Below are 63428 nucleotides of genomic sequence, written 5' to 3' on the forward strand. Positions count from 1 at the left end.
GCCCATGAGCTCTGAGCTCAGCTGCAAGCCACCGCTGCGGCTCAGCTGACTGCTGTCATGTTGCTGCTGCTGCTGCTGCCAAGTCGCTTCAGTCATGTCCGACTCTGTGCGACCCCATAGACAGCAGCCCACCAGGCTCCCCGTCCCTGGGATTCTCCAGGCAAGAACACTGGAGTGGGTTGCCATTTCTTTCTCCAATGCATGAAAGTGAAAAGTGAAAGTGAAGTCGCTCAGTCGTGTCTGACTTAGCGATCCCATGGGCTGCAGCCCACCAGGCTCCTCCACCCATGGGATTTTCCAGGCAAGAGTACTGGAGTGGGGTGCCATTGCTGTCACGTTAGGTGTTAGTAAGGTGCCCGACTTCTCGAAGTTCCTCGCCTGCAAAGTGGTGCTGAGTGGGATGATGACACATCCCGGGCCTCGTGTGGTTGTCGTGAGGATTAAATGAGGTGCTGCTTGCAAAGCCTTTCAACACAATACCTGGTGCCTGGTGTGGGGAGAAGTCTCCACCAGCTGCTGCATTCCCCCAACTTAAAAAAAAAAAAAGGTTTACTTATTTGGCTGTGCTGGGTCTTAGTTGCAGCGTGTGGGATCTAGCTCTCTGACCAGGTATCAATCCAGGGCCCCCTGCATGGGGAGCTTAGCCACTGGACCACCAGAAAAGTCCATCCTGCATCCCTTTCGAAGCCTGTTTTTCCCACATGTAAACTGGAGGTCAAATTCTTTCTCGCACCTTCATTTCACCCACTCCTCCACCTCCAAACATGAGCACCCTTTCTCTTTAGAAGCTGTCCATTCAGGCATGGACATGGCGACTCCCCTCTGTCCTAAGAATTGCCCTGCTGGGCCCTGTCTCTCTCTGTTTCTCTACCTCCTTTTATATTTTTCCACGTTCTTTAAAACCTCCCTCTCCAGCCCTTACCCCTCCTCCTCTCTCTTCTTTTCCCAAGTCCTGCCTTTGGCCTCTCTGTCTCTCCCTCCCTCCCTCCCCTTCCCCCTTCTGCTGCTCATTAAAAAAAAAAAAAAAAATCATTCTAAAAACACCAAAAATGCACTCATCCCCCAAGGACCCCAGTCCAGCACAAAGGGCTGGTTCTTCAGGCTTCTCTGGTGGCCTCCCTCTTGCCCACCGCCTTTGACTGGTTGTGGCCTCATTCTCATGACTGGGAGGGCTAACTGGGGAATTTCCCATGTGGTCGGGCAGGGAGGAGGCTGGGAGGGCAGGAGTTGGATGCAGGAGGTTGAGGACAAGCTGTTTCAAATCTTCCCTAACTTTGGTTTATCCTCGGGGAGAAAAACAAACTGCTTACTTGATATCACGAAACCTAAAGAATTTTATCAGATTGGCAGGAAAGATGTAGGTTGGCAATCGGGGTGACTGCAGACCAGGATGTCCACCATGTGGAATGTTCCATCTGGAGAGCAGAGTTGGAGAGCAGAGCAGGGGTGGGTGGGGAGCCCTTTGGGCCTGGACGCAGGGGAGGGGCCCCCTATCCCTGAGAGGCCCTCTAATGGGAGCACACTGGGGTTCTTCCGGACGCCACCCACAGCCCTACCTTCCCACTCAATGCCCTCTGGCCAAGTCCCTGACCCACAGGGCACTGACCTGCAGGGTGCATAGCTCCTCCCCTCCAAAGCCACTGTGACCTCACCCCAGTCAAGTCCAGAAAGAAACATAATCTGATGCACCCAGGTTTGGCAGGGAACCTGGGGCAGAGGACAGGAACATAGGACAGCAGAGGAGCCCTCTCAACCCCACAGGAACCCCCCTTCTCACAGGGGCTCTGGGCTGCCCCTGGACTGTGGCCTTCCCAAGGCTGCCCAGGAGATGCGGCAGAGGGCTTGGCTGTAGCCTTTCTGGCCCTCACGTCCTCTGGGATCTCAGAATTTCCCAATCGCCTCCCGCCTCCCGGCACTTTTACTCAATACCCTCCCCTCCCTCCCCATCCACCCCTTAGCGGCTGGGCTGCTGGAAGCCAGTGGTGTTCCCGAGTTAATCAAAAACTCCTGGACTTTGCCCTTGAATGGAGGCCATCATCCCTTTGTCCCAGGGCGACAGGGTCAGCTTGCTCCTCTTGGACTTAAATAGGTGTAGAAGACTAAACGGTGGATGAACGTGAGAGCTGAATTAAAGTTGATGAAGGCAATGGCATCCCACTCCAGTACTCTTGCCTGGAAAATCCCACGGACAGAGGGGCCTGGTAGGCTGCAGTCCATGCTAAGGGTCAGACATGACTGAGCGACTTCACTTTCACTTTTCACTTTCATGCATTGGAGAAGGAAATGGCAACCCACTCCAGCGTTCTTGCCTGGAGAATCCCAGGGACGGAGGAGCCTGGTGGGCTGCCGTCTGTGGGGTCGCACAGAGTCGGACACGACTGAAGCGACTTAGCAGCAGCAGCAGCAGCAGCAAGGGCCTCCTGCTACTACCAGGCACTGGGCTGGGTGCTCAAGAGAAAACTGACCTCCCAGCTGTCCTACTGGGGATGCATGTGTGTATGCTAAGTTATTTCAGTCGTCTGACTCTTTGAGACACCGTGGACTGTGCCCCACCAGTCTGCTCCGTCCATGGGATTCTCTAGGCAAGAATACCGGAGTGGGTTGCTCTGCCCTTCTCCAGGGGATCTTCCCCACCCAGAGATCAAACCCACGTCTCTTACGTCTCTTACAGAGGCAGGCGGGTTCTTTACCACTAGCACCACCTCCCATGTTTTGCCTTTAAGAAACTGAGGTGCAAAACCATGAAAAAACTTGCCCCAGACCTCAAAAAAATGAAATGAAGGGTGGAGAATGCTTTGAAGCTTCCAATGGAGTTATTTTTGGGGGGGGGGGGTTGGTTAACTCATGATTGGGTTAGAACATTCTAGAATTATCCATAGCTTCTGGACAGATAGCTGAAAATAGGTGTGATGTTCCAGCTCAAAGAGATGAGTGAATTTATGCACAGCCTGGGCTCATATGCAGAGGAGGGGGGCCCAGGAGAACCAGGAAAGCCCACGAGGTTTGATATTCTTTTAGACACGGAGGCCATCAAGATGGCGCTGTGCATGGATGAAGAGAGTTAAAGAGCACCCCAAACCCAGAACACCCCTCCAAGGGTCCTGGAGAATCCAGATCTCGCCTGAGAAGATCAGGCCTTTGGGATACATTGCTGGAGAGGCCAAGGACATAATTCAGCCCCATCTGGAGCAGGCAGGGCCTGAAAATTGATGCCCAGCAAAGTAAGGGAACTTAGAGAGCTCAAGTTCTCTGGCTCCCCTCCACACGCACTGCCTGGCCACCCACTTGCCAGGCATCCTGGAGCTGCACTAAACTCACCCCTCCTGGACTACCCTGGTTGTCCTGTGGTAAAGAGTCTGACTGCCAATGCAGGGGACACGGGTTCGATTCCTGCTCCGGGAAGATTCCACATGCTACAGGGCAACTGAACTTGCATGCCCTAGAGCCGGCGCTCCGCGACAACAGAAGCCCCCACAATGGGAAGTCTGCACACACCACAACTCGAGAAGGCCTGTGAGCCGCAACGAAGACGCAGCGCAGCCAAAAATAAAGAGATAAATAAATTAATAAACAAGTGAAACTTAAAAAATAAACTTGCTCCCCTTTCCTTCCGAGGCCCAAGCAAACGTCAGTTCGTTTTGCCTCCTTCCACTTTATTTTTCCCATCTGTCCTCTCCCCCTTCCCCCTTCCTTGGCCCGCTCCCCTATCCCACTCCCCATCTGCCCTAAAGAGCAAATTCCTATCCTGACCGGGAAGCTCTGCTGGAATCTGGGAGGCCTGGTTTCTGGCTAAGGGAAAAGAGGCAGAATCAGGGGCAGGCCTGAAGAAACTGGGAGGGCAGAAGGAGGGGCTGGCCAAGAGGGGAGAAGAGTTCCTGGCCCTGGGGGGAGGGAGCTGGTGCGACAGTGGCCTCAGAGCCTATGAGGCTTCTGGAGAGATGTGGGGTGCAGGACGGGGGTTTCTCAGGCTCCCTGCCCTTCAGAGGGGGCCACGGTGGTGAAGGGGCAGCTGCAGGGGGGCGGTCACTCCCGCCTACACCAGCCCACAGTCCCAGCTCAGCACCCCCAGGTGGTCTGGTTCAGGCTGCCATGGGAAACAAAAGTTCAGAAGAGGGGCCCAGCCAGGGGGAGACCCAAAAGTCAGAGGCAAACAGGCAGCCCTGGGCCTCCCCGGCACAGTGGCCTCGCCGACTAGGGGCGCTCACTTGGGGCCCTCACGCTCCCCAGGCCTGTGTCTGAGAACACTGGAAGTCCCAGCAGCAGGGCTGGCTGGCTGCCTCCCTCTGCCAGGCCCAGGTTAACCCTTGCACAGCTGGGCAGCTTCCTCCTGTCTCATCCCCTCGCTTGCATCCAGCATGAGCTCTCAGCATCCCAGCACAGGGCAGCTTTCCTCTGCCTCCCCGCCAGCTCTTCGAGGCTGACACCTTCCTTGTCCCTGGTTTCCTCCACACAGGCAGTCCCCTGCCTCCAGTCCTCCCAGAGAGCCTGGCAGTCCCATCTCTACAGATGACTGAGCCCTTGGCCTCTTCCCAGCCCAGTCGGCCTTTGAGAAATAGGCGTGGTGTCCAGAATTGGAATGGATGGGCCTTAGCAGCCCTCCCATCCAGAGCCTCCTTTACAAGGAGGAAACTGAGGCTCAGGGTCACACAAGTGCTGAGAGCAGCTCTCGATCACCTGGTGAGGAGGCGATCCGGGGTGCCCAGGGCCCAAGAGGAGATGCAGGCAGCCTGAGTCAGGGAATGGGCAGCAGATGGGGAAGGACAGAGACACGGCCTGGCTCTCTCCCTGGGGAGGGCAGGCCTGGCCTGTTACCTGGAAGGGCAGGTGTTGCCTGAGATTGTTTGTGGGGGGTTTCCAGGTGGCTGGAACTGAATCACAACCTGCATGTGTCACACATCCTCGTGTGGGCGCGGTGAATAAGCGTGCGTTGTCCTGCGGGTGTGGGATGGTCGGCACTGTACACATGGGACGGGCCCCAGAGCATTGGGTGTCTGTGTCTTCAGGGACCGCTCACCCGTACTGGCTCACCAGTGTGCTCATATGTGCCCCTGCCCGGCCTCTGCAGCTCTTACGGAAATTAGGTGTATGCAAGAGCGTGCCTGCGTGTGTGCACACACCAGTGGAGGGCTAGCTACTTGGCCGTGTGCTTCGGGGCAGAGACGGGGAAGCACTGTTGTGCTCCAAGCTCCAGCCTATTCCAGTGCCTGAGTTTCCAGCTGCCCCAGCTGAATTGCGTACAGATGTGGGCTGCTTTGCTGCAGTCCTAAGCAGACCTCCCGGGATTTTTCCAGAGGAAACGCAGAAATATTGTGGTGTCTGCTCTGAGTAGTAGGATAGAGAATGGGGATGGGACTTGACGATAGGGCTCCAAAAAGGAGGGACCACAGGTCACCAGGAAACTGAAGAAGCAAGAGCCTCCCCCAAAGGACGGGCTGGGACCCAGGGGCAGGGGTGTCTGATGGTTTTCGGCTGTAGGGCCCCGGGTACCACTTGGGAGAGTGATGCTCTTGGTTGTCTCCAGTGGCCAGGGTGCTGGCCCCCAGCGCCCAGCCCGCCGCAGCCCCTCCTCTCCTGGCCCCTCCCTCACGGGGCCCTGGGCAAGTGCTCCATTGCTCTCTGGGTGAACACACACCAGCACCTCCATCCCCTCCACACTGTGAGCTGGGAGGCACCACGCATACATAGGCACCCCAGCCACCATGACACCGCCACCCACACACCCGACCACACACACACACACACACACACACACACACACACGTCGTCACCACATTCACACACACACACACACACACATCCTCATATCACACGCCAGTATTTCAAAACCGCAATCAAAGCCACCATACAAACACCCCCACTGCACACAGACTGTAAACCATACACACCCTCTCCCACAAACAATGACCCTGCATGCCCACCCCACCCCCACTCTTCATCAAAGTTTGCCCCCATAAACAGTTCCAGACCTTTCCAAGCCAAGGAACAGTCCTGATACTGTTCTTAGGCTCCTCATCAGAGCAAACTATTTAAAGCTTTAAAAGAATTTGACTGGTTCTGTCCCACAATTGCCTGGACTGGTTTAAATGCATATCCCTGCCCCCTACCCCCACCCCGCCAGGGATGAATTCTCCCATTCAACCCATCCCTCTCCAGGGCACAGCAGTGTCTCTCTTCTGGACAGTGACCCTGGGCTGGACCCTGTCTGCCCTCTGCCCTCAGAGGTGGGAGGCATCCTTACGCATCTTACCCCCAGTAAGCCTTCCTTGAGCACTTACTCTGTGCCTGGCATGGGCAGAGCAAGTGGGAGGCACAGGGCTGGAAGAGAAGCTTTCTCTACCCTTGGGGAGCTCACCACTCAACAGCAAATGGGGCGTGGGCTGTACTGAAGCCACCAGACACCCTGCCAGGAAGGGAGATAAAGTCCAGAGGTAGGAGAAAAGGCTGCCAGCTCCCCAAGACAGGCAGGCTTCCTGAGGGAGTGGTTTGTGGGCAGGCCTCCACCTCTGGGCTGCATTTACCTCTGTCCGTGTAGGAGTAGGTCAAGAAATCTGGCCTCAATCCCAACCCACATCTCTAGCACATCATCCTGTTTACTGAATGCATAGCACTTATCTAAATTCACTGTGTGTATCTGAATATCTGTTTTTATCTGTGTCCATCCTGTAATATAAGCTAAGAGAAGGCAAATCCATTGCACTTAGGAAGGGGTCTGTGTGTGTGCATGCTAAGTCGCTTCAGTCATGGCTGACTCTTTGTGACCCCGTCGACTGTAACCTGCCAGCCTCCTCTGTCCATGGGATTCTTCAGGCAAGAATACTGGAGTGGGTTGCCATTTCCTTCTCCGGGGATCTTCCCGACCCAGGGATTGAACCTATGTCTCTTATAGCTCCTGCATTACAGATGGATTCTTTACCACTAGCACCACCTAGGAAGCCCAGGAATGGATCTGGTGCTCTTTAAGTGAAGGAAAGTGAAAGTGAAGTTGCTCAGTTCTGTCCAACTCTTTGCGACCCCATAGACGGTAGCCTACCAGGCTCCTCAGTCCATGGAATTTTCCAGGCAAGAGTACTGGAGTGGGTTGCCATTTCCTTCTCCAGGGGATCTTCCCGACCCAGGGATCGATCCCAGGTCTCCCGAATTGCAGGCAGACACTTTACCATCTGAACCACCGGGGAAGATAAGTGAAGGAAGGGAGATAGAAAGGGAGGGAGAGAGCTTGGTGTCCCAGTGCCAGGGGACATGGAACGCACAGTGTTGCAGGAGGAGACGGTTCTGGGCCTTGAAGGCCAAGCTGAGGAAGCTGTTAGGTTTGGAGCAGGGCATTGATAAGAACAGACCAGTGAGCCCCTGAATTACCGAAAATGGAATCCAGCTGCTCGCCACTCCAAAGCCAATAAAAACGCAAGGTTGGAGGAAAGGAAAGTTTGCTTTATTTCAGAGGCAGGCAACCTGAGGGGGAGAGCAGACTCTTATCCAAAGACTAACTCTCCCCCACTGACAGTCAGTGGGCAAGAGCTTTTATAGGTGGAGAGAGGGAGCTACATACAGAAGCAGCACAGTCAGCTCTGACAGTCATCTTGAAATTCATCATAGGATGACTTGACCAGCATCATCTCGATTGTCTTAAGCACAGTTAGTCCTCAGTTCCAGGGCTGGTTTTTTCCTATTTCTTTGAGACCAGTTATTAGAACTGTGGCAGCTTATTAGAATTGTGGCATGCTAATAAGTGCCCCCTGGCACTGGGACACCAATCTGCGGTCTGGTCATCATACAGTTAACTTCTTCCACCTGGTGGGGGTTTCAGTATTTACAAGACAGCCCACAGGATGTGGCTCAGAACATTATCTATAGCCCTGAACGAGGAATCAAAGGTCCTTGACTTTACTTAATGACTAAACTATTATTATTTAGTCTTGTTGGACTGTTTCCTTTGTTTCTGCATTTTCTCACTTCTCTGATTAAACTGGTTCTTTAGCTAAAGTTTTTCCATAGACATAAGGCAGGCTGAGGGCATGGCGGGGGTGGGGGGACTGCAGGGAAGGAGCATAGAGTCCTGCTCCGTTTCACCTGGGCCAGCTATTTGAGAGTGCAAAATGCTTTTGACTGGGGGGCATCAGGGTCTCAGAGGCAGCAGATTGATAGATAAACTCCACGTAGTAGCAGGATTCAAGTAGCATGGCCTTTCGCTTTATAGGGTTCTATATAAACCTATGATAGTGTTAGATTTACATTATAGGAGTGGAACAGACAAAAATAGAGCTTCAAACTAACAAGATAAAGTCAGATAAACCTTCTCTCCTTAGCTTCTCCCTCAGACCAGCCAACAGGAATCAGTCCTAGGTGGAGATGGGTTATGATGCAAAAGTTCTGTCTCTGAGAAAACACATTTCTATGGAGCAACCCCATCACTGCCTTCATCTAGAACACTGAAGGAATTTGGGCACAGTAGACCTGAGAGGTGGAGAAGGCAATGGCAAGCCACTCCAGTACTCTTGCCGAGAAAATCCCATGGATGGAGGAGCCTGGTGGGCTTCAGTCCATAGGGTCGCTACCAGTTGGACGCAACTGAGCGACTTCACTTTCACTTTTCACTTTCACGCAATGGAGAAGGAAATGGCAACCCACTCCAGTGTTCTTACCTGGAGAATCCCAGGGACGGCAGAGCCTGATGGGCTGCTGTCTATGGGGTCACACAGAGTCGGACACTGAAGCGACTTAGCAGCAGCAGCAGCAGCAGCAGACCTGAGAGGAGAGTGGCTTGGTCACTCATCCTGTCTTAGGGGCCCCCTTCCACCCTTAGAGTGTGGACCAAGCTAGTACTCAGGGTCTCACTCTCCCTGGGGAACAGTTCACTTGATTATTTTATTATTTTTTAAAAAATAGTATTTATTTGGCTCTGCTGGGTCTCAGTTGCAGCTCTCAGGATCTTTAGTTGTGGCATGTAAACTCTTCATTGCAGCATGTGGGATCTAGTTCCCTGACCAAAGATCATACCCAGGCCCCCTGCATTAGGAGCATGGAGTCTTAGCCACTGGATCATCAGAGAAGTCTCAATTTTAAGAACCAAAAAGATCAGTGGGAGCTGAAAGCAAATCCTTTTGTGAGCAACCTGCCCACTTTCCCAAGCAGGGCAGGACAAATGCTATAGGGAGGTTTCACCCTAAACATTCTCCCTTTGGAGGGAGGTTTTATCTCAGCAAACATCAGCCAGGAGGGCCTGGAGGTGCAGGAGGGGCACCCCGTGGTATCAGCATGCTGTCCTGTGTACTGAAGACTCCCCAGGCCTCCAGCTCCGCATCCTACAGCTGAGAGCTCCAGGACTGTGTGCAGAGCCGGGGCTGGGAGGGATCCTGGGTTCTGGTCTTGACTCCCAGGACAACCCTCTGAAGTGGGGCATCTCGCATCTCTGTTGGAGCCAGGTCAAGTCAGAGAAGCCAGGGTCCTGGAGGGAAGGGACAGAGCAGCAGGACAGACCTGACCAGGAGAGACAGAGTGGGTGGGGGGCACAGGCACTGGACTTGTCAGAGAAACAGAACCCCAACCCTGACTCTGCACACTGATTTGCTCCGCTCTCTTGGTCAGGTCAGTTCCACTTTCTGCACACAGTTTCCTCATCTGTAACATGGAGACAACCGTCACCACCCAGTTTGCTGAAGAGAGATGCTTGCGGATCAAAGGGACAGGAGAAGAAAGGTACTTGTGATCCTCACAGGGGGCAGATGAGGCTGCTCCCTGCTCCCTTCAGCACCAGAGGTGGTAGCAGGACAGACTAGAAGGCCCCCCACCCAGAAAGGGCAAAAGCAGAAGGGAGCCGCCGAGGATGAGACGGTTAGATATCATCACTGACTCAATGGACATGAGCTTGAGCAAACTCCAGGAGATGGTGAAGGACAGGGAGGCCTGGTATGCTACAGTCAATGGGGTCCCAAAGAGCCGGATATTACTGAACACCACCACCACCCAGAATTAATTAAGAGGCTCTTGTTTCTCAACACCTGCCTGGAGACTGAGTCCCAGCACCACCACTCACTGGCTGGGGAAACTTGGACCAGACAGCTCAGCTCTCTGGACATTATCTTTGACCTGGGAGAGGGGGTGCTGCTGCTGGATGACTGCTAAGCTCTGCCTTTGTCGTCTGGTCCCTCCATGCCAGGCTCCCAATGAAGGTGCCAGCTGGCTGGCAGCTGAGAATGGCTGCAGGTGGGACAGGGGATGGGGGGCTGAGCTAGGGGCCAAAGGGGAGCCCCATTTGTTCCCCTGGCACCTTGGCTGAGCATCCTTTCTTTTTATTTTATGTATTTATTTACTTATTGGCTGTGCTGGCCTTCATGGCTGCATGGGGGCTTTCTGTAGTTGTGGCAAGCGGGGGCGGCCCTTCATTGTGGTGCTCAAGGGCTACTCTTCTCATTGCGATGGCTTCTGTCATCGCAGAGCACGGGCTCTAGGCGTGTGGGCTCAGTAGCTGTGGCACAGGCATAGATGCCCCGCGGCATGTGGAATCTTCCCAGACCAGGGAGCGAACCCGTGTCCCCTGTGTTGGCAGGTGGATTCCTAATCACTGGACTACAGGGAAGTCCCCATTCTTCCTATTTTCAGCCTTCCATGTTCGTTCATTCACCTGCTTCTGCAGCAAACATTTATACAACGTGCCAGGCACCATCCTGGGTGTGGGGAAACAGAAGTGAGTTTGTTCACAGCCTGGTGGAAGACCACACGAGATGTAAACAGATGGTTCCCAGCCAGCCTGGAGCATGGGGAGGGCCCCCATCCGGGAGGGCCCCCATCCACGAGGGACAGCTCTCTCTCAGACACTCAGTCAGCTTGCTGCAATGATGGGAAAACACAGAAATTCCTCGGCACCGAACAGCTTAGGAGTGGTAAAAAAGAAAAAACAAAACAAAAAACATGCCAGAAAGGTTACTGGGTGGGATAATTAATGTTTTGCTGAGAAGAAAAATATTAGTGTGTGTTTCTCGGCATGCAAACACCTCAGCCAACAAGACGACTTAAAGAAAACAAGTGGAACCATGGGGTTTTTCTCACAAAGGCTTAAAAAATAAAAGGGAAAAGAAACAGACAGTAGCCACAGACACACCTCCTCTGGTGGCTGAAAGAACATTCCCTACCAGGTGAGAAAACCAAGAGCCAGCGCTGGGCAGGGCAGGGCCCAGCTGCTGCTCCTTCCTGGGTGAAGCCTGACCAGCACCCACACCCCACCCTACAGCTCCTGATCCAGGCTGCCTTCTCATTTCAAGGCACTCATTTCCATTGCCGGGGCAAGGGCAGTGTCTGCCCACACTAGTCAAGCATCTTAAGGAACCAGAGATTTCTAACTCCCGAGGGGGCATTCAGGGTTTCCCAGGTGGCTCAGTGGTAAAGAATCCACTTTGCCAATGCAGGAGACACAGGAGACATGGGTTCGATCCCTGGGCTGGGAAGATCCCCTGGAGGAGGAAATGGCAACCCACTCCAGTGTTCTTGCCTGGGGAATCCCATGGACAGAGGAGTCTAGAAGGCTACAGTCCGTGGGGTCACAAAGAGCTGGACATGACTGAGCACAGCACAGCACAGAGGGGAAATTCAGCAGGGGTCACTTTCATTCACCGGGAGTCCCACCTTCGAACAAAGGATTGCCTTGTCTGCAGCTCATGTTCACAGTGGAAAGACTTGGTTAATAGGAGGGGATAAACTATTTTTATTTCTACTCACATGAACTATAAAAAAAAGAAATGTTCAGAATCCCCAGGCAAAAGGATGGGCCCAAATGAGCCTCTCTCTAGTTTGATGCCAAAGCTGACAAGGGCTGCCAATAAGTGCCAAGAAAATCCACCAGAACCAAGGTGCCTGTTCTCTTCCCCAAGTGCAATTCCAGAGCTGTTGACCCTCAGGAGGATGGCTGTAGAGGGATCCCTTTAGGGGATCCTCTAGATCTAGCTTCAGGCCTCCCTCTAGAATCCAGGAACTTCCCTGGTGGTCCAGCGGCTAAGACTCCATGCTCCCAATGCAGGCGACCAGGTTCAGCCCCTGGTTGGGAAGCTAGATCCCACATGCCGCAACTATGACCCAGCACAGCCAAATCAATAAATCAATCAATAAAATACTACTACTACTAATAATAAACAAGTAGAATCAAGTCCAGGCCTCAAGAAACACGAGTTCAGGAAGGGTCCTCTTCCCACTGTGTCTCCAAGATGCCCAGGGACTACAGCTCGAAGGAAAATTTGTAAGACAGGGTTGTTGCTGCAACTCCCTCTTCTGCCCCTGCCTACAACCAGATTGGCCCCAGAGTCCAGGCAAGAGTGAGCTCTCGGCCATGTGTGGGCCAGGGAGAGCAATGAACAGCCAGAGAAGCCCAGGGCACCCCCGCCCTCCACTGGGACAGGATCAGGCCTGGGTCTTGCCATCCAGTTTGGGCATCAGTGACCCCTTTCTGTAAGCCCAGGGCAGATGCAGAGCCGGTGGCCCCTAACACACCCAGCCACTGGCAGGGGCTTGCTGAAGTCTGTGGCTCGGCTCTGGGACCAATGGTCAGCCTGAGGTCGTCCTCCACCGGGGTGCCTGCTGCCCCCTTGGCCATCAGAGACTCTCTCATACGGTCACTGTTCTCCCTCCCTTACTTCCCCCCAACCACTACGTTTAAAATGGATAATGGACAAGGACTTGCTGTATAACACACAGCTGCTGCTAAGCTACTTCAGTTATGTCTGACTCTTTGAGACGCTTTGGACTGTAGCCCACCAGAATCCTCTGTCCATGGGATTCTCCAGGCAAGAATACTGGAGTGGGTTGCCATGTCCTCCTCCAGGGGATCTTCCACACCCAGGGATCGAACCCACGTCTCTTATGTCTCCTGCGTTGGCAGGAAGGTTCTTTACCACTAGCACCACATGGGCAGCCCATAACACATAGACCGCTGCTCAGTATTATGTAATGACCTAAATGGGGACAGAGTTTGAAAAAACAACAGATATTTTGAATCACTTTGCTGTATATCTGAAACTATCACAACATTGTTAATCAATTCTACTCCAATATAAAATGAAAAGTTTAAAAAGAAAAAAAAGAAGACTGGTTGTAATGCTTTTCCTTTCCAGTGATTGTACTTGTACTGGACTCCTCCATCTAAACCATTTTACTGAATTTAGTTCCTACATTTTTTCTCTCTTCATCCCCTTTTTCTTTAACTCTTTTTGGTGGGGAGAAGTGATGAGGACCCTGCAAGGACACCGAATTTCCAATGCCAGTGCCCTCTGTGGCTGCGGGGCTTGTTAAACGTACAGAATGGCTGTTCCACTAAGCACTCCACACCTGCTCTTTGCATCTGTGAAGACTGGCCTCAGAGGGGCCCAGGTGACTCTGAAAGCCTGCACACTGGCATCCAGAGTCTGCCTAAGTTGCCAGTTTGCTTCAGCTGCAGGTCTGCAAGAAGAGAGGAAAGGGGAACTTCCCCGGTGGTCCGGTGGCTGAGAGGGCTTCCCAGGTGGTACTAGCGGCAAAGAACCTGCCTGCCAATGCAGGAGACATAAGAGACATGGGTTCGATCTCTGGGTCCGGAAGATCCCCTGGAGAAGGAAATGGCAACCCACTCCAGTATTCTTGCCTGGAGAATCCCATGGACCGAGAAGCCTGGTGGGCTACAGTCCACAGGGTCACAGAGTCAGACATGACTGAAGCGACTTAGCATGCACACGCACAATTGGTTGGGAATCAGTCTGCCAATGCAGAGGGCATGGGTTCGATCCCTGGTCTAGGATGATCCCACGTGCCCTGGGGCAACCAAGCCTGTGCATCACGACTCCTGAAGCCCGCACACCTAGAGCTCATGCTCAGCAAAAAGAGAAGCCTGCATGCTGCAAAGAAGAGTAGCCCCTGCTCACCGCGACTGGAGAGAGTCCATGCGCAGCGTCAGAAACCCAGCACAGCCTTAAATAAATAAATAAGTTTTTAAAAAGAGAGAGAGAGAGGAAAGGTATTCTGAATTCTGGCACGACCACTCTAATTAGCAGCAGCAGCAGCTCACCTGAGAACTTGTTAAAATTCTCAGGCCCCACCTGAAACCTGCTGAAACAAAACCTGGGTAGGGGGACCCCGCCACCTGTCACTGACATGGCGGCCCTCCAGGTGACTCTGATGGCGTCAGCCTCCAGAGAGCCTGGCTGGCCTTGATCCTTCCTGAGAATAGGCCTGCCACCAGCACTGGAGAGCAAAGGTGGATGCGGCTTCCTAGAAGACTGCCTGAGGTTTCTGATGCAGGTGGTGAGGTGGGAGCCTAGGGGAAGGTTCTGGAAAGCAGCCCGACATTCATAAGGACCTGGAGACCTGGGCCATTCCACAGATCCCCAAGGCAGCATCATCCACCGAAGAGTCAGTCTCCTAAATCCCTTTCACTTCCCAGGAAAAAAACCCAAACCTTAGAAAGTTAGGTCATTTGCTCAAAGTCTTTCAGAAAACCAGTGGCTGAACCCATACTCAAGCAAGAAGGAAACTGACCTGAAAGCCAAACCCAGCATCTGAGGCTACAAGGATTTGCTGGTTCATTGAGACATTTGATAAACAGCACAGACTGCCTGACACAGTACAAGCTTATTTACATCCAAGCCTGTGTGGTCGGGGTGACCACTTTCATTTTTCTGATGGAGGGAAATTGAGGCTTCCAAGGGCAAAGCCACTCTTGGAAGCAAGGAGCTGAGTCAAACTAGAACCCAGACGGCCAGCTACAAGCCCAGAGTTTGACTCTGGACTGATTTCTCCCTTGAAAAAACCCTAATGGCCAATGCCAGCAGCTCGTCTTGTCCCTGAGAAAGCCCATGAACAGTGATGGGTCCCCAGCAGTTCTGCCAGGAACACACGCCAACTCTGCTCCCAGCACCAGCCTGGTGTCTTCGAAGGTAGAGAATCCGCCTGCAACACCAGCGACTTGGGTTCAATCCCTCTGTCGGGAAGATCCCCTGGAGAAGGGAATGGTTGCGTATTTCAGTATTCTTGTCTGGAGAATCCCATAGACAGGGGAGCCTGGCGGGCTACAGTCCACAGGGTCCCAAAGAGTCGGACACGACTGAGCGACTAAGCACACACATGTCACACTTCGCAAGGCTGAGCACCCACCTCATGACCCTCACCCCTTCCTTGGGCTCCAAAGTCTCTCCCCATCCCCAGGTGTGCACAGCCTTGGGCAGGGAGGGCCCCACCATTAGGTCCAGACATCACGTCTCCTCTATTTCTTTGCTCCTGCGGTTCTCCCTGGATGAATGCCCCCTTTCCCTGGATTTACAGCATCCTCCTGCGGTGGGGTTGATGTCACTTTAATGAGAGTTACAGCTGCCTTCAACTGTGACTGCTGCATTCCAATTTATGGCCAGGCCTCCGGGAGCCCAGCAGGACTTCTCCCTGGCAGGGAGGGGCGGTGGCCTGGACTGGGGTGGAGAGTGGAGGACTGCAGTCTTCTGCTTGAGCCTGGGGACAGCCAGCCCAGCTCTGAACTAGGGCCCCAGGCTCGAACTGGGGCAGCAGGGAACACTAAGAATGGGGGGGGCGAAGGAAGAGGAGTCATGTGCCTCAGCTTTTCTGGCCTCTCTCCTGCCATGCCTGTGAGAAGCACAGCTCTGAACTGGAGGACCCAGGGCAGAGGAAAGTAGAGGCATTCACAGAAAGCCTGTTGTTCTCTAGTTGAATCCAGATGTGGATGGAGGGAGGGGGAGAGAGGGAGGGGCCCTGGAGCAACCCTGGAGGGAGGAGGGGAAGGGAGAAGGGGAACTGGGAAAGCAGACCGCCTGGCAGGAGTGCCAGAGATGTCCTGGGATTATTTCCGGATCTCAGTGTCCTCTGATGAGGGTCTAAGAGTGTTGCCCCAAATCGGTCTCCGTTGTCTCCAGAAAATGGATAAGAGGCGACATTGCCAGTGGGCTCGAGCACCTGTTGAAAACCCGCTGCCATGTATGGAGAACATGTGGACTTGCCCTCTGCCCAGCATCTCTCTGCTACGGGCCCAAGGGTGGAGGTGAATGCCTAGGCATTGAACACAGTGCTTCATTTAATTATCACAACAACTGATGAGATGGTAATTATCACTTCCTTTTTTATTATTGCCTTATTTTTGGCTGCCTTGGGTCTTTCGTTGCTGTGCGCAGGCCTTCTCTAGTTGAGGTGAGTGGGGGCTGCTCTCTAGTTGCTGCTGGAGTGCTTAGACCGCAGCTCAGGCTCGGGGCTGTCTGATTCCACTGCTCACGCTCTACCACCCATTTTGGAACCACTGCATTTGCCCAAGACCCACCCGTTTCTAGAAATCTGAAGTTGGCTCAAAGTTGTCCTAAAGCCATGCTGGAGACAGGCTCATGGGGGCAAGACCTTGGCCATGCGTTTATAATACTGCAGCCAGCTATGCCCGCCTCTGCGCCCTCCTGGGAGGAGGAGTCTGCTCTTCAGCGGCCTTAGAGAGGGAGGCTGCGGTGCCTGAGAAGGCCCAGGGTGCAGAGTCCCCTAGAGGCCACTGATCCCTGGGAGAGGAAGGGCCTGTCCCCCACCCCACCACACCTGCCGGTGGCCTCATCCTCCCCAGGAACAGGAAATCCATGATCAGGTCCAAAGGCTCAGCTGGGAGTGGGAGCCAAGAGCAGCATCAGCGAGGACATCACCCCTGCCCGCCCCATGTGGGACCAAGCACAGAGGCAACATCTGACCCCTGAGTGAGAGGCCGTGGCTTGGATGGGACCCAGGACTGTGCGGCACAGAAGGCCCTGGAGAACAGGCATGGGAGCCCAGACTTTGGAGTCAGGTGGTCTGCGTGTGGCCCTGGTCCTGCTGCACTGGCTGCATGACCTTGACAGAACACTGTGTCTCATTGTACCCTCCTGTAAAGTGGCGGGCATCATAGCTCCTATCTCCTAGGGTGCAAGTGGGTATTAAGTGAGAAGTGAGTAAAGTGAGTCACTCAGTCATGTCCAACTCTTTGTGACACCATGGACTATACAGTCCATGGAATTCTCCAGGCCAGAATGCTGGAGTGGGTAGCCTTTCCCTTCTCCAGGGGATCTTCCCAACCCAGGGATCGAATCCAGGGTCTCCTGCATGGCAGGCAGATTCTTTACTAACAGGGGAAGCCCTGTTAAGTGGGAAGCTGACTTTTATTTCACTTTATTTATTTATTTATTTAGTTAGTTAGTTAGTTAGTTATTTTTTGGCCACATGGTCTGGCTTGCAGGATCTCAGTTCCCCGACCAGGGATTGAACCCAGACCACGACAGTGAAAGCCCGGAATCCTAACCAGGAGGCCATCGGGGAGCTCCCTGTGCATTTTTAGCATTTATAGTGAGTGCTCCCGAAATGTTCGCTGGTACATTTCTAGATTCCATTTCTTATACCACTGCTGACTCCTGTCTCAGTCTCCTTATGCTTATTATAGGTAGGATGATCCTTTTGGATGAAACCATTTAGTTTCCCCAGTATCCCCAAACCTCTCATCCCAGGGACCCAAGGGCCTATCAAGGTACTAATTAGCAAAGCCTCAGGACAGGCCCAGGCGGGGAGGGAGCCTTATTGACGTTAATTGGTACTATCAGATCTTTGCCCAGTCAGGATGGAGCAGCACAGGCTGTGACAGTGTCTCTGCCCTTGGGGTTCACAATCTGTCCAAGACTGCACCGCCCCCCGTGGCTGTGGTGGGTGGCTGGGTAGGCAGCTCCTCCCCTCTCTCCCCTTCACAGGGCCCAGCATGTGAGAAGGGCAGGGGTGAAGCAGGGATAGAACTACTGTCTACCATACCGTCTCCTACGAAAGGGTAGGGACCAGGGTCTCAGACCAGCCAACACTCCAAGTGCAACCATGATGTCTACCCTGTGAGAGACGCCAGCCTCTGCCAATGGCTCCCAGCTAATTTAATGAACCCAGGGAGCTTGTTTGAAATCCAGAGTCCCAGGCAATGCCCGCTATGGTTGAGGTCCCGGCACCTGTATTTTTAATTTTCTTTCTTTTTTTTTTATTGGCTGCACCTTGAGGCCAGAACTTCCCAGACCAGGGATGGAACCTGTGCCCCTTGCTGTGGAAGCACAGAGTTTTAACCCCTGAACCACCAGGGAAGTCCCGGGGACCTATATTTTCAACAAGCATCCAGGGGATTCTAATAAGGCTGGTCTGCAGGACCTCATTTTAGAGAAGACTGGTCTGATGTTCGTGTGTCCAATATTACTTAGTGCAAAGTCAGGTGCACAGTACTCAACAACAATAAATGCTGATTGATGAAAAAAACGAATGAGTGAGCAAGTGGGCAGAATAGAGACTGAATATCTGTAGGGTCTAAATCAAAGATCCATCTTCCTCTAGGAATTCCCTTCCTTGGGGAAACTTAAGCCCTTCCTCCCTGGCTCACTCTTTCGTGGTTGGGACCAGATTTCTTCTGCTGAAATTGCAAGTGGCTGTCTAAGTGCTAAGGAAAGTTCTAGGCCACGCAGAAGAAACCCCACAGAGTCCCTTTCTCCACTTCATATCTAACCAGAGAGGTCAGGGATCCCTGAGGTTTCTATTTCCAGAAAAACTGCAAGTGCACACAAAGGTTTGCCTTTCGTTTCCAGAGTTCTGGGCCCTGAAGCTATCCGTGATTAAGGATCCTTGATGAAGTGTCCTTTGATCTGTGAGTCATCTTAACTGCGGGAAGCTGGGCAAAGGTGAAGGGAGGACCCAGAGGAGTGTCTGGGCAGAGGGAGAGGCAGCCAGGGCTCCATGGGCACCCCCCCAACCTAGGAGAAGAGGGGCCTGGAAGCCGAGGTTAGGCCTGGATTTCTTTGCTCCCTTCTCCGTCTCTCTAGAAGAGTGAGGGGAACAGGGGACAGGGCTGGGGGTCTGACAGACATGGGGCAAGAAGCAGTGATCTGACCAAGGAGTACCACCGGGAAGGCAGTGAGGGAAGGAGAAGAAAAGAAGTTTTTCCTTCTTTTTTTTTTTTTAAATCTTTTTCCCTTCCCAATTTTTTCTTTTCTCTTTTCTGTCACCACCATGCATTTGGAGCTGATGCGATGAGTCTGTGAATACACTCACTATACCATTTTCCTTTTTTGACCATACTACAAGGCATGCAGGATGCTCTTTCCTCAACCAGGGATTGAACCTGTGCCCCCTGCATTGGAGCCTGGGAAGTCCCAAGAAGCTTTCCTAAACTCCATTTGCTGCAGGCATCAAGCTAATTGTGCATCTCATCACATTTAGTCCTCGGTATAACCCGCCTGAAGGAATTCACATCTGCTTTTCACACAGGGCACGGAGCCTCACTGGGCGGGGGAGGGGTGTCACCCACTCAGCTTCTCACAGCCAGTAAAAGGCAGAGCCAAGATTTCAAAACCGGATCCTCCCTAAACTATGAGACTGGGACGGGTTCAAACTGCAAACTCAAGGGACAGTTTTTACTCTATCCTCCTCGGACACCACGACAGCTCTTTCTCCGCTTCCCTTCTGTTATTTGCAGGGAATGAGAGGGAGGTTCCAAGTGAACGGTGAGAATCGGATGCCTTTCCCTCTGCCTTCACCCTGAGGGCCCTAACCCCCACCCCCACCCAGGCAAGGTCTAGCATTTGAAAGCTGGCTTGGTCTGATTTGTTCAAGGGCATCAGGGCAACCACACACACACGGGGGGACTTTCAGATCCCTGATTTCCAGGAGGAAGCAAAAAGTTACAAACAAAATGGAGAGCTAGTCCCTGTGTAGATGAGACAGACGCTGGGGCATTTAGGTAGAACTTGAAGCCCAAGGCCTTGGAGCTGGACTTGGCTTCCAGGTGGAGCCCCACTCCTTTCTGGTGTGACCTTGGGCAAGTACTTTGACTTCTCTGAGCATCCATTTCCTCACCTATTAAATTAGTAATAATACCTGCCTCCCAGAAATACCCTAAGAATTAAGTAAGAAAATGAACCCAAAGTTCCCAGGCTCACAGTAAGCACTCCATGGATAGTCACAGGACTTTTCACTTCATTTTTTAATAAGTGGGGTATTTGGGGGAAGTAATTTGAAATTCCAAAGAGAAGGCATTTAAAATGAGAAATAATTTGTAAAAGCTAGGAGATGATTAAATCATCTCCTTTTCTCATCTGTAAAATGGAAATCATAATAGTACTTACCTCAAAGGGTTGTTCAGGATTTAATGAAAATTCATGAAAAGTCTTTGACATTCTCCGGCAGAATATTAGCATGTATCAATGATTCCTATTACTGATCAGACTCTCCTGATTTGCACAGGGGTGCTATACGCAGGTCAGAGAAGTTGTCCACACTGAGGAAAAGGTAGAACGCTTAAATTCAAGTCAAGGAGATTTGTGTTATAAATTCGAAAGAAGTTTCTAGTTGAAAGCTGGCTAAGATCCCCTTAAGACAATATGGGATCCTCTCCCCTCACAGACATTTATAGAGAGATGGAACACTGTTTCAAAGGCTGCTAGACATGGCCCTGGCTGGAGGTGTGAATTAAAGTTTATGTCCAGGGAGTCAATCTTTGCAAAAAGCTCTGTTATTATTCATATTATATTGATGCATCTTAGAATCATATTCATGTCTTCTTGTAAATCTTTTCTATAAGATCATATAGGAGAAAATGATAACAAATGAATAATGAGAGTGAGCTATCAACTATTTAGACACAGTATGTTCCATAACTACTAAGAATGACATGAACTGCATTAATATATGGAAATATATGTATGAAATAATGTTGAGAAAAGCAGAACAGGAAACACAGAGCTGGGTCTGAGAACTTAATTGAAGACCTAAAACTCAGAAGATAACTTGAAATAAATATTGATCAAATTTTATTTTCTCTCAAATGGCCTAAAACGACGATATGTGTATATGTGTATATGCTCATTCACTCAGTTGACTCTTTGCAACCCCATGGACTGTAGCCTGTCAGGCTCCTCTGTCCATGGAATTTTCCAGGCTAGAATACTGTTTGTTTCGATGCTGTTAAGCATCATGAGCTGCTTGTAAATTTTGGAGACTAATCCCTTTTAGGTCACATCATTTGCAAATATTTTCTCCCAACCTGTGGGTTGTCTTTTTGATTTGTTTATTGTTGCCTTTGCTATGCAAAAACTTTTGAGTTTAAGTAGGTCCCATTAGGGGCTTCCCTGGTGGCTCAGCTGGTAAATAATCCTCCTGCAATGAGGGAGACCTGGGTTCAGTCCCTGGGTCGGGAAGATCCCCTGGAGGAGGGCATGGCAACCTACTCCAGTATTCTTGCCTGGAGAATCCCCATGGGACAGAGGAGCCTGATGGGCTACAGTCTATGGGGCTGCAAAGAGTCAGACAAGACTGAGTAACCAAGCACAGCACAGCACAGGTCCCTTTTAATGGGGAAAAAGTGAAAATAGTGGCATATTTTATTTTCTTGGGCTCCAAAATCCCTGCAGACAGTGACTGCTGCCATGAAATTAAAAGGTACTTGCTCTTTGGAAGAAAAGCTAAGATAAACTTAGCGTATGAAAAAGCAGACATCACTTTGCCTACAAAAGTCCATCAGTTCCATACAGTCAAAGCTATGGTTTCTCCAGTAGTTATGCACAGGTCGGAGAGTTGAACCATAAAGAAGACTGAGCACTGAAGAATTGATGCTTTTGAACTGTGATGCTGGAGAAGACTCGAGAGTCCCTTGGGTAGCAAAGAGATCAAACCCATCAATTGTAAAGGAAATCAGTCCTGAATATTCATCGGAAGGGCTGATGCTGAAGCTGAAGCTCAAATACGTTGGCCCCCTGATGGGAAGAGCGACTTATTAGAAAAGATCCTGATGTTGGGAAAGATTGAGGGCAGGAGGAGAAGGGGGAGACAGAGGAAGAGATGGTTGGATGGCATCACTGATTCAATGGACATGAGTTTAAGCAAAACTTTGGGAGATAGTTTAGGACAAGGAAGCCTGGCATGCCGCAGTCCATGGGGTTGCAAAGAGTCGGACAGGACCCAGAGACGAAAGAGCAACAACAATTTGCAAATATTTTCTCCCAATCTGTGGATTGTCTTTTTGCATTGTTTATTGTTTCCTTTGTTGTGCAAAAACTTTTGAGTTTAAGTAGGTCCCATTTGTTAATTTTTGGATTTATGTCCATTACTCTGGGAAATGACTCGAAAAAGATATCGCTGTGATTTATGTCAGAGTGTTCTTTGCCTGTGTTTTCTCTAGGAGTTTTATAGTGTCCAGTCTCACATTTAGGTCTTTTAATCCATTTCAAGTTTATTTCTGTGTATGTTGTTAAAGAATGGTCTAATTTCTTTTTTTTTTAACATGTATCTCTCCAGTTTTCCCAACACCATTTGTTGAAGAGACTGTCTTTCCAACGTTGTATAGTCTTGCCTCCTTCATCACAGATTGATGGAGCACAGGTGCATGGGTTTATTTCTGAGTTTTCTATCCTGTTCCATTGATCTATATTTCTATTTTTGTGCCCTTGAAAAAATGAAATAATGCCATTTGCAGCAACACGGATGGACCTAGAGATTGTCATACTGAAGTCAGTAAGTCAGAGAAGAAGAAATATCGGATGACATCCCTTATACGTGAGATCTAAAAAGACAGGATACAAATGAACAGACTTAGGGAACTTACAGTTGCCAAGGGGAAGGGGATAATAAGGGAGTTTGGGATGGACATGTGCACACTGCTAAATTTAAAACGGATAACCAACAAGGGCATACTGTTTGGCACAGGGAACTCTGCTCAATGTTATGTGGCAGCCTGGATGGGAGGGGTATTGAGGAGAGAATGGATACATGTACATGTATGGCTGAGTCTCTTCATTCTTTACCTGAAAACTATCACAACACTGTTAATTGGCTATACCCAAATGGACACGGCTGAAGTGACTTAGCAGCAGTAGCAGCAGCAAATACAAACTTAAAAGTTTAAAAAAAAATCGTGACAGTGATGGTGGTTCTGAGATCCCCAGTCTGGGGGAGGAGGAGGTTCTTCTTCTATTAGATAAGGAAGAGATGTGACTCCCTCCCCCTACATTCTGCCCTCAACTAGGACCTGACTCTCCCTTTCTCTGATCTAATAGAAGCCAGATACTATTTTTCTATTTGAAAAACAGATGCTAAAGGCCCTGAGCAGTACCTGTGATGGGAAAGCTGACGGCTGTGTTCAGTTATGGCCCCTGTCCACGCCCAACATGCTCATATTCACTCAGCTCCCTGACGAGAAAGAAGCAGGTCTTCTCATCCGAAGCCTTAATAGGTACGTTCATTTTGTGAGAGCAGTAAAAAGCCTGGCTAAAATATCTGTTTGTTTTTTTTTCTTTTTAGTAATAAATTTCCTCAGGGTTTTGCATAAAGAAAAGGATATTTACTCCTGAAAAATGTAGTAAACATGAAGCATACCGCATTGCTGGGGCCCCTGACTTTCCTGCAGGCTTTTTGCCTAAGGTCTCTGCTGGAACTGAGCAGGTGGCTCTGTAGGGCAGGGGCAAGACCCCTCTTCTCCAAGGTCTCCAAGCCTGCCCCACGGTGATGGAATTACTGAGGCTTGAAGGGACCAGATGCTCTCCAGGACACACATCTATTTTTTTCTCCGTCTGTGCTATATTCATCTTTTGTGGTTTTCCAGCCGTAGGGAGCCACACTAGCCTCTGCAAATGACCTGTGGGCTTCCATTTTGATGAGGTGGCCCAGCCTGTTTCCCCTGGAGACCCTGTTTTCTGTGGACCAAACAGCCAGTGAGATTCTCAAGGGCAGACTATGCCTAAGATGCTCACCCGCAAAGCACAGTGCCAGGTACACAGGGCTACAGAAAACCTCATTATTGAAACCCTCTGTGTACCAGGTGCTATGCTGGTGAATACAAAGATGAGCCCCCTACCCCCAGCCATGAAAGGAAAGCCCTATGTGGTGTCACAGGGGAGGCTAAAGACGGCTTCTAACCTGAGCAAAGCCACTAATAGCGGGGCCGGCTTCCCAGGTGGCTCAGTGGTAAAGAATCTGCCTGCCAATGCAGGAGACACAAGAGACTTGGGTTTGATCCATGGGTGAGGAAGATCCTCTAGACTAGGAAATGGCAACCCACTTTAGTATTCTTGCCTGGAAAATGCCATGGACAGAGGAGCCTGGCATTCTATAGATCATGGGGTCGAACAGAGTTAGACACAACTGAACACTCATGCCTTAGCCCTTATTTATTTATTTTTGGGGGGCATGGGGAGCCTTGCCTCATGGCATATGTCATCTAGTTCCCTGACTAGGAACTGAACCCATGTCCCCTGTAGTAGCAGCATGGAGCCCTAACCACCAGACTTCACTTCCATTCTTTTATACCTTCTGGTTCAAGCACAAAGGCTATGGAATCATTAAAACAAAAGGCAGAAGGTGAAAAGTACCTGTAGAGCTACCAAAAAGTAACCTAAGGGCCTCTTCCCCAGGCTTCCCAATCTGAACCCATGGTGACGCCCAATGGCCCGAGCCAAATGTCCTTGACCCCTCCCTCTCCCTCACCCTCAAGTCCAAAGAAACGTCAAATCCTATATCCAAATTCTACTTCCAACATGCAGCTGAAGTCCAACACCCCTCTCACCTGCTGCTGCCACCGTGCTCCAAGCCATCATGATCTCTCCTCTGGACCTCTTCCACAGTGATCTCTTCAAAATAGAAGTCTGATCATGTCATTCCCTTATAAGATAGCTTTCAGTGACTGCCCCCTTGTACTTAGGAAGAGAAAACAAAACAATACTCACATCCTACCATTGCCTGCAAGGGCCCGCATTATTTCCAGCAGCTCTCCTCCCCTCAGCTCACCTCAGGCACTTGGCAAAATTTCTGGGAAGTCCACCAGGCTCAGGCTGGTTCATATGTTATTTCCTTTGCCTAGAACATTATCTTTTCATATCAAGCCTGATTCATCTTTTTAAATCAACCTAGACATTGCGGGTCTAGGCTAGAGTTTCCTCCAATTCTTCACACTACCAGTTACAATGATAATTTTTAAAATATTTTTTTAATTTATTTTTGGCTATGCTGGGTCTTCTTTGCTGTGTGGGCTTTTCTCTAGTTGTGGCAAGTGGGAGGCTACTCTCCAGTTGCAGTATGCGGGCTTCTCATGGCTGTGGCTCCTCTGGTTGCAGAGCATGGGCTCTAGGGTGCATGAGCTTCGGTGGTTGTGGCTCCTGGCCTCTAGAGCACAAGTTCAATAGTTGCGGCACATGGGCTTAGTCGCTTTGTGGCATGTGGGATCCTCCTGGATCAGGGATCGAACCTAAGTCTCCTGCATTGGCAGACGGGTTCTTTACCACTGAGCCATCAGGGAAGCACTACAATTATCATTTAAGTATTTGTTTCTTGGAATTCCCTGGCTGTCCAGTGATTAGGACTCGGTACTCTTACTGATGAAGGCCCCAGCTCAATCCCTGGTTGGGGAACTAAAATCCTACAAGCTGCTCACAGTGCAGCATATATCTACACACATACATGCTGCTGCTGCTGCTAAGTCGTTTCAGTCGTGTCCGACTCTGTGCGACCCCATAGACGGCAGCCCACCAGGCTCCCCCTTCCCTGGGATTCTCCAGGCAAGAACACTGGAGTGGGTTGCCATTTCCTTCTCCAATGCATGAAAGTGAAATTGAAAGTGAAGTCGCTCAGTCATGTCCGACCCTCAGCGACCCCATGGACTGCAGCCTTCCATGCTCCTCCATCCATGGGATTTTCCAGGCAAGAGTACTGGAGTGGGGTGCCATTGCTTCTGCACTTCTTTTTTTTAATGCTCACTTCTCTTGCAGCTGTAGGTTCCATCTCAGGATAAGGAAATGCTGCATCTACATCACTGCTTTGACTGCAGCATCTAGCAGAGTCTCTGACTAGATGACTAACTGGTGAATGAATGGATAGATGGATGATGAACGGGTGGACAGATGGACAGATGTGTGTTGGATGTATGGATGCATGAACATCCAGTTAGGAGAGCAGGAACAGCCTCCCGAAAGAACTATCATGGAGAAGAAGAGGATTATGTTTGGGAACTTCAAGAGTCTGAGTCTGAAATCAATGAGCTGAGATGTACCTTCTCTTGCAATTCTGATCATGGAGGCTTCCTTTTCCTTCCTAAAAGTCATCAATTCAGTCCAATTCCATCTAAACTTCCCCTCAGCCCAGTTTTCTGCCGGGGAAGAATGGCTTCTCACCCAGCGGTCCCAGTCTCTCTCTCCTTTCTGCTCTCTACCCTGGCCCGCTGCTTCTCCAATTCACTTTCCCACCACGCCCTTGGATTTATGTAACTGAGTAACTGTAATTTGCACTTGTGCTTGGGCAGGGAAGTGACGAGAGCTTTGCAGTGGCCTTGAGGGGCAGAAATCTCCCTCGCCCCATCTCTACACACCCTTCTCAGGCTCAAAGCGCCAGTGGCCAACTCCATCCACACAGGCCCAGCACCAAGCCAGTCACAGAAAGAAATTAAAAGAAAAATCCTTCCATTACTGCAAAGTCAAGCTCCCTATGGCATTCTCCCCATCTCCAGGCAGAGATCACTGGTTCAGTCTTTCAGCCTTCTACAGGGCTCTGTCAGCACCTGTTCCCTTGGTCACAGACTGGGAGCTGATGTGGCGTGTCTCTTCCTGCCAAATCGAGGCACACTAAGACCAAACAGCAAAGGGGAGGTGCTTGCCCGGATTGGGCTGCCCACTTCCCAGTTTCAGCGGTCTTCATAGCTGAAACTGGAAGACCTAAAGAGAATAAACAGAAAAGGTATTCTGGAAGGAGTTGTATGTACGTGTGTGTAGAGGGTGGGCCAGGGGAAGGGGGAAGCCTGTGCAGGTCAATCAGAGACTTAATAGTTGATATAAGAGGAGTGAATAAACAGTTTAAAATATTGGGTCAGCTGAAAAGTTGGTTGGGTTTTCTGTAAAATCTTTTGGAAAACCTAATGGCCAACCTAATGATAACAGCCACCATTTCTTGGGCCTCTGAAAGTGAGTGTTGGTCATTCAGTCACATCGGACTCTTTGCCACCCCATGGACTGTAGCCCACCGGGCTTCTCTGTCTGTGGAATTCTCCAGGCAAGAATACTGGAGTGGATAGCCATTCTGTTCTCCAGGGAATCTTCCCAACCCTGGAATCAAACCCAGGTCTCCCACATTGCAGGTGGATTCTTTACCATCTGAGCCAGCAGGGAAGCCATCTTGGGCCTCTACTACCTGTCAAACATGATGTGAAGTGTTTTGTACATAATGTTCCATTTAATTTTCAAAATGACCTAGCGATGGAAGCACTTAGGCACCCATTTTATAAGTGAAGAAAAAAGCTCACTGAGTCACAATGCTCCTGAGTGGTTAAGCTCTAGGGCTGAGATGCTGATGTCTTGCTTTGAACTACAACTTATAACTGCTTTCCTAGGGCTAGAGATTATGAAGGAAACTGGTTTACAGTGTGGCAGAGGACTCAAGATTAGACATAAAGAACATTCTGACAATGAGAGCTCTTGGTTATAGTCAGAGTAATTGGGCTCATTAGAGCTCTTCCTCCAAGGGCCTTTACATTTAGATGAATGGAGGCTTCTATGCCTGGCTGGTTTAAGGGAAGCAGTCTCTGTTCGCAGCATGGGACTGGCTTGTTTGAACTGACAGCCTCACTGGGGTACAAGATTGCCACACACAGAACCGTTAGATGAGAGGAGAAGATAGCACAGGATGTGTGCCTGAATGCGGCTGGAAGAAAGCAAGGGCTACAGGCAGGCAGATGCTATTGTGGTTAAAAGCAAGGACTTTGTGGTCAGGCGGCCTCATGTTTGAGTCCCTTCTGGTTCCCCTACTTGTGTGACCCTGGGCATGTTACTTAACCTCTGGACGCCTGGGTTTCCTAGTCAGTAAAAAGAGGCTAAGAATAGAACACACTTTGGAGTGTTGCCATGAAAATTAAATAAGATGATACATGTAAAGTGCTTGGCACAGAACTTGGACACAATAAGAACATAATGAATGGTAGCTGCTATAATCATTGTTATTGTTGGAGTTCAGAGTAGGGAGAGAATAGAGCAGAGCTATAGGTCAGTAGCCTGGGAAACTTCCTGGCAAACTTCAGCTTTTTGTCCTAGTCTTGAAGAGTTGGTCAGATAAAATCCAAAGAAAGGCGATGGACAGAAGTAGGGCTTGCAAAATGGAGTGAGACTTCAAATTCTCTATCTTAAAAGAAAAATCTAGTGTGATCTGTGGTTGAATTCAAGGACACTGATTATGCAGAAGAGGTGGCAGAAAGAGATGAGGTTTCTATAATTCGAATAGTGACATAGATTCTTTCGAATTGTGGTGCTGGAAAAGACTCTTGAGAGCCCCTTGGACAGCAAGGAGATCAAACCAGTCAACCCTAAAGAAAATCAACCCTAAATATTCATTGGAAGGACTAACGCTGAAGCTGAAGCTCCAATAATTTGGCCACCTGATTTAAAGAGCCAATTCATTGGAAGAGACCCTGATGCTGGGAAAGATTGAGGGCAAAAGGAGAAGGGGGTGGCAGAGGTTAGGTAGCACCACCGACTCAATGGATATGAGTTTGAGCAAATTCCAGGAGATAGTGAAGGACAGAGGAGCCTGGCGTGCTGCAGTTCATGGGGTCGCAAAGAGTTGGACACAACTTAGTGACTGAACAAAAACAGCAAAAGACAGTCTTAAAAACCTAGAAAAGAAACCAGACACACAGGGCTTCTTTGCTTACTTCTTCCGGGATCTCACTGGGGTGAAGAGGAAGGGGCCTGGGAATATGGCTGGGGGCAGAGCCTGATGATGGATGGGGGACAGGACCTGAAACAGGAAGTTAGGAAATGTGGGTGAGGCCCTAATGACTCATGTGAGAAGACCTAATTCTAAGGCTGGATTGAGATGAGTGTCCTGTCAGGCAGGAGGCCAGTTTTGAGACCCTGGGCATCCCTCCAGCCCTGCCAGCTCAGGGTGGGAGGCCCTCGGGGGGCATTCTGTGCTACTCCACTGTTCTCTTGACAGCCCGCCTTATCTCTCTAATGGGAAGATAAACTCCTTAGGGACCAGGATGTTTCCTCAGGAAAGATGCTGTTTGTTTTAGATCCACTAAGCTTAACCCTCTGTCAGGTTGTCAGCTATCAACCCCTGAGATCAAGCATCACTGGGTGTTTGTTAAAAATGCAGATTTTCAGTTCTTTTTCTTAAGAAGTCAGGTTGACTAGATTTAGGGATCTAGGTATCTGTGTTTTTAATAGGCACCTAGGTGATTCTTTTGATAAAACAAATTTGGAAAACATCGAATTAGATAATCCTCTGAATCCCTTTCAGTCTTAAATTTATGCCGCAGAGTGTAGTAAGAAGTCCAGTTCAGATGCTCAGTCGTGTCTGACTCTTTGCGACCCCACGAACTGCAGCATGCCAGGTTTCCCTGTCCATCACCAACTCCCAGAGCTTGCTCAAACTCGTGTCCATCAAGTAGGTGATGCCATCCAACCAACTCAACCTCTATCGTCCCCTTCTCCTCCTGCCTTCAATCTTTCCCAGCATCAGGGTCTTTTTCAATGAGTCAGTTCTTCGCATCAGGTGGCCAAAGTAAACTGGAGTTTTGGCTTCAGCATCAGTCCTTCCAATGAATATTCAGGACTGATTTCCTTTAGGATGGACTGGTTGGATCTCCTTGCAGTCCAAGGGACTCTCAAGAGTCTCCTCCAGCATCACAGTTCAAAAGCATCAATTCTTCAGTGCTCAGCTTTCTTTATGGTCCAACTCTCACATTCATACATGAGTACTGGAAAAAAACATAACTTTGACTAGATGGACCTTTGTCAGCAAAGTAATGCCTCTACTTTCTAATATGCTGTCTAGGTTGGTTATAGCTTTTCTTCCAAGGAGCAAGCTTCTTTTAATTTCATGACTTCAGTAGTAAGAAGAGCTCTGGGCTAGTAGTAAGGAAGTGGTTCTGGGCACCCCCTGCAGTTCAAGACACCTAACTCTGCTGGCACCCTCACGGTCCCTGGGTGCTTGGGTACCTGTTGTCATCGTTACTAACCTGTGCTGGGGAAAACCTAGATGGGAAGAAGGCTGAAGAGAAGGGTATTCAACATCTGTGATTAAGATCTGGGAAAAAATAGGGGAACACAGAATAAAGAGAAGTGAAATGAATATCAAGGAACAACAGGTTCTGAACATCCCTCTGGCATTTTCTCTTCTGGAACTGGCAGGACTTTGTAGGTGTCAGCAAATAGGCGTCACCCACTATACCCAGGGGACACTTAGGCCCAAAGAACTTTTCAAATGTTTCCAAAGCACACAGCTAATCAGAGGAAGCAGGAATCCACATCCCTCCTGCCTTCACCAATTCACTGTTGGAGTGCATGGCAAGGCACCCATTTCTGTGGGTTTGTGGGACAGCCTCTGATGGTCAAGCGCATCTTGAGTCCCTGGACATCCTCCAGAATGGTCTGCAATCTACTGTTTTCCTGAATTTGCTCAGACTATCTGTGGGATAGTGAACAGGGGTCTGGGGAGGTGGGCAAGACTGGGGAGAAGTCGTGAAGGGGGAAAGTAAGGGCGACCAGACCGAAAAGAACCTGCGCAGGGGCTCAGAAAATGTGGGCACTTCAAGGGCCATGTCCAGAGAGGCGGCCTGACTGATCAAGATTTCACACCTGACGGATGTCAATGCCAGCAGAACCTCAGCCCCTGTCTCCTGATCTATGGCAGTCAAAAGGCTGAACGCGAGGTGAGGTCCGATTTTGCAGAAGCAGCGCAGAAATTCGCCGTCTCAGAGAAACTGAAAAGACCAAACAAAACCCCTAAAACACCAAGCCCGATTCTTTCATCCACGTGGCACAAGACCGGGCCAAAAAAGGACGGGGCGGGGGGAAGGGGGCGGGGGAAGAGTCAGCCGTCCCGCCCCTGCTGGGAGGAAGGGATCTGCCAGAAGAGTCAACCCCCGGGCCAGCCCGGTCGCTGCCGGGGCGCGACGGGGAGGGAGCGCGGTTGAGAAACTTAGTTCCCACCAGGCCGCCGCGCGCGGGTACGCCCCGCCCGCCGCCGAGCGCTGGAAGAGCCGCCGCGGGCCCTTTAAGGGCCGAGAGGTGCGCGGTCTCTTTAAGGCAGGTCCTGGTGGTTTCTGTTTTCTGAAGGAAGTGACGGGGGGTGGGATTGAATGAAAAGTGCAAAACAGAGTCTCGGAGCTCCGGAGTCGGGGGCCGCGGGAGGCGCCGCGCTCGGACTGGGAGGTGGACGGGTCCCGGGAGCGCGGCGTCCGCCTCGGAGCCGCCGGGGGGCGCGCGGCGGAGCGCAGCCCACGTGCCTCGGCGCCACGTCGCTGGCGCCCCGCGGCTGAGCCCCCCGCCCCAGGGGGAGCCGCGCCCCCGTGCCGTGAACTAGCCTCCAAGTTCGGGCGAAGTTTGGCCCCGCAGCTCCCTGCCTGCTCGCGGCGCACCGGGACCGCGAGGGCGGCGGCGGCTCCCGGGGATGCGCCCGCCCGGCCGCTGCGGGGTCCCCCGGGCGTCCCCCGCGCTGCTGCTCCTGACGCTGCTCGTGCCACTGCTGTGGGCGCCGCGCGGCGTGGGCGCGGGGGCCGGGGCTGGCGCGCCGTCGGAGCTGCGGGTGCGGGTGCGGCTGCCTGACGGCCAGGTGACCGAGGAGAGCCTGCAGGCGGACAGCGACGCCGACAGCATCAGCCTGGAGCTGCGCAAGCCCGACGGCACTCTCATTTCCTTCACCGCAGACTTTAAGAAGGTGAGGCACCGTCCGTTGCCTGGCGGTGGGACGGAGGGGGGAAATCTGCGTGCCTGAGAGGGTCCCGTCTGCTGGCCGGAGAACTGGGCCAGGAGAGGGACAGGGACGCGACTTAGCCAAGTCACGCGGGCTCTTCTCCACACCTCTTTGCCCTGCTCCCCAGCGCCCATCATTCTCCCCCACGAACTGCTCTGCTGCCCTTCAGACTCTCCCTTGCGGCCTTTCACCTTTTTACTCTGGGCGCCCAGGCGCCCTGACCAGCTAGTTCCGCACTTTCATCTTCCAGGTCTTCCAACGCCCTCCAGGCGCTGACCCTACTAGAGTCAATGTTAATAACCCCGTCTCCCTTTCTGGAGTAATTCCCTCGGGCTCTATCAGGAAAAAGTCCTGGGCCACGCATCACAGGTCCTGGGTTCTCACTGTGACCTAGGGCAAGTCCCTTTCCTTCTCTAGGCCGCCTTTCACACCTCTGTACCGGAACAAGAGGGTGACCCCAGGTCTCCCAGCCCTGACTTCTTGGAGTCTATGTACCACCTCTCCTTGTTCACTTCCTTGGGCTGGGGAAGGGGGTTCCTGGGCGGAGCTACGTGTCCCCCAGGCCAAGGAGAAGCCACCTCTTCTCTTTGGAATGTAAGTCTGGGAACTTGTAGTGGAGGACCTGGGGAGAGGCCCCGGGTGAGGTCCCCAGGCTCTGGGAGAGGTGCCACCTCTTACCCTGCTTGGCAGAAGGGCTGACCAACCCTCAGTTTTGGCTCAGATTTTGGGGAAGAGGGTAAAGACCAGCCTCTCCTGTGTGTGTGTGTGTGTGTGTGTGTGTGTACAAGTAGGTGGGAAGGGGGTAAAGACCAGCCTCTCGTGTGTGTGTGTGTGTGTGTGTGTGTGTACAAGTGGGTGGGAAGGGGGTAAAGACCAGCCTCTCCTCTGTGTGTGTGTGTGTGTGTGTGTGTGTGTGTGTTTGGTGAAGAGAACAAGTAGATGGGCCTGGCCCCCTGGATTGCGAGGTGGAGTAGAGAATGGAGGTGCTTGGGGTTATCAGGAAGCAGGCCTGGAAGGGCAGTGAGTAACGGTGACCCAGGGGCGGGAACCCTGGCGGGAAAGAAGGTGGGTGAGGTGTGGTACTCAAGGGAGTCTGCTGGTCAACTGAAGCATCCTCCCCACCTCCCTCTCCTGTAGAAAGAGGCCCTGGGAGGCTCTGGGGAAGGGGAGAGGGGAGGCCGATGAGTCAGCCAGCAGTGGGGAAAGCCCAGGGCTCTGGGGCAGCTATCTGAGCCTCCTCTCTCTCCTTCCTCTTGGAGACCAGAACTTGAGAGGACTCAGGGCAGAGTTTGCAGAGTCACCTAGGGACCCAGCCACATTGCCACAGATGGTATATCCAGGTTGGGGGCCAGTGATCCCATGGACAGTGGAGGTGGGGCTTGACGGCTGATCTGTCCCTGGACTATTGGGCTGTCACTGACCAGGGATGCAGAGAGACCAGTTGAGGGGGTGGGGTGGGGGTAGGGGTGCTTGAGTGTTGCGATCGGGAGGACTGTGCGATCCCTTCCTTACTCAGCAGGCCTAAGCTAGGTTCTCAATTCAGGCAGGGGCAGGTGAGTGTGTGTGTGGAGAGAGGGAAGCTGACAGGGCAGGAACACCTCCTGCCTCCCCACTTAAACTCCAGGGGAATTTTGTCAAGTCTGTTCTTTTCCTGGAAAACCCCCAAATAGGGGAAGCAGGAGGCTAAGCGTCCCCTCCAACCTTCCATTGAAACCCTTTGTCCTTGAGAGTGAGCCTCAGGCCAGCCCAGGAGTCTCCCACCTTCCTGCCCCACTGCCCATTGTTCTGTGGCCTTTCTGGAACCCTCGAGAGACTTCCCCATCCCTGGGACCACTCCAGCAGCCAAGACTGTGGGTAGGACACCGGTCAGAGAGTCAACGAGTAGGGCTCAGCTTTTATAGCCTCTCGCTGCAGCTTGGAAGGCTTTATTGCTCTATCCTGAGGGCAAGGGTAGGGGAGAGGCCAGTGGCAGTGGGGTGCAGGCCTGGGGCTTGGGGCTGAGGGTAGAGTGAGGGGCCAACTGCCCAGTTAGAGAATCCATTTGGAACTGATTGTAAGAGCCTCATCATAATCCCCGCAGCAGTTCACACCTCCCTGCAGCAGTTAAAACCTCCACCCAGGCTTCCAAAGACTGCTTTTCAGAGTAACCTCTGACCCAGAAGCTGGCATTTCACACCTGCCCTCTGGCATCTCCAGTTTCATTAGCAAGGGAGGGAATTGCGAGTGAAAATTACCAAAGGAAACCAGCTTTCCAAGGTCCCTTCCTACTCTGGATTTCTCAGCTGGCCTGGGGTGGGGTGGAGTTGGGGAAGGCTGGGAGTGGAGTGGAATAGCCTTTAACTCCACCCTAGTCCATGGTCTGCATTGGCCAGAGCAGCTTTTATAATGGATCTTTCTGGGGTGGGTCACCTCTCTTGTTGCTCGCCCAGTCCTCAAGGTCTCCGGCAGATTTCCAAGAGAAGCTTCTATCTAGAAGTAATGACTTTTCTTGTAGGAAAAAATCCTGGACCTGGTGTTTCTTTTATACCATGTACCAAATCCGTTTGGGGGTGGTTTGGGAACAGTCCCTAGTCCATTTGAGGATAGTAACGTTGGCTGTTTTGTCACCTTTGGGAAGTAGTCCAAACTGAAAGGAGACAGACGTAGTTTAACCCTGGGCAAGCTACTTGATCTCTCTAAGGCTTCATTTTTCCATCTGTAAACTGGGGATGATAATGCTACTGTTCCCATGGCCATTGTGAGAACTAAACTGAGTGACATATATGAAATACTCACTGTGTATCATCTGCCGTACCCAATGTTCCAGAAATAGAAGCCACTGACTTTCATAATTATCACTGGCTCACGTCACATCTCAGCAGGGACCCTCTGTGCTAAGCTTGGGTGCAACGATGTTGAACAACAGAGCCAAAGTCACACGGAAAGACAGCACTGAGCCTGGAAGAGCCTTAGTCCCTCATCAGAACCTTCTCTCTGAAGCTCCATGTATTAGAGTTCCCCTGCAGAACAGAAATAATAAAAGAGAAATGCACCCAGGCCCGCAGAACAGAAATAATAGGAGGGAAATACACCCAGGTGGCTCAGTGATAAAGAACCCGCCTGCTGAGCAGGAGACACGGGTTAAATCCCTGGGTGGGGAAGATCTCCCTATGAGAAGGAAATGGCAACCCACTCTGGTTTATTCTTGCCTGGGAAATCCCTTGGACAGAGGAGCCTGGTGGGCTACAGTCCACTGGAGTTGCAAAAGAGTCGAACACGACTTAGTGACTAAACCACCACCACAGAGCTGTAGAAGAGATTTTATTTGAGGGGTGGTTGGCTCACACGATTATGAAGGCAGAGAAGTCTGTGGTCTGTCAGCTGGAGGTCCAGAAAGGCCTGTGTCGTTCCAGTGTGAGTGCAGAGGCCTGAGAACCAGGAGCATTGACGTCTAAGGGCAGGAGAAGATGGATGTCCGGCTCACGCAGAGAGAGCAAATTTGCCCTTCTCCACCCTTTTTGTTCTTATCGTGCCCTCAATGGATTGGATGATGCCCACCCACTCTGGCGAGGGCCACCTTCCACTCAGGCTCCTGTTTCACATGCTAGTATCTTCCCGAGACACCCTCACGGACACACCCAGAAAAGATGTTTTATCAGCTCTGTGGGCATCTCTTATCCCAGTGATAGGTACATGGGAAGTTAGCCGTCACACTCAAGAGTTGCTGGCCAGCCCCTCCGCAGGGAGCAGTCATTGCTGCTGTGTCCTGCTCCCCAGGGCAGCAGCAAGGCCCCCTGTGCTGGATGTAATATAGACCTCCTCCAGCCGGTCGCACCCCTGCCCCAGCGCCCTCTCCACACCCCTCCAACCCTCTGCCTCTGCCAGGAGACAGGGCTCCAGCACTGCCTGGCCCTCCCCACACTGCCACGCTGGACCTGAAGCCAGTAAAGCTGTCACAGTGATCAGCCCACTGTAGGACATGGAGCCCGGGCAAGGATCACACACTCCACAAGGCCTTCAAAGCTACCAAATCACCATCGTGCATGACTGTAAGCCCTACCCACAGGCTGCTGACCATCAGTTCAGGGCGCAGCTTTCAAAAACCATGCTGCAGCTCGGTGGCTCCCAAACTTCGCTGCACATTTGAATCGCCTGGGGAGCTTTAGAAAACCCAATGCCTCACCTGCACTCCAGACCAATTAAGTCCAAATGTCTGAGGGTGGGAACCAGACAGCAGGGTTTTTAAAGAGCCGCTGGTGATTCCAATGAGCAGCAAAGTTTGGGAAGCCCTGGCAGACTGGCAGAGTTGCTTCAGGGATGGAGGGACTTGGAGGAGGCACAGGGTTAGACTGTGAAATGAAGGTCAAGCCCCAACTCAGTCATTTAGTTGAAACCTGTTGTTCTATCCACAATAACCCTAATGTGTTTAAACAGCATGTAAACCCGAGGCTGCGTTCTTGGTGCCCTCAGCACAAGAACGCTGATTCATCATACAGTCTCAGTAGGCAGTGCCCTTCTTTATAATTCAAAGCCTATGCATGTAATCATACCCAGATGTACAGACTCGCTGGGCATGTCACCGTCCTGACTCTCCAGCCTGGCTTTTGATCTGACAGTCGTCTTGGTCCCCTTCCCCCAGGTTGCTGTCCCCATCCAAGTTCTCTTTCCCTCTGAGTATCTCTTATCCTCTGAGCGTCCAGAATCTGAGGGAGGGGGATGAGTCATGTTCAAGCGGTGTGGTTTGGTGCTGACGGGGCAGGGAGGGTGGGACTGAAAGATAAGAGAAAGTCATGTGCAGCTACAAAGGGCAGGTGGGGGTGGTGGTGGGCCATGGCTGCAACAGGAGCAGGGAGAAAGGAGCCAGACTCCAAATGTGGGGAGGATGGTGGCCAAGAGGGGCCACGGGCTGGACCCAGGATGTGTGTGTGTGTGTGTGTGTGTGTTAGGTGCTCAGTCATGTCGGACTCTTTTCGACCCCATGAACTGTAGCCCACCAGGCTCCTCTGTCCGTGGAATTCCCCAGGCAAGAAACTGGAGTGGGTTGCCATGCCCTTTTCCAGGGGATCTTCCCGACCCAAGGACTGCACCTGGGTCTCCCGAATTGCAGACAGATTCTTTCCTGTTTGAGCCACCAAGGAAGCCCAGAGCCAAGATAAAGGGGTCCATATAACAGGGCGGATCAGCTCGAGGTCACTCCAAGGGACCCATGCCCTGGGGGGTGGGGGTCAGAGGAAGAAGCAGTCCAGAGAGCACAGTCATCCATGCCTTGGGGGCTCCCCGTCTGGGTAGGGGAAGCAGCTCCAGGCTGTGAGAGAGTCAGCAAAGATAGGGAATGTGCAAATGGCCAGACTGATGCCTGCGGCTGTTTGTTCTAACAGGATATCACATCATGGGGATGTCAGACATGACGGGCCTGAGGGTGCAGTGTCCGCCTCCCCAGCTTAAGTTGGGTCCCTGCAGTTTGTTGGTCTGTAGTGGAGGCACGTGATGGAGAGGGTGATTTTCGGGGAACAGATTACGGTAGAGGTGCTTTCAGCAGAGGCCCAGAGCTTTGTGGTGCCCAGCACATTTCCCCACGGGAGTTCATGAGACGTCATCAGAGAGAACCACCCGGCTTGTGCCTGTGGGGCCCCGGGTTCTAACGCAGTCCCTCTGCCGTGTCTGAGGAAGCCCTCCCTGTGTTAGGGATCAGCAGCCCTGCCCCAAGGTGCAGCCTGGCCTGTACCTCCCACTCCCTGAATACCCATGTCCAGGTGGAGTCCTGGGAAAGGATCCCGGGTTGTGCAGTGAGGACTGCCACCTCGGACAAGTCAGTGACCTTCTGTTGTTGACCGGGGAGAAACGGAAGTGAGGGTCTTCCTGTGAGGCTTCCCACGGGTCACAGGGGTGGTGCCGGTGAGACCGAGGCCAGCTTTGAGGTAAGAATCACAGCTGTCTGGGTGTCACACACTGAGTGGTCACTCAGATCACACACTGACAGTGGCGTTCACACACCTGGCCTCATTTGACCCTCATCACTACATCGAATGGCGGGTATTGCATCCATTTCACAGATGTGCAAACTGAGACTCAAGCCTGTGTAGTGACTTGGACAAGATCAGTAGCTAACGATCCAGGATGGGGACCCAGGGATTCTCCCACTGTGTTCTGACTGCCTGTGCTTGCTGTGACATATAAATGGGCTCCTTCCTGGAGGCTGAAGAAACCCGAACAGGGGAGGGGAGAGGAAGAAGGAGGCTGAAAAAAGCCTTGGTGCCGAGGGACACATCTACGGAGAAACTTTCCTGCTTACAGACTTGGGCTGGACCCCTCCCCCCAAGCTCACCACATGCCCCACCATGAATTTTGAGTTTCAACCTCTTCACTGAGCCTGGGATATTCCTCTTTGCCCTTCCCCCGTGGCTCCTGGAGAGACCATGGGAGTGAGGGGACCATTTTTTAAATAGCTCATAGATACTTCTGAGCACTCACTGTACATTTTTCTGCGCTTGACCAGCCGTGTGGCTTGACAAGTCACTTAACCTCTCTGAGCCCGAGGCTCAGACACAACACAAATACCATATGACGGCTTGGAGACATGTTGTGAGGAGTGAGTGAGAGGCCTCAGCAAAGCAGAGACCAGTGGAGGCAGGTGGGAAGAGAACTAGAAGTTCCAGCCGGGGCCCCAGCCCTCCTTCCTGACCCAGCCAAACAGATTGTTCCTGTTCTGGGGACCCAGGCATCATTAGGACTCCCATCCTTTCAGTTGGCAAGTGTTGAAGTGGCTGCCCCCGCCTCTGGGGGGGCAGGGGGAGATTCTGATGAAGGGCTGGGGGTGAGGGAGGGAGGCGCTGGGGCTGGAAATGGGAGTGAGCGGGAAGTGAGCTCCCATCTCAGGAGCCCTGAGTCAGCGGGACATTGGGGTGCATTTGATCCACATAAAGCCGCACATTGTTCCTGGAGCAGTTGGGACAGTGGTGACCTTTGGGATTTGGCTGACAGAACGCTGGGGGCCTGGGGGAGGGCAGGGGGCACTGCCCTCAGCACGTGGTTGCACAGATGACCTGTAACAAGAAGTCTCTGTGTAGGCGTAGCCCCTGGGGTCTGCAGGCATCTCATAAAGGGGCAGCCTGCCTCCCCAGGCACCAGCCGGGGAGTGTGCTTGGCTTGGCTTTGGGTTGATTCTGTTTGCCTCTGTGCCTCTCCAGGGGTCCGGCCAGAGCAGCCCAGGTGCTCCTGTGCCTGTCCTGGGGCGGCCAGTGCAGGGTGAGGAGGGCCCTGCTCCCTGGCTGCCCCCTAGGCTGACCTCTCACCTCCAGCACAGGGAAGCCAGCCCCTCTCTATCTATAAAGCGGCTCCAGCCAGGAGCCGAGCAGTAAATATTTGGGTTGGCTCAGGATGGTCCTCAAAACCTCATACTCTGGTGTGCCAGGAAGGAGAGCGAGATGGCAGAGGAAGCTCCCGGGAGACGGTGTGCGCCGTCCGAGGGCCAGGGGGAGAGAGGAACAGGCACTTTGCGGGGACCTGGAGCATGGCCTCCAGCCTGGGCTGTGTAACCACGGTGGCCCAGAGGTGGGCTGGGAGAGGGCTTTTGAGGGAAGATCAGTTCCACCATGGGCTTTCCTGGTAGATTGGCTGGTAAAGAATCTACCTGCAATGCAGGAGTCCCCAGTTTGATTCCTGGGTGGAGAAGTTTCCCTGGAGAAGGGATTGGCTACCTACTCTAGTATTCTTGGATTTCCTTGGTGGCTCAGATGATAAAGAATCCGCCTGCAATGTGGGAGACCTGGATTCGATCCCTGGGTTGGGAAGATTCCCCTGGAGGAGGGCATGGCAACCCACTCCAGTATTCTTGCCTGGAAAATCCCCATGGACAGAGGAGCCTGGTGGGCTACAGTCCATGGGGTAGGTAGCAAAGAGCTGGACATGACTGAGCAGCCCAGCACAGCACAGCAGCTCCACCATCTGACCCTCTTCGTTTTCAGTTCCCCCGTGGTCCAGGGCTGGGTGGGCAGCGAGGTCTGAGATGAGAGAGCCTCCCCGCACTTCCCCATGGTGGGCTTTCTGGAAAAGGGGGCTGAGGAAGGGCGCTTGGAGTCAGGGGCAGGGGGGCAGTTGGAGCTGGGAGCTGGTGGTGGGAAGGAGGGCAGAGGAGGAGGTGGGGTTGGCCAGGCTAGGCTGGGGAGGTGAACTGGGAGAGGTGGGTGTAAGTGCCTGGATGTAGGTGAGTGTAACAGCCTGTGTGCGGTGGGTGCAGAGACTGGTGTGTGAGAAGGCATGGAAGACACTGTGTGTGTGTGTGTGTGTGTGTGTGTGTGTGTGTGAGAGAGACTTTGGGGGAAGAAGGGAGGGCGGGAGAAGAGTGTGGAGAGACTGTCGGGAGAAGATGGGTGTGTGTGACTACACGCGAGGGGTGCTGCGGTGATCGAGAGAAAGCGGGTGACGTGGAGACTCCTGGGAGAGGCCACGAGGGCAGAAACGTGCTCCTAGGAGCAGGGGTGCGAGAAAGGAGGGGCCCACGGCTGAGCGGAAGTGTGGGCCTCAGCACGAGGGGCATGGGGGGCCTGGGTGCCACTGGGTGAAGGGTGGGAGATCGTTCAAGAATCAGCACCTCTGGATGAAAGCTTGGCCACGTGGCCCCTGAATGGGGGCAAGCAGGTGTCTGTCTGTGTGTACAGTTATGATTCGACTTGGCTGTAATATAAAACCCCACAGCAGTTAAAACAAGAGAGGTTTGTTTCCCCCTTTCATTCTGGAAGCTGGCAGTTGGGCTTGTGTGACAGCGCTAGGGTCATCGGTGCTCCTGTGGCCTGTCTCCGGGGTCTCCTCCTGTCCCCAACACCGAGCTTTCCCTGGAGCCTCTCCCCCGGAAGGCAGCCGTAGGGGCCTGGCACAGGCTGTCTGCTCTTGTAAGTGCAGAGGGCTAGCCCCTGCTTTTCCCAGAACAGCCTTCTATGAGATACAGAGGGTCTAGGGCAGGGAGTGAACGCAGAGAAGAATAGAATATCTGGGAGAGGGCTCAGCGGGGAGCTGGGAAGAGCAGAAAGATCACTGGAGTTGAGTTAGAAAATATGGGCGCCTGGGGCTGGCCCTGCAGCTGGATGACCTTGAAGGTCACGTCCCCTGCTGGAACCTCACTGGAGCATGAAAAAGCTCCCCTGAACCTCTAGAAGCCAAAAGCGCAGCTGTAGGACTGCCAGTCGGCAGGAGCCTGGGTACAAGGAAGCCCAAGAAGAACCGTCTTCTTGTTGGGGGCAAGAGGTTTCGATGGAGGCCCCAGAGCATGGGTGCCTTCACTCAGCTTTGTGTCAGGCTGAGGACACTGCATAGATAAGGTGGAGCCGCTGTCCTGAGCCAGGGGCACAGCGTGGAGGGCCTGGGACACTTGTTGCCCAGGCAGAAGACGCTACACGAGGACTGGGGCCCTTCTGAGGTGTTTAGATAAAATGCACGCTGGCCTAGCACAACTCAAGTTTCTGATTCAGCTCTGAGCCAGAGATTCGTGCATGTCACCTCCAGGCTGAAAATCCAGTGATGACTTCCAGTGGTCTGCTAGATGAAGCTCAGACTCTTTGACTGGGCTCTCAGACCCTGTCCCTGCCCTCCCACCAGCCTCTTCCTTCCACTCTCACTGCCGTCCCCTCCCTCCCTCCCCTCCCTGGTACTCCCATCACTTTGCTTAGGACCCTGGCCTGCTCTTGTTTGTCCAGTCCATCCTTCATTTATTCATTTCTAGATATGTACTGAACACAACACCTGTTGTGTTCTAGTGGGTGGGGATACACTGCAAATAATATACTATCCTGGCCTCAAGGAGTTGAATCTGGAAGGAAAGACAAGGAAAGAGGTCATTCCAGACACAGTGGGAGGAAGGTAGGGATTGGACCTGGCCAACTCTGCTGGAGGGTTGGTGGGGGTGGATGGATGCATGTGAACTGAGTCCTGAAGGATGCTGGGCAGGATGGGACTGGGTATCCCCGCCAGGCATCAACTCATAGACAGGCACCTGGCCTCGCTTACTCTGGAAACCGCCACCTCTTTGGTTCAGTGCTTAGAACTGTCAGCAAAGATGTGGATGCCAGCCTCTGGGGGGTACACTTTATGGTGAGGACAAAATAAGCCTTGGAAGGGCATTAGGCAGATCATAAGACGGTAGCGTGAAGAGATGGATGGGTGGGGGCATTAAGATGCCTTTGTACCTCCCCGGCTTCTGTAATGGGGCTTCCCAGGTGGCGCTCGTGGTAAAGAACCTGCCTGCCGATGCAGGAGGTGCAAGAGATGCGAGTTCGATCCCTGGGTCGAGATGAGCCCATGGAGGAGGAAATGGCAACCCACTGCAGTATTATTGCCTGGGAAATCCCACGGACAGAGAAGCCTGGTGGGCTGCAGTCCACGGAACGACTGAGCACACAGCACACACACACACGTTTTCTGTAATTGCCTCTCTCTTGGCTAGAAAGCCCCCTATCCTCACATTGTCCAGAACCAGTGAAGTACCCTTCAGTCTAGTACAGGGGTTCCCAGCCTCCAGGATCTAGTGCCTGATGATCTGAGGCGAAGCTGATATAACAATAGAAATAAAGCACACAGCAAATGAAACGCGCTTGAATCATCCCCCAACCGTCCGTCCATGCCTGCTCCCACCCCCCAGCCTGATTCGTGGGGACATTGTCTTCTACGAAACCTGTCTCTGGTGCCAAAAAGGTTGAGGACCTCTGCTCCAGTAAGTCTTCCCTCCCTCCCAGCCCCATGCTTAAAGGGACCGGAGCACTAGAGTCGGACACAACTTTCACTTTCATCTTTACCCTATAGCACTCTGCATAAGCCTCAACCCTAGGCCTCATCATGGGCGCTGACTTCAGTTGTAGGTCAGCTTCCCCTGTGAGCCCCTTGAAGACTGGGGCCCTGACCTTGGTGTTGCCCACTGCCCTGCCCTGCCGCCTGTGAAGGACCTGCCCCAGGTGATGCTAGTCAGCACTCTCCCACCGATTTGCTGAATACCTGCAAGCTCCAGCAGAGTCAGCTGACTTCTCTGGGGCTCTGGTGTGTCTCTGGAAGAAAGCTCTGTTTTCTTGCCTCTGCAGGTCTGGAGTTGATCACAGTTGGAGCTAGGCCAGGGATTGCAACAATTCTAGAGAAAAGCTGAAGGAGTCCAGCCCATGCTGTTCTGAGACCTTTCACTCATTTTTCCTCTCAGGAATTCCTTGAGGTGTAGGTATTGTTGCCTGTATTCATTTTACACATGTGGAAACTAAGATACAGACAGGTCAAGTGAATCCCCCAGGATGACATGGCGCGTATCAGCAAAGCCAGGATCTGAATGCAGGCAGCACTGGCTCCAGAGCCTTTGCTCTTAACTATCCTGCTCTCTGAGAACCTTTAAACCACCCACAAAGGACTTCAGCAGATCCTCACTACAGTAAGTTCCCTATATACAAATGAGTTCCCTTCTGGGAGTACGTTCATATGTCCAGTTTGTTCGTTAAGTCCATCAAGGTTAGCCCAGGTACCCAACTAACACAGTTGCCTATATAGTACTGTACTGTCATGGGTTTATACTTTTCACACAAAGAATACATTTAAAAAAACACAAAATAAAACATTTTTAATCTTACAATACAGTACTTTGAAAAGTACAGTAGTACTGTACAACAGCTGGCATACAGGGGCTGGCATCGAGTGAACAAGCAAGAAGAGTTACCAACTGGAGGAGGGAGAGGAGGTGGGAGATGGTAGAGCTGAAGGATCATCAGCAATAGGAGACGGAGGGCAAGCTGCAATTTCATTCACGCTTGACGTTGATGGCTCAGGTTCTGGTTCCTTGCTGGAACCAGATGCACGTTGGCATCTTTGAACGTTCGCAACTTGAAAGTTCGTATAGGGGACTTGGTGTATCTCTGTGACCATCCCCTCTGTATGGCCCAGTTTCAGCCCTGGTACCGTCCCCTCCTCTTCTTCCTGGTGGCCTGCTCCTCGGGGGCTGCAGGTTCCTAGGAACCCGTGGGAGAAGGAGCCTTATAGAAACTGCCCATCTTAGACATCCTAGCCTGAGACCTGGGCCTGAAAAGCCTGCCATATGCTCTTCCCAGCTGTGTCGTCTGCCTTGGGTGTTAGGCCACATCTGGGTGGATCATCCCAGGGGATTCTTGGGCAAGGAGAAAAGCTGGGAGCTTAGCACCTGGTCAGATGTTCCCTGAAGCAGGGGGCCCTCTCCCCCTGCCCTGTCCTCTGTGTTGAAGGGAAAGGGGGCCCTGGTAGTGAGTCTGAGGTGTGGGGAGTAGAAGGTAGGAGAGACACTGGTCATGATGATGGAGCCACAAAGATCCAGCTGCTTGGACTGCTGTCTCCCTCCTGGGCTCAGCACAGGGAACTTGGTTTCCTGGAGATACAGATTAAGAAGGTTGGAAAATTCAGGGTTTACAGAGGCCCTGGGCAGAGCAGGCAGAGGGATTAGAAAGGTGATCCTGCGTCATCTTACCCTGATGTTTGCATCAGATGCTGTTGACTGTTAGTCACACACAGCCTTGAATGGGAGCCACTGTAGTCCTGGGCAGGTCTGCAGAGGACACGCAGACCACACGGCGGGAAGAGGGCCCTGCATTCTCTTCTGTCTCTCACTGGCTGTGTGGCTGCAGGCAGACCGAGCTCTCTCTCTGGGCCTGAGCTTTAGTTTCTTTAGAAAGTGAAAGTGGTGGTTGCTCAGTCATGTCCGACTGTTTGCACCCCCAGGGACTGTAGCCCACCAGGCTGCTCTGTCCATGAAACTCTCCAGCCAAGAACACTGAAGTGGGTTGCTGTCTCCTTCTCTAGGAAATCCTCTTGACCCAGGGATCGAACCTGAATCTCCTGCACCATCTGGTCTGTAACTGGGCATCAGAGACATTGGATTAGTTGACCTAGAAGCAGTTGTTCATTATGGTTGCGAGAGTTTGGATTTTGGAGGCAGGCTGCCTGGGTTAAAAATTTTGGCTGCATTTCCTCTTGGTCTCATGACCTTGAGCAAGTTATCCATTCCAAACACAGTAATAATCATAGTTCCTACCTCCTGTTGTTGTGCAGATTTGAATGGGGCAGTATATCCTTTTTGACTCATGGTAACAGTGACTTGTCCCTTCCAGTTATAAACTTCAATAAATCGTTGTCCTACAAAAATAAATGAGAGACATAGAGGAAATCTATCTCAACAAAAAATTCTCATCCCCTCGCTTCACCCGCAGTCAGATTCCCATTTTGGTAGCATTTTGCTGTTGTCATTGACTTTGTTATTTAATCTAGAAGCAGGGAAAATATTCTGACAGATTTCGTTCACCCCCTGGTCTGGTCTAGAATTTTAAATACTTTCTCTGGCTAGTGGTAGATGGGTAGTGTCCAAGCCAGGAGGCCAGCTCGGGGCAGCCCATAGACCACAGGCTATGGCACGTGCCTGTGGTATCGGAGAAGATGCTGTGAATATCCCAGATGGCATTCCCTTCAAGGGTCACGGCTGAAAATATGCGGACTTTGGATCCTGCCTGGGGGTCCTGCCAGGGACATCCGCCTAACACAGCCCCAGGAGGGGAAATCTGGTATCAAGTCTCACCTGGCAAAAACTGAGCGGAAAATGCACCCATGTACCAACTCCAGTCTCCCCTCAGCCGACCTGAGGGTGTGGAAGATTGGATGACCGAGGCTTGGCGGGGCAAGGACAGCCTAGCCTCGTGACCCAAGAGCGGATTTCCTGCTGAGAGGAAGCTGAGGTTACCCGAGCTGTGATTCACCTTCCCTCCAAGTCTGGGACCAGGAGGAACCTAACATAACCTTTCTCACCAGCTGGGCCTCAGTCTCCCTTTCTACGATCTTGGTGGAAAATCTCCCTGGACACTCCCACCCCTCAATGTTCCAGAGACCATTTATAGTGAAGGGAAGTAGGGAAAGTCCTTGTAGAGTCAGAGAAATTCCAAAGGGCATGGGGTGGTGGGGTGGGGAGATACTTCCCTGGTGGGCCAGTGGTTAAGATTTTGCTTGCTAATGTAGAGGGTACCAGTTTGATCCCTGGTCAGGAAACTAAGATAAGATCCCACATGCCTTGGGACCCAAAAACCAAAAGATAAGACTGAAGCAATATTGTAACAAATTCAATAAAGACTTTAAAAAGGGTCCACATCAAAAGACTCTAAAACAAACAACGAAAATGACAGAAAGATCATGGGGATTTGTGGGATGATAGCACTGGAAAATCCCTGGACGGAAGAGCCTGGTAGGCTGCAGTCCATGGGGTCGCGAAGAGTCGAACACGACTGAGCGACCTCACTTTCACTTTTCACTTTTCATGCACTGGAGAAGGAAATTGCAACCCACTCCAGTGTTCTTGCCTGGAGAATCCCAGGGACAGGGGAGCCTGGTGGGCTGCTGTCTCAGGGGTCGCACAGAGTCGGACATGACTGAAGCGACTTAGCAGCAGCAGCACTGGCCAGTCACTTGCAGTGGGCCAGTGGCTCCAGCCACTTGCAGTGGGCCAGTGGCTCCAGCCAGCACCGCTGAGCACTTAACTCAGGGCAGGCATTCTCTGTGTTTCCCTTCACACCAGCCTGTTCTGTCCTCACCACAACCTCCGGGTAAAAGTGGCATCATCCCTTTATAAACAAGGCTTAGAGAAACTGGGAGATGAGCTGAACGCCACTAATACACTGCAGACTTGGAGGGGAACCCTGGGTCCCTCACTGCCTACACTGGAATCCAGGGGGGCCCCTCAGACCCTGTTCTCAGAGCATTTCACTTGGCAGGAAGCACTCAGTGAACCGGGATGTTTGGTGAATGAGCCCAGGGCACGGTCATTGAAGGATTCATATCTATATAGGCTCTATACCCTCTGTGTTGGTACAGGACCACTAGGGTTCCTGGAGGAACCATCAGTGTGACCAGGGTCCCTCCCAGGCAGGGGGGATCTTCCCACACTTAGACCACTGCTGACTGGGACCTGCTGATGTCTCATCGGGAGCCATTAGCCAAGGCACAGAGCTGGGTGAGAGCAAGGGATACCTCAGGTGCCCAGGGTTTCAGCAGCCGGTTTGGAAAGGGAACCCCATCCCACAGCCCCTCTCCCTTCTTCCTCTGCCCCTCTCTGGCCTCCCTGATTCACACAGTCAGTCAGTGACAGGAAGGAGCCCTTGGCGTGCTGGCCAGGCCATTAGTAACCCCATGGGGAAAGGGGAAGTGGGGAGGGAAGGGGAAAGGTGAGCCATCGCAGCACCCTTGGCAACAGCTGCTGCTGTGTCTGCCCTTAACCCCATCCTGACCCCGCCACCTTCATCTGAGATGCTGGTGTCTAGAAGCCTGGATGACCAGAAGCACTGGGGGCCTTCTCCCCAAACCTACTGAATGGGGAAGTCAGCAAGAGGAACTCTGAAATCTGTGCTTGTAAAAAGTGCAGCCTCTGCCTTGTGACACCCTGGTTAGGCGGTCGTAGGGGCCCCGACTCACCCTGATGAGGGAACACAGGGGTGCCCCAGAAGGGAAGTATCAGCTATGAGTGGACCAGGTGCCAAAAGCGGTGGTTTCCTTTAAGGTGAAGTTCTGTACTTTTAAACAGCCTTGTTTTTGGAAAGCTTTCTAGCAGTTCACTATGTGAATTTTCCAGAAGGCTTTGGAACATCTGGGGTGTGTTCTTTTAAGTCACGGGTTTAAATGGGAAAGAAAAAAATTCCCAGGACAGCAGGAGGGAGGTGTCCATTGCAGGACAGTGTCCAGGCCTGTGTTCTCTGAGGGGGGGTGGTCTGAGCTGAGCATTGTGTGTTGGGGGGGGGACTGGTGAGGAGATCTCACCCCCTCCAACCAGCCCCCGTCCTTCTGCCCTTCCCCATCAGGATGTGAAGATTTTCCGGGCCTTGATTCTGGGGGAGCTGGAGAAGGGGCAGAGTCAGTTCCAGGCTCTCTGCTTTGTCACCCGGCTGCACCACAATGAGATCATTCCCAGCGAGGCCATGGCCAAGCTCCGGCAGGTGAGTGCCCACCCCAGGCTTGCCCCAGAGCCTGCACGCACCCCTGCAGCTGAGCCCTGGCCTGGACCCCACCCACCCCAGCCTCAGTGTCCCACCCTGCCCCGATCCACCTAATCCCTGGCCCCACACTCAGCCTCTAATCCTGAGCCCCCTGATTATGCCCCAGGCCACACCTGATCCCATAACCCCAGATCCCTAATCTGCACCGAATCCCCATCTCTCAAATTCTTCCTGCCCCCAACCTCAGCCCCTCCCCGTTTATGATGGAGGCAAGTCAGATCTGCCTTCAGCTGTGGCAACGCCACTCATCATCTGGGTGACTCTAGACGTGTCACCTCCCTTCCAAGTCCCTATTTTCTTTGTTTTTTGGCCACGCCACAGGGCATGTGGAATTTTAGTTTTCCCAACCCGGGATGGAATCCGCCGCAGCCCCTGCATTTGAAGCCCAGTCTTAACCACTAGCCCTCCAGGAAAGTCCCTCAAAGCCCCTATTTTCTTACTGAGAGACGGGTTACAGTGAGAATTAAGTGGGACAGAGCATGTAAAGCATTCAACGCAGCTTTGGAACCCCTCAGCTTTTTGCCCACTCCCAATCCCTTCCCCTACCCCAGGCCTCTCCCTGGCCTCATGTAAGCTCCCTAAACTCTTCAGCAGGACCTGTCCTAGGTCCCACCCTTCTGTCTGCTTTTCCCAGAGAGACTCAGTTACCTGGATGTTGGCAAATACAGGACCCCAGCGGTCACTGACCCTGGGACAACTGGCCTGGCTTGCCCACCTCCAACACCACCCCCACCCCCCCAGCAACATGTCAGAATTTTCCCTAAGGTCTCAGAGGTCAGCCCAGTGGCCAGCTGAAAAGAATTGACGGTGCCCTGGGTATCAGTTTTTCCACCAGTTGGAGGGGGGCTGGTTCCCCCTGACTGTCACCCTGCAGGTGGCCCCAAGGATCTGAAGGCAGCCAGCCTGGGTTTGTCTGACAATCAGCGATCAGGGAAAGAGTGGGCAGGGGGCTGACTGAGGCCGGGTAGGAACAACTCTTCTCTTCCACTCAGAAAAACCCACGGGCAGTGCGGCAGGCTGAGGAGGTGCGGGGCCCAGAGCAGATGCACATGGACATCGCCGTCAACTTCAGCCAGGGGGCGCTGCTGAGCCCCCATCTCCGCAACGTGTGTGCCGAGGCCGTGGATGCCATCTACACCCGCCAGGAAGACGTCCGGTTCTGGCTGGAGCAAGGTCAGCTGGGTGCGGCCCACTGCTATATCACCTCAAATATGATGGGGAGCAATGATGAGATATGGGAGTTCTCCACCCAGCTGGGACTGGTCAGGGAGGGCTTCCTGGAGGAAGTGATGCCTGCGTGGCACTGGCAGGGGCAAGTGGAGGACTTGAAGTCAGACAGTCTTGAATCCCTACTTACTGTGTGACGTCAGCCAGGCCGATAACCTCTCTGGGCCAGTTTTCTCATCTGTAAAACAAGGATGGTAACACTTAGCTCATGGGAGCACTAGGATGCCTGAAGGGGCCATGTGGGGAGGCCCCCGCCCCCGCCCTGACCCCCGCCTTCTCTCCCAGGTGTGGATGGCTCCGTGTTCGAGGCTCTCCCCAAGGCTTCAGAGCAGGTGTTGCTGCCTCGCTGCGGGCAGGTGGGGGACCGCGGGAAGCCCTGCATCTGCCGCTATGGTCTGAGCCTGGCCTGGTACCCCTGCATGCTCAAGTACTGCCACGGCCGCGACCGCCCAGCGCCCTACAAGTGCGGCATCCGCAGCTGCCAGAAGAACTACAGCTTCGACTTCTACGTGCCCCAGAAGCAGCTGTGCCTCTGGGATGAGGACCCCTAGCCAGGCTGGGACGAGGGGTGGTCCCCGAGGCAGCTGCCCGGGACCCACTGCCCCTCCCCCAGCCGCCAGAGGAGGTGCCCCCCACCCCCGACAACGGAGGCCTTAGCGCTCTTCCTTCCCATCACCTAATCCCGGAGCCTCTGGCTCCCTCACCCGTGACTGTGAAAGGGGTGTGGTGTGGCAAGGTTTAACTCATGAAGGCAGCCCCCACTCCTGCCCTGTGCGCCTTCCTTGGGGACCCAGGGAGAAGGGGGGGTTCTCCAAGCTTGCCTCCCCTCCTTCATCTCCCCAAAGTGTTCACTTTCAAGCACCCAAAATGTGACGGCCTGTGACTCTCCTATTTAACTCTTCAAAGGTTTAGACCCTGAAGGGTGTCTGTGCCTGTCGTACCCACCTCCCCACACACAACTCCTGCCCCACCGTTGGGAAGGACCTGGCCCCTGTGCACCGTCCCACTGCGCAGCAAGGAGGGGAAGAATCATTGCACCAGAGGGGGCGCAGCCCCTAGCACGGATCTCAGCGCCTTCCTCTCGTTCTGGCCTCGGAGGCCGCCGTCCCCACCCTGACACATAATACGTGCCTTTCTGCAAACCTGGACTTTGCCGAGGGAGCAGGTGCTGGCTTGCTCCCTCTAAACAGAAATATTTTTGTAAGGTTCTGGGACAGGGAGGGAGCATGAAGTATGAGGAAAACTTGAATTCCAGATTTTTAATGCAAAATATTTATCATTTGTACCAGAAATAAAAGTTTAAATTTTTACTTGACTGACAGCTCTAGACGCAGAGTTCTGAGAGAATTTTTGGCCAATGCTGCCACCTGGTGTCAGGAGACGTGTCCCTGTCTAGGGAACACGTCTTGGGGACAGCCAGCCTAGGGACAACTCCTGAAGCACCTACTGTGTGCTCAATCTTGGGGTGGGGGGAGGATGTAGCTGGGGTGGGCATTACTAGGAAAAGCTATGACAAAACTTCTGCACTTAAGATGAGACAGACACAGGTGGGTAAGCAGTAAAAGACACCGTGAGACAGATGAAAATTCTGAGCCAGACTTCTCCAGGGATCAAATCCTGGAAATAGGTTTGTTGTTTTTTTTTTCCTATTTTAGGGCTTCCCAGGTGGTGTTAATGGTAAAGAATAATGCAGGAGACATAAGAGACCTGGGTTCGATCCCTGGTTTGGGAAGATCCCCTGGAGGAGGGCATGGCAACCCACTCCAGTATTCTTGCCTGGAGAATTCCATGGACAGAGGAGCCTGGCAGGCTACAGTCTGTGCTGTCACAAAGAGGCAGACATGAATGCAGCACACTATAATTGATTTACAATGTTGAGTTTCTGTTGTACAGCAAAGTGATTCAGTTACGCACAGGCACACACATATATATATTGGTTTGCATTTGTTAATCTCAAACTCCCAATCTATTCTTCCCCACCATCCCTGCTCCCGTGGCAACCACAAGTCTGTTCTGTATGTCTGTGAGTCTGTTTCTATTTTGTAGATAATTTCATTTGTGTTATATTTTAGATTCTACATGTAAGTGATATTATATGGTATTTGTCTTTCTGATTTACTTAGTGTGATCATCTCTAGGTTCATTCATGTTGCTGCAAATGGCATTTTAATTCTTTTTTCTGACTGAGTAGTAGTGCACTGATACATGTACCACTTTTTTTTTTTATCCATTCACCTGTCAGTGGACATTTAGGCTGTTCCCATATCTTGGCTATTGTAAATAGTGCTTCTATGAACATAGGGGTACATGTATCTTTTTAAATTAGAGTTTTGTCTGGATACATGGCCAGGAATGGGATTTCTGGATCATATGGCAATTATATTTTTTAGATTTTTGAGGAAACTCCATCTTGTTTTCCATAATGGCTGTACCGATTTATATTCCCACCAGCAGTGTAGGAGGATTCCCTTTTCTCCACACCTTCTCCAGCATGTTATTTGTAGACTTTTAAATGATGGCTATTCTGACTGGTATCTCTAATTTTCTTGAAGAGATCTCTAGACTTTCCCATTCTCTTGATGAAAGTGAAAGAGGAGAGTGAAAAAGTTGGCTTAAAGCTCAACATTCAGAAAACTTAAGATCATGGCATCTGGTCCCATCACTTCATGGCAAATAGATGGGGAAACAGTGGAAACAATGACAGACTTTATTTTTGGGGGCTCCAAAATCACTGCAGATGGTGATTGCAGCCATGAAATTAAAAGATGCTTGCTCCTTGGAAGAAAAGTTATGACCAACCTAGACAGCATATTAAAAACCAGAGACATTATTTTGCCAACAACGGTCTGTCTAGTCAAATCTATGGTTTTTTCCAGTGGTCATGTATGGGTGTGAGAGTTGGACTATAAAGTGAAAGTGCAAGTGAAGTGCTCAGTCGTGTCCGACTCTTTGCGACCCCGTGGACTGTAACCTACCAGGCTCCTCCATCCATGGGATTCTCCAGGCAAGAGTACTGGAGTGGGGTGCCATTTCCTTCTCCAGGGGATCTTCCTGACCCAGGGATTGAACCCGGGTCTCCCGCCTTGCAGGCAGATGCTTTAACCTCTGAGCCACCAGGGAGATCTGGACTATAAAGCTGAGCACCAAAGAATTGATGTTTTTGAACTGTGGTGTTGGAGAAGAGACTCTTGAGAGTCCCTTGGACTGCAAGGAGATCCAACCAATCTATCCTAAAGGAAATCAGTCCTGAATATTCATTGGAAGGACTAATGCTGAAGCTGAAAGTCCCATAGTTTGGCCACCTGATTCAAAGAACTGACTCATTGGAAAAGACCCTGATGCTGGGAAAGATTGAAGGCAGGAGGAGAAGGGGACGACAGAGGAAGAGATGGCTGGATGGCATCACTGACTCAGTGGACATGAGTTTGAGTGAACTCCGGGAGTTGGTGATGGACAGGAAGGCTTGGCATGCTGCAGTCCATGGGGTCGCAAAGAGTCGGATACGACTGAGCGACTGAACTGAACTGATTCTGACTGAAGTGAGGTGGTACCTCATGGTAGTTTTGATTTGCAGTTCTCAAACAATTAGCGAGGTTGAACATCTTTTCATGGGCCTACTGCTGGCCATGATTCTTATTTGCTGTGCAGTCTTGATTTGTTACTTTACCTCTCTGTACCTCAGCTCTCTCAGCTACAAAATGGGCTTAATTGTGAGACTCCAGTGGATTTATATGTGTTAAGTGCCCTTCACAGAGAGAATGCTCACTGTGCTAGCTGCCATTAATATTATTACTGTTCATGAGAAGAGCAGCTATTTCCTCATTTATAAACCCAAGACAACTAAGCCAGGCATCTTTTTAAAAGTCATTTACTTTTTAAAAAATATTTATTACATATTTTGGCTGTGCTGGGTCTTAGTTGTGGTATGCAGGATTTTTTTGTTTTTTTAAGTTGCAGCATGTGAATTCTTAGTTGCAGCACATGGGATCTAGTTCCCTGATGAGGGATCAAACCTGGGTCTCTTGCATTGGGAGCGTGAAGTCGTAGCCACTGGACCACCAGGCAAGTCCCAGCCAAGGATCTTGAAGGACCTCTTCACTTCCAGAGTATCTCCTAGTATAAAGAGGCTGTAATATGAAGTGCTGGGCCAGATACTGAGGACTTCCAAGGAGGAGGGATGTGCGTGGCTGAGTTGATTAGGGAAGGTTTCCTGGGATGGGATGGGATAGGAAGAGGTTGAGACCGCAGGCTGATCAGGATTGGGCAAGGTAGAGGGGACCATGTGAGCACAGGGAAGAGACTGGAGTGTTTCAGGGTTGGGCAAGTTCCAGGCGTCACCACTCCTTAGAGGGAGGCACCTTCCCCACAGACTTTGCAGAGGGAAAGGGGCTTGCTGGGCTGCCCCATTACTCTCCCCAGCACCCCCAGAATAGTCTGCTGCTGCTCCTTGAATTGTGCTGGTCAGAGAGTTGTGCAGGGAGCCAGGTGTGCTTGGCCATGGTCAAGTTAGGGGCTGAGGGGTGGGGAGATATCCTTTTCAAGTGGACATGCCTCTTTCTGTACCTGTTTTCAAGGACCAGCTTCAGTCCTGCCGGGGGACAAGCAGGGGAGGTGTTCTTCCCAAAGCCTTTTCCTCTGCCCAGGGTCTTCAAGGCACCTGGATAGGGTGGGTGGAGCCACAGAGGAATCTGGCCAAAAGTGGGGCTGGGACTGCTCACCAGAAGCAAAGCTTGAGGCTAACAATGCATATGAGGAATGTGGGTACCGGCCCAGTCCCATCTCTGGATGACTTCACCACCTTCCAAGACCCCAGTTCCATTGCTCACTAACAGAGAGGGCCTCTCTAGGGCATCTTCCCAAACACTGGCATTCACCATGTAGTGGCTGCTGGGCATCCTACTGTAAATTGTTGGCCCTTTGACTTGTTACTGAGTTGCTAAGTTGTGTCCCACTCTTCTGAGACCCCATGAACTGTAGCCCACCAGGCTCTCCTGTCCACGGAATTTCCAGGCAAGGATACTGGAGTGGGTTGCTATGCCCTTCTCCAGGGGACTTTCTTGACCCAGGGATCGAACCCCTGTCTCCTGCATTTCAAGGAGATTCTTTTTCCTTCTGAGCCACCAGAGAAGCTGGGCAATTGAATTGCTTCCTGTGACTGGTTCCTATGGCCAGTATTCGGTAGATACTGTACAGTCACCTCCAGATGGCGCTGTTCCAGTTTATTCTACATTACCACTAGCAGTGGGTGAAAGGCCCCGTTTCCCCACATTGCTGCTCTATCAGGATTCTTCAGAGAAAGAAAACAGATTATATATGTGTATACATGCAAACATACATACATATATAGGTAAATATATAAACACATATATACACACACACACATAAATATATACATACAGTTGATATATATATGTATGTGATACAGTTGATATATGTGTATATATAGCAAGGTAATGCTTAAAATCCTTCAAGCTAGGCTTCAACAGTGGAGAAGGCAATGGCAACCCACTCCAGTACCCTCACCTGGAAAATCCCATGGATGTGGGAGCCTGGTAGGCTGCAGTCCATGGGGTTGCTAAGAGTCAGGTACAACTGAGCGACTTCATTTTCACTTTTCACTTTCATGCATTGGAGAAGGAAATGGCAACCCACTCCAGTATTCTTGCCTGGAGAATCCCAGGGACGGCGGAGCCTGGTGGGCTGCCGTCTATGGGGTCACACAGAGTCAGACACGACTGAAGCAACTTAGCAGCAGCAGCAGCAGGCTTCAACAGTATGTCAACCAAGAACTTCCAGATGTACAAGCTGTATTGAGAAAAGGCAGAGGAACCAGAGATCGAATTGCCAACATCCATTGGATCATAGAAAAAGCAAGAGAATTCCAGAAAAACATCTATTTCTGTTTCATTGACTGCACTAAAGCCTTTGACTATGTGGATCATAACAAACTGTGGAAAATTCTTAAAGAGACGGGAATACCAGACCACCTGACCTGGCTCCTGAGAAACCTGTAGGCGGGTCAAGAAGCAACAGTTATGGATAGGGAACAATGGACTGGTTCCAAATTGGGAAAGGAGTACGTCAAGGCTGTATATTGTCACCTCTCTTATTTAACTTATATTCAGAGTACATCATGCGAAATCCTGGGCTGGATGAAGCACAACCTGGAATCAAGATTGCTGGGAGAAATATCAATAACCTCAGATATGCAGATGACACCATCCTAATGGCAAAAAGTGTAGAGGAACTAAAGAGCCACTTGATGAAGGTGGAGGAGAATGAAAAAGTTGGCTTAAAATTCAACATTCAAAAAACTAAGATCATAGCATCTGGTCCCCATCATTTCATGGCAAATATATGGAGAAATAATGGAAACAGGGACAGATTTTATTTTCCTGGGCTCCAAAATCACTGTGGATGGTGACTGCACCCATGGAATTAAAAGACACTTATTCCTTGGAAGAAAAGCTATGACACAGCTAGACAGCCTATTAAAAAGCAGAGACATCACTTTGCCAACAAAGGTCCATATAGTCAAAGCTATGGTTTTTCCAGTAGTCATGTATGGATGTGACAGCTGGACATTAAAAAAGGCTGAGTGAAGAATTGATGCCTTTGAACTGTGGTTTTGGAGAGGACTCTTGAGAGTGCCTTGGACAGCAAGAAAATCAAATCATTCAATCCTAAAGGAAATCAGTCCTGAATATTCATTGGAAGGACTGATGCTGAAGCTGAAGCACCAGTACTTTGGCCACCTGATATGAAGAACTGACTCATTGGAAAAGACCCTGTTGCTGGGAAAGATTGAAGGCGGAAGGAGAAGGGGATGACAGAGGGACGAGATGATTGGTTGGCATCACTGACTCAATGGACACAAGTTTGAGCAAACTCCTGGAGATGGTGATGGACAGGGAAGCCTGGCATGCTGCAGTCCGTGGGGTTGCAAAGAGTCGGACATGACTGAGCGCCTGAACAACAACAAATATACAGCTAAGCCTTGAACAAGGCAAGGGCTAGGAGAGTGACCTTTTACAGAATCAAAAATCTAAGTATGGGGGACTTTCCTGGTGGTCCAGTAGTTATAAATCCACCTTGCAATGCAGGGAACACAGGTTCAATCCTTGGTCGGGCAGTAAGATCCCACATGCCGCCACCAAAGACCCCTCATGCTGAAACTAATACCCGATGCAGTCAAATAAATAGATAAATAAACATTTTTTTAAAAATCTGAGTATGATTTATAGTTGGCCCTCCATACCCATGGCTCCTTAGTATCCGCAGCTCTGCATCCTCACATTCAACTGTGGATCGTGTGGCACTACAGTATTTACTACTGAAAAAATCCCCAGACAACTGTACTCAGGCTCTTTAAATCCATCTTGTTCAAGGGTAAACACACACACACTAATTGGTTTTAGCTCATGAGACTGGGGATCTGGCCAGTCAAGTCCTGGCAGCTGGCAGATTAGGCAAAAGTTGATGTGGCAGCCTTGAGTCTGAAATCTGGAGGGCAGGTCAGCTGCTGAAAACTCAACTCAATTTCTATGTTGAGTCTTGAGGCAGAATTCCTTCTCCAGGAAACCTGTCTTTGCTCTTAAGGCTTTCAACTGATTGGATGAGGCCCACCCACATTATCAAGGATCATCTCCTTTACTGAAAGGTAACTGACTGCACAATAGACATTAATCACTTCTACAAAATACCTTCACAGCAACACCTACTCTAATATTAGACCAAACAACTAGCAAGGTAGCCTAGCCAAGCTGACACAGAAAATTCACCACATCTGCTATCACTTTGTATTATCACCAAGTGTTGGTGTTTTGACTATGAGAAGCATCAGAGTATTCTACAAGTTTATTCTCCTATATGAACAAGTGACCATAGAGAGGTGACTGGCCATGCTGGCTCCCTGTTTGTTCCTGGGCCCCGGCATTCTCTACCTCCCGCTGCCCTGCTTTGTGTCCCAGGACTCCAACCTCTGGATCAGCCTGACCTAGGTTCCCTCACCTGTGGCTCAGCCAGGAGAAGCAGCAGAGGTCATAGGGCAGGATGAGAGCTTTGAGACCTGGATTCCCTGCCCCTGGCTTCCTTGGTACCATAGCTCTGGCCCCTGGCTTTCTCCCTCCAAGGCTCTAGACCTCCTTGGGCTCCTAGATCACCATTCCTCCTTGGTCCTCTTCAGCCCTAGCTTCTCAGTGTCCCTTAACCCCACGGTTGTTGTTCAATCACCAAATCGTGTCCAACTCTTTGCAATCCCATAGACTGCAGCACGCCAGGCCTCCCTGTCCCTCATTATCCCACGGGGTTTGCCCAAGTTCATGTCCATTGAATCGATGATGCCATCCAACCATCTCATCCTCTGTCACCCTCTTCTCCTCTGCCCTCAATCTTTCTCAGCATTAGGGTTTTTTTCAATGAGTCAGCTGTTCACATCAGGTGGCCAAAGTTTTGGAGCTTCAGCTTCAGCATCAGTCCTTCCAATGAATATTCAGGATTGAATTCCTTTAGGACTGACTGGTTTGATCTCCTTGCTGTCCAAGGGACTCTCAAGAGTCTTCTCCAGCACCACAGTTTGAAAGCAGCAATTCTTCGGCACTCAGCCTTCTTTATGGTCCAACTCTCACGACCGTAAATGACTACTGGAAAGACCATAGGCCACTGGCACCTCTGTAAATAAGCACTCCTTCATCAAAGGACCTCTGAGTCAGGCTGACTGTTTTCCTGTAGAGATCCTGACGACAATAGCTGTCCCAGATGGGGACCCAGAAAAAATGGACAGTGGATGGGAAGAGGGCCAAAGTAACATGGATGGCACAGGCCTATTTGATCCTTGGGAGAAAGCCCAGACCTCAGGGGGGCTTCCAGTGAAGCTAGGGAGAGAAGGCAGATCACCAGCTACCTTAGGGCCCAGAGCTTTTCTGGGGTGGCGTCTGCATGCCTGGAGACGGTGGTCTCACTGTCTGGGTCCTGGCTCCTGCCTTGTGTCTCCTGCTGGGAGAATGTGTGGACTCCCAGGGGTAGCGGGTGGGGTGAAGGGACCCTGCACTCACAGCCCCCTCTTCTCCTGCACTCCAGAAGCAGAAGCCTCTCTAGCCGCTGCCTCTACATTGGCCTCTCAGGATTCCCGCCTGTCCTGATGGTGGGGACATGTCCCTTCTCCCCCGACTCCATGGCTCTGAATCCCAGGCTCCCCCTGCCTGTCTGGAGAACTCCCCTCTCTTCCCCTTGCATCTCCCTCTTTCCCGCCTCCTGCCCGTCTGCCCTGAGAAGGTTTTTAACTCTTCCCCATTTAAAAAAGAAATCAAAACCACCCCAAGCCCCAGTCCCGCTCCACCTCTGCCCTATTTCTCCTTGTGCCCTCATAGTCAACCTTCTTGCCAGACTCCTCCTCCGCTCCCGCCCTGTGCCATGGCATTCAAGCCTAGGCTGTGTTGCAATCAGCAGAAGTCACCTGCTCCTGAAACCAGTGGATTATTTCCACCTAAGTTAGGCCCGATTCAAAGTTCTCCCTGTGCAAATATCATCGCCATCCCTTGCCTATGGTTTTCCACCTCTTGTCCTCTGTGATCCAGCCGGCTTGTACTGTGTGGGCTCCTCCAGGGTGCCACGCACCCTCCTGGCATATGCTGTTCCTTTTGCTTGTACTGCTTATACTCCATTCCTCCTCCTTCCTCTTTGCCGGGGGTGTCTGCTTAGATGTCCCTGCCTCAGAGAAGGCTTTCCTGATGCCTACCGGCAGATTCAGGTAAGGTGTGCCCCTCTGTGGGCCCCATGTGCGTGCTAAGTCGCTTCAGGCATGTCCAACTCTTTGCAACCCTATGAACCATAGCGTGCCAGGCTCCTCTGTCCATGGGATTCTCCAGGCAAAAACACTGGATTCTCCAGGCAAAAACACGCCCACCTTCAGGGGATCTTCCTGATCCAAGGATCTAACCCATGTCTCTTACATCTCCTGTCTTGGCTGCGGGTGGTTCTTTACCTCTAGCACCACCTGGGAAGCCCTGTGGGCCCTATAGTCCCCTCTGTTTCCCTGAGACACAGGTCCCAGGATGAGGGACTTGCCCCAGGATGGTCCGCAAGCATCACCAGGCCATGAACTTCCTGAGGTCAGGGACACTGCCTGGTCTCTATTGCATTCCCAGCCCCTAGCCTAATGCATAGCTCCAGGGGGTACTCAATTCTCAGCTCTAGATGGACGCGTACACAAAGGGCTCTGACCTCCTATGTGCGTGGGTGGCATGGAGCTCAGATGCTCCAGAGGGCAGTGTGGGAGGTGGGACGTTTTAACCTGCAGAGCTGTCCAGCAAAAGGACTGACAGCCCAAGGCAGTGACTGGATGATTCCAGCTGGGCTTTCCATGGTGAAGTCTGGCCTTTGATGGGAAGCATGGACTAGAAGGCCCTACAGCGGCCCGAAACTAACACTCAATATCTCCAACTGGTGTGGAACTGGGGCACTTGCCTGTGGTTCCCCCAGACATGGACAGGCACCACAGGAGACACTGGGGAGACCTCTCCAGAATCCTGGAAGAGCAGGTGGGGTGAGGGCTCGAGTCAGGATCACACTCCCATCACCACAAGAGGGCGCCTTGGGCTTAGACTTGCCCTGAGTCTGCAGGGGGACTGGGAAACTTACTGGTGGGTTCACTGAGGCATGGCTCTGCAGAAGATGTGATTAGAGTGGCCAGACCTTGGACCAATGCTGGCCCCAAGGTCAAAAGAGTTCATTGGACATCAGAGTTGTTAGGCTGTTTTAAAATTAAATACATAGATTATGATCTATTATTTAAGAACTTCGAGAGCAAAGCAGGCAAGTTTGTGTGTACTCCCCCTAGTCGGGGGTGGGGGTAGGGGGTGAGGGGGTGGGGCTCAGCACTGGGGTTGGGGTTCAGCACTGCGGATATCAGGGGCAGGGAACAGCTATGTCCTGACCACCACGGCCTCTCCTGTCCACTTCCCAAGAAAGCTGCTTTACTCTGGTTCCCAGAGCACCTCTCACTCTGTCATCCCGACACTAACCCCCTCCAGTCCCATTCTGCCAATACGCCTCCTGGCAATGGTGCCATCAGATGGACTCTAGGTCTGATTTTAAAAGAGGCCCAGGATTTCTTCCTGGCCTCTGTCTTCCTTCCATCTGCTCCTGTGGGAAGCCTGAGCTGAATCTCATTCCCTGTGGTCACCCCAAGGCAGGGGGCTGACCCCCCACCCCACACCCCTACACTCTGGGCCCTACAGCCCATCTGGCAGACAGAAAGAACAAGATGAGACTTGTTACTTGGTGGCCTTCCAGGCTGCCTGGCTTCTCCACCCTTCTCCCAGTCCTGACAACTCAATCCAGCTGACATGACAGGAAATGAGAGTGAGCCCGAGGGCCTGCAGCCAAGGAGTCCACTTTGCTGAGGTGGGGAACAGGGCTGTGGCCCCACCTCCCTGCCCGAACACCTTCTCCAGGGGTAAAGCTTGTTTCCAGAAATGTGTCTGGAAGGGTAGACTTAACTCCCAGAGCCTTCTGTCCTTGAAGCAAAAGAAGTTGACAGCTTGCTCAAGTAGAAATGGGGCTGGGGGGCTAGTGACTTCCTAGAGGTGTGGCCGAGGGGATCAGATGTCACTACAGGAGGACCAGAAGGACCCCAGGAGGGATCCAAGTTGATCACAATCTGGGGACAACAGGATCTTGGAGCAAAGATTTGGCTGCTTTCTGAAAAAGCCCTCCAGCTGTTGAGGGGGTGGGGGTAGAGGAGGAAGGGGTCATTTGCATAAAATTTACATGTGATTTGCATGTGGTGCTTTTGATGTCCAAAGGCACTGAAATTTCCTGTCCTTGCTTCTTTTCTCTTTTCTTCTCTCTGTTCCTTTCCAACCTCCAGGCAATTCCCTATCTCTCTCCTCTCCCCACAGCTTTTTCTCTTCCACACTAAACAGAGGAATAGAGTGAGTATTAAGCCCCAGGGGTTGGGGCCTACCACCTGCCATCTGCCCAGAACTCAGAGAGCTGATTTCAGGGAGACTCTTGAGTGTTCCATAGAAGCACTCACAGTCTCCATGAAGGAGGGAGGGACAAAGGGTCTTTTGCACACCTGTTCCAGTTCATCTAGTGGAAATGATCATCAAGCAAGTCAGAAAGAAGGAACAAAAAGTGTCCAACATTGCCCCTCGCCCCACCCAACTTTCAAAGACCCAGGAAGAACATATGACGAAGGAGCAGAGAGAATAGGGTCTCCTCCTACACTTGCTGTGTGACCTTGGCAAGTCCTGTGTGTGTGCGTGCCCAGTTGCACAGCTAAGTCCACCTCTTTGCGACCCTATGGAATGTAGCCTGCCAGGCTCCTCTGTCCATGGGATTTCCCAGGCAAGAGAATAGAGGGTAGCCATTTCCTTCTCCAAGGGACCTTCCCAACCCAGGGATTGAATTTGGGTCTCCTGCGTCTCCTGCATGGGCAGGTGGATTCTTTACCACTGAGCCACCTGGAAAGCCTGGGCAAGTCTTCCCTGCTTGTGGACCTCGGTGAGGTCCCTCAAAGTCCCTCGTATGATTGTTTCTAGGTTCCTTCTACTTCAAGTGATAAGATCATAGAAAGGAAAAGAAGAGAAGAGGAGACAGGCTCAGACGTTGGACAGCAGGATTAAAAGCACCAGCTTTGGAGTCAGGCAGACCTAGTCTAAATTTCAACTCTCCCATCTCCTAGCTATATTAATCCCCCTGAACTTCAGTTTCCTCATCCATAAAAGAAATCTAAAAATTGTATGCTTCTCCTAAAGGTGTGCGGATGAAGTAAGAAGGCATATGTCCAGCATGGAGAACTTCCTTGATATATAGGAAGTGCTCAGTCAATATTTATTGAATGAATGGGTAAATGAATGAAGGTGAAGTCCTGTCTACCACCTCTCCCCCAACCTCCCATCCTCCATCCAATCTCCCTTCCTGCACACAATCTCCCCTCCTGTGGTCTGGAACCCACAGCTGTCCTTCCAACTATGAACCTATAAGGCCCCATACAGCCCCATCTCTTCCCCAGTGGCCCCATCCCCAGGAGTTCCACCCCCTCCCAACCCCAGGACCCGAGAATCCTAGGCTACTAGAGCTGGAAGTCCCTTAGAAGTCATTAGGTACATGCTCCTCTGGCTTCTGGAAAAGTAAAGCCCCGGAAAGAAATGTAATTTTGCACATAGAAAAGAGACAGAGGTTCCAGATAATGGTGGTCAGAGAATCAGACCCCTGGTGCACATGGCTATGCAAATAGTATGCAAATAGAGATATGGAAATTGCAAGCACACAGGGGTATATAAACTATGTGCAGGCATTTTTCTAGGATGATGGTAGGTGAAGTGCAGTTGTAGATAAGCAATGGCCTCAGATTTGGGGCAAACCTGAAGTGGAGGAGGGAAAGAAAAGGAGAGGAAAGAGAAGGGAACAGCCTGGCAGTGTCCTGAGGCAGATGGGGGAGGGGACATTCCTGGGTTCACTAGACCTCCAGAAAGCTACTGGTCTCTTTCCTCTGCCAGAAGAAATAGGAAGAAAGTCTCCTGCCTTCTTGCCAAGGGTGGGGAGAGGAGTGGAAGGTGCGACAGGGGGTGAGTGGTTGTATGGACCCGAAGAGGTGCTTATTAAACACTTTCTATCCTTGCAGGGCTACTGTGGCCCCCACTGAGCCCTTTCTGACACCTGACATGTACCCTACATGGTATTTGGTGCAGTGGGGAAGACAATCAGTTAACAGCCAGGAGGAAGAATAAGAAAAGTCCTACAGAACAGACCACAAGGGCTATTAGGAACATTGAAGTGTTACAGTAATTTAATAACAGATCATGTAACTTCTAACTTCAGAAAGGAGGTGGCATCTTAATTATGTACAGAGGGAACAGAGTGTAGAGCTTTCAAATAGGAGCCCTGTTACTTACTGGCTGGGTAACTTTGGCAAGCTAAACCCTCTAAACCTCATTTTCCCCATCTGTAAAACGGAAATATAACAGTCCAATGTGTAGTTGTTATGAGGACTAAACAAGATCAAGTGACTTTAAAGTGCTGGTTAGCACACTGCCTGACACACACTGAAAGCTCAATAAATTCTGGATGTTATGACGGGGATTATGGGAGTGGATGGTGAGTGGATATACCACCTGGAAAAAAATACTGCAAACAATGCACAGAGGCAGAAAAGTCCAAGATCTGTTCTGTAAGCAGCTTGATAGGGAGACCTGCCTGGAAAGCAAGGCGAGAGCTGCTTCTGCTGGGGGCACCCAGCTTCCTAGGCTTATAGGCAGGTCGTCTCTTGACCTTGGCACCTCTTACTGGGACCTGAAGAGTGGAGCAGAAGAGTAGGGGAGCTCAGAGGATGAGTCTATGATGGGTGCTGGAGAGAGCATGGAGTGGGAGTCCAGAGACCTACCCCTGGCCAGGATCCTACCCCCAGCCAGGCTCCTTCCATCACTAGGGTGCTGTGTTGCCTTTGCACAAGTCACTTCCCAGCTCTGTACATGAGGGAGGTGGCTGCTCCCACAGCCCCTG

The 63428-nt window shown here is 51.6% G+C and overlaps 1 protein-coding gene across 1 annotated transcript; it reads left to right on the top strand.

Annotated features, from left to right (window-relative positions):
- Window positions 1–30859: 30859 nt before the first annotated feature.
- On the top strand, window positions 30860–51038 carry OAF (out at first homolog). The gene is made up of 4 exons (XM_061440598.1): window positions 30860–31662; window positions 47499–47633; window positions 48686–48866; window positions 49206–51038. Exons 1-4 carry the CDS (start codon window positions 31396–31398, stop codon window positions 49469–49471), a joined length of 849 nt encoding a protein of 282 aa, XP_061296582.1. The 5' UTR covers window positions 30860–31395; the 3' UTR covers window positions 49472–51038.
- Window positions 51039–63428: the final 12390 nt, after the last annotated feature.

Source organism: Bos javanicus, chromosome 15 (assembly GCF_032452875.1).
Source record: "Bos javanicus breed banteng chromosome 15, ARS-OSU_banteng_1.0, whole genome shotgun sequence".
Classification (NCBI taxonomy): Eukaryota; Metazoa; Chordata; class Mammalia; order Artiodactyla; family Bovidae; genus Bos; species Bos javanicus.

Bases quoted from the DNA above. Each gene is read 5' to 3' on its own strand.
- OAF (XM_061440598.1), top strand. From the start codon at position 31,396: ATGCGCCCGCCCGGCCGCTGCGGGGTCCCCCGGGCGTCCCCCGCGCTG. The intron at 31,663-47,498 runs GTGAGGCACCGT...CTTCCCCATCAG, and splicing joins TCACCGCAGACTTTAAGAAG to GATGTGAAGATTTTCCGGGC. The intron at 47,634-48,685 runs GTGAGTGCCCAC...TCTTCCACTCAG, and splicing joins CCATGGCCAAGCTCCGGCAG to AAAAACCCACGGGCAGTGCG.